We start from the raw sequence: 72089 nt of genomic DNA, 5'->3' as shown, positions 1-72089 counted from the left end.
ACTTCGGCTGGTGGTTCACAACGGAGTCAACTCCCCCTTCATGTGTTTCTCCCCCTGCATGTGTTTCGTGCAAATATAAATTATTTGTGTCAGATTCAATTTTTCATTACTGTTGCGTGAAGTGTTGCAACAGTTCGTGAAACAGTTTGTAAAAACACAAATAAACGAGACAAATATTTAATGTGGTTAGAATACAATTGTACCCTACATCCACGGGGACCTGCAAATGAAATTTACTAATTTTTAGTTTTACGAATAAAATTGTAGGACTTAATCAAAATACAAAGACTCCCTCTTTGTTGACGTCGTTCTTGTATTCTACGCTGAATTATAAATCTTCAATTCGCAGCACGTCCCTTGCTCCGCACGGTTGAACTCCCTTCAATGCTGAATCCCTCAGTCGATGAATCGATCTCCTCCCGAGATCTGTTTAAGCCCCTCTCCCAAAGAACCGATCTTCTTTTAAGTAGTGAATATGAAGATATTGTTCCTGCATGTCTAATTCATGTTATAATATGTGAATCTACGTATTTTGTGGTTAAAGATTTAATATTTCGAATTTTGGGAATTTTGGAAAAAAAGAAAGTGAGTTTTCAAGATTTTTGGGGTTGCATGTGTATCTATGAACCTTAAGGACTAATCTGCAATTTTTTGAAATTTCAGTATAAAAATGTTTGAATCTTCAAATTTCAGTAGGAGTGGGTGGAATCTTGTTTATTTGCTAGTTGCTCAGAGTTTGGAATTACTATTTATTGGAAAAATCACTTTTTGGCACAGACACCACTTGCTCAGTATTTTATTTTTCATAAATCCGAGTTTTGACAAAACTGCAAAATTCTTTTTTCATCTGTTCATTTGGTCCGTTAGGAAGCTTATAGTTTAATTTGAGAATTTTTAGAGGCCATTTGCAATTATTTCGAAATATTGGTTGTGCATGTGTCATAAATGGAACTTTTATGTTTTAATCATTGTACTTTGAGATTGTTGATATATTAATTGTGAGAATCTGAATTTATGGTTAAAAATCTGCAGCTAAACTATGTTAAGGGGCTGTAAGAATTTTTAATACATTTAATGAATAAGAGGGGGAGAAATCCCATTAATGGAAGATAAAGATGTTGGTGCTTTAAGAGCATGGCTTGAATAGTTAATGCTATGTTAAAGTGTGTTTTGGGGGCTGCATGTTTATATGTGTGTATGTGCCGTGTGTGTGCTGAGTGTGTGTGTGTGTGTGTGTGTGTGATTTATTATATATAGACATGTAATATAGTGCTATAATGATTTTATGAATTATGTGCTACGCTTAAGTGTTTATACGTATATGTGTATCATATGTGTGTGATTGTCGTGTATATGTGGATAATTGTGTGAATAGTTGTATTGTGTTGGTATGATCGTTGATTGATATTTGTGATGTCGTAAAATAGTCATTTTCATATTAGAGTCCCACTAGTCCCATGCATTAAAAAAAAAAAATTCATTTTTACGAAAGGAAAGGTTAATGGAATGCTTGGGTTGGATAAGTCGGGATACGGGTGGCCGGTATTCCAACCATAGTTACTATAGTTAAAGGGGTGGTTTGATTCCACCGAAAGAACGGGCTCAGAATAATATGCTTATGATCTGAGTAAAGTTAATTTTTCACGGATCCGAACAACAGAAAATATTTTCATTCATGCATTTGCACGAACAGGGTAATTTGGTAATTTTCCGTATTTGAGCCGATTTACGTGTTTAAATGAAATTAAGTGTTCATGTGTGCGTTCGTTTGCCGACGAATGGGAAGATGTGATGCTTATGTGTAGATGTGAATATAAGTACGTAAAACCATATTTTAAAACTTCGTTATTCATTCGGATTTCTTACTGGGCTTAATAGCTCATATAGATACTTCTTTGATTGCAGGTAGTAGAAGAAATCCCTCCCTAGGATGGACCGAGTAGTGGATCGGAGTCTTGGTCGTAGCTTTTGATGATCGTACGAGGGGTCTATAAATTATGCTAATTTTCGTTTGGTGATGTAAACTTAAAACAATTTCCGTATTTTCGTTCCTCTAAAACTCTAGTATTTCCTCGCTAGGGGAATTAAACTCTTATCTTAGTATGGGCCTTATTTTGATATTATTATAGTTGGCCCGCTTACTTTAATAATTACATTTCTTACCCAAAAATTCTTACTCACCAAATGCTTTTAAAATCTGATTTCTTTTCGATCCAAAATAAAGAAAAAAATATAATGAAACCGATAACTATATAAATGTAGCACTCGAATAAAATCTCCCTTTCCAAAGTTATTTTGAAATGAGAAATTTAGGCGACCAAATAACCCTAAGAATGTTTTCGAAATTCTTAAGGCTTTCAAATAGATTTTTTCATTAATTACATTTTGGTCCTACTCGAAAGTTTTAAAAATTACAAAGAGATCCCTTTTGCTTCTGCTATTTAAGTGAAGTATTCCGATAAACCGGTTCGATTTATCGCCCGACCAGAGGGGGTGCTACACAGGGGTTCGGGACAGCGCCCCCGATTTGTTTTTTTTTGAATTCTTTAAAACCGCAAAAATAATTCTAAAGTCTAGCTAATTTAATATAAGCATAAACAGTCATTGAAACTCCTTAAATAAAAAAAAATATATCCATTATAAGTGAATATTGTTATTTTTTAGGGGGCAAATAGACTAAAATATATAAATGAAAATAAAAAACTAATAAAAAAAAAAGAAAGGAAAAAAGTTCTAGAGGGGCAGCTCCCCCTTTGGGGTGGCTTAGTTACGCCCCTGCTTTCATCTACCATAAACAAACTTTTAAATTTCATCCTATAATTTAATATATAATTTTATTGAGGCCAAATTTCACTGTCTCACTTCGTACTCTCAATTGCATTGATTTACCCCGTGCACTTGTACAATTGTCCCAATGTAACCATCTTCGTCAGTTTTCACGATTTTGACCTTGAAGCCGTTAGTCAAGGTCTAAAAATTACAGGAATGGTGAATTGCAGGATAGTTGCAGGTCATGCATAATCTCTGTGAAAGCATATTGAACCTTAAAATTAGTGGATGAGTTCTCGCTACTCCAGCTTCTTCTCGTGTTACCGTAGATATAATGATATTAATAAAATAAAAAATATTTCATAAACTAATTATTTTGATCTAAACAATAACATTAAATGTATCAGATTCCATGGGCCGGTTTTCGGCCCGAAACCGGCCCCAACCGGCCCGTTGACGAACCGGACCGGCACGTTGACCGTTGAACTGGTCCCGGAACCGTGAACCGGCCTGTGACCCTCGGGCCGGGCCCGGTTCTAGAAATAGGTTCACCCAAATTTAAAAAAAAAACAAATTAAGAAAAACCTGAACCGACCCAATTAACCGGCCGTTATTTGCTATTTTTTGAATTTTTTTCATCATTTTTTTCGATAAATACCCTCACACCCCATTTTTTCCTATAAAATTAAGTTCAAGTGATTTTATTTTTTTTGGTTTTATTTTTTTCCTATTTAAAAGTAATTCTTTTAATTTATTTATTCATCAAGTATTTTAAAAAAACAATATATATATATATATATATATATATATATATATATATATATATATTTCCGGGCTGGCCTGGAACCAGCTAGGATAGGCCCGAAACTGGAGTGAACCGGCGGGCCGGCGCCGAACCGTGTGTAGTACGACCCGGTTCCGATTTTGGAAAAAGTGACCGCGAACCGGAATGAACCGGCCCGGACCGGCCCATGGTCGTGTCTATATCACATCCTCCAAAGTTTAATCTAAATCAAATTAGAAAGTTAAACAAATCTACTTAATTTTGAATAATATATTATTTAAAAATTGAAAGTACTTTGATAGCTATGTATGTAAGTATTAAGAAGAAAAATAATATGCAAAGTTGCTCTTATCCACCCAAAATAAATATTAATTAAATTATTTGGTGACAATTTTACAAATGTGAAAACATACTTTATTCCTCTAAAAAAAAACATAAAGGAAAATCTCTAAAAGTTTGTTTTAATAAGAAAAAATATTATTTAATGTTTAGAGTAGCTTAAGAATTATGTGAGATACTACAAAAAAGTATCAAAAGTAATTTGTAATATCAAAGATTGCATACCATTTAACTTAACCTTATATGTTTGTCTGTACTCTATTTAGCCCCTCAAATTTTAGGACTATTTAGTTTATCTAATATAATAAGTTGCGGAATTATTTTTTTCAATTTTATCTATTTATTTTATGTGAATTTTTATTCTTCTCTTCAAATTACTATAAATGATTGAATATTGAAAAATTAAAAAGTATCATAAATAAATTATTTGAGCTAAATGATGACTAAAATATAGTCAAATAATATCTTATTCCTCTAAAAAAACACCTACATTATTTACTTAAAGAAAAAAGAAAATCTCTAAAAGTTTGTTTTAATAAGAAAAAAATATTATTTAGAGTTTAGAATAGCTTAAGAATTATGTGAGATACTACAAAAAAAATATCAAAACTAATTTGTACTATCAAAGATTGCATACCATTTAACTTAACCTTATATGTTTGTCCGTACTCTATTTAGCACTGATAGAAGGAGAATAATTTGAGAGAAGAGAGAATAATTATCTCTCACGTTTATTGTGATATATATATTACATGTGTGAAAACCCTAACCCTTTACACAAGGGAACTAGGAGATATACATACCAATAATACAATATTTATCTATAATATATATGTAAATAAATATACGGCTAATATAAATAAATATACGGCTAATATACCCCCGCAGTCGAAACGGGAGATGGGCGAACGTGAAGACTGGAGACGAATTCTCGAAAGAGAGGGGCCGGAAGTCCTTTGGTGAAGACGTCAGCAAACTGATGTGTGGACAGGACGTGGAGGACACGAACATGTCCCAAGGCGACTTTGTCCCGGACAAAGTGTATGTCAAGTTCCACGTGTTTGGTGCGCGACATATAGACAACACTGATATTGTCGCAATAGACAATGGTTGCTTTCGTCGGTGGACAAAGTAGTTCGGTCAGGAGGTTACGCACCCATGTCGTTTCAGCAACGGCATTAGCTACTGCCCGGTATTCGGCCTCCGCACTTGAGCGAGAAATTGTCACTTGCCGTTTGGAGGACCAAGAGATAAGGTTGTCTCCTAGAAAGACACAATAGCCCGAGGTGGAGCGACGAGTGTCAGGGCATCCACCCCAATCGGCATCTGAGTACGCAATAAGAGACATGTCTCTAGAGCGGTAGAAGTGAAGCGTGTAGTCAAGAGTGCCGCGAAGATATCGCAAGATTCTTTTGAGGGCTGCCATGTGAGTTTCTTTGGGATCATGCATGAAAAGGCAGATTTGTTGCACGGCATAGGAGATGTCTGGCCGTGTGAAGGTGAGATATTGAAGAGCGCCGGCAAGACTCCGGTAGAGAGAAGGGTCGGCGACAGGGGGGCCAGAGTTGGCGGAGAGCTTTGTTTTGGTATCTGCTGGGGTGAGGCACGGGTTGCATGAAGTCATCTTAGCACGTTCAAGGATCTCCTCGGCATATTTACGTTGAGAGAGGACCATCCCTTCGGACGAGCGTGTAACAGATATGCCAAGGAAGTAGTGTAGGGGGCCGAGGTCCTTCATAGCAAATTCTTGGTGGAGTTTGGTAATGATGGACTGAAGAGTGGCTGCTCTGGAACCTGTCAGAACTATGTCGTCAACGTACAATAGGAGGTAAGCAACTGTAGAGCCCGTGCGATACACAAAGAGGGAGGTGTCCGATTTGCACTCGATAAATCCAAGGGAGGTGATGTAGCCGGCAAATCTCTTGTACCACGCACGTGGTGCCTGTTTGAGACCATAAAGAGCCTTTCGAAGACGACATACATGAGTGGGACGAGTAGGGTCGACAAAGCCAGGTGGTTGTTCGCAGTACACGGTTTCAGAGAGATTGCCGTGGAGGAATGCATTCTTAACGTCCAGTTGATGGACCGGCCAGGAGTGAGAGGTGGCAATGCTGAGAACTGTCCGAACAGTTGCTGGTTTGACCACCGGACTGAATGTTTCTTCGAAATCAATGCCAGGGCGTTGATCAAAACCGCGAACAACCCATCGTGCTTTATACCGTTCCAATGAACCATCAGCCTTCAATTTCTGCTTAAATAACCACTTGCCACTGATAACATTAGTAGAAGGGGGACGGGGCACAATATCCCATGTGTTATTTTTAATCAAAGCAGTATATTCCTCAAGCATGGCCATACGCCAGTTTGGATCAAGGAGGGCATGGCGATATGTAGTGGGAGTTGGGGATGAGGTAGACACGGTAAGAGAAAAGGGGATTTTGGGCTTGTGAATACCGGCCTTGCTGCGTGTCAGCATAGGATGGTTGGGTGGGGGTGAGGAAGCGGGAGGGGGAGGCTGTGGTTCTGCTGGGTGTGGAGGTTCAGCCGGGTTGAGGGGCATGGGTGGAGTTGAGGGGGGACTGTCGGACGAACAGTTGGGACAGTTGGATGAGACAGTAGGTGGTTCTGTAGTGTTGTTGGATGAACTGTTGGGACAGTTGTGCGAAACAGTAGGTTGGACTGGTTGAGGTTGAGAAAGAAGGATAAGTGGGTGCATGGGTTCGGTCATATTAGAGGTGGGGGAGTTGTGGGATGAGTCGGTGGATTCAACAAATGGAAAACGACTTTCATCAAAGATCACATGACGGGAGATAATGATTCGACCGGTTGATCGATCGAGGCAACGATAGCCTTTGTGCGATGAGGGGTGACCAAGGTAGACACAAGGAGTAGAGCGAGGGGCGAGTTTGTGAGGAGTGGTGGCGGTTAAGTTAGGATAACAGAGACAACCGAAGACACGAAGGTGAGAGTATGTGGGTTTGGATTTGTAAAGGGATTCATGTGGTGTGCGATTTTGTGTGGATTTGGTAGGAAGGATGTTGATGAGATGTGTAGCCATATGAAGGGCTTCGACCCAATAGGTGGGGGGAAGGCAAGCTTGAAAGAGAAGTGAGCGGATCATGTTTGTGATGGTGCGGATCATGCGTTCGGCATGTCCGTTTTGAGGGGAAGAGTGGGGACATGAGAAACGGTGTAAGATACCGTGTTTGGCAAAATATGTTTGAAAATCTGTATTTTTTAATTCACGTCCATTATCGCATTGTAAAGCTTTAATGGGGTGCTGAAATTGTGTTTGTATAAGTTTGTGAAACTGTTGGAACAGTGAGAAAACATCGGATTTATAGTGTATGGGGAAAGTCCATGTATAGTGGGTGAAATCATCTATTAACACGAGGTAATATTTGAAACCAGAAATACTAGAAATAGGAGAGGTCCATAAATCAGCATGAATAATTTCAAAAGGTGCAACGGTAATAGAATGACTAGTAAAGAAAGGTAAGCGAGAATGTTTGCCTAATTGACAAGCATTACAAAGAGACTCCCGTGGGTCTTTGGTACTAGAAATAAAATTGGAAGAAAAAAGACGAGACATGACAGGGTTTCCCGGGTGACCGAGACGACGATGCCATGTAGTAGAGGAGACAAGCGTGGTGTGAGCAAGGAGGGCGGTTGCGGATGGGCTGGGAGAAGGGGCGCCAATAGGGTATAAATCACCGGAGCTATTTCACCTGAGGATGACTGCTCTGGTCCGAAGGTCCTTCACAGAAAAGCCATAAGGGTCAAATTCAACTGAACAAGAGTTATCTCTAGTGAATTTTCGGACAGACACAAGGTTCTTAATGATGTGAGGAGTAACATAGACATTGGTTAGACGAAATGGGGTAGAGGGTAGGATGGTGTGGCCAATTTTATGGATAGGAACAGTGGAGCCATTACCAACGATGACATGCTTGGGGAAATTATTACTAGGATTAAAAATAAAATGGAAATTACCTGAGTGAGGTGCCATGTGAGATGAGGCGCCCGTGTCCATAAACCACTGAGGTTCGCTTGATGACTGAAGAGTCAACGTGTTGAGATGAGTGGCAAGATCTGTTGGCTGTAGGGGCGGACCACTGTTCGACGAACTGTTGGAACAGTTCACGTGCTGTTGGGGATCTTGCTGTCCAACGAAATAAGCATGAGCTGTAGGAGCATGATAAGGACCAGGAGAGCTTGGGGGGGGGGGGGGGGGGGGGTGTCCAAGAATCGATGAAGATGTCTGAGGCGTATAAGGGGCCCGCCAAGGTTGCGATTGGTTGTGAAATTGATTGTAACCGTAGTGTTGCATCGGATGTCGTGACTGACCACGACCGCCACGACGATTTGTGCGACCGCCACCTCGCTGATTGCGCCAAGAACCACCACCTCGATAATTGCTGGGAGTGTTGGGCCAACTGTTGGAACTGTTCGGCCAACTGTTGGAACTGTTGGGGCGAGATGTGTAGAGAACAGTAGGGGTCTGCTCCGGTTCAGCAATGCGCTGTTCTTCCATCTGGAGTAGTGAACGTGTTTGGAGAAAAGAGGGTAACGGAGTTTGGAAGGAGATTAGATTGACAATGGTCCCGTAATGTTTTGGTAGACCGTGGAGGGTTTGGAGGACGAGTTGCTTGTCTGACACGGGGTTGCCGACGTCTGCCAAGTTGTCGGCAGTGGTTTTGAGAAGTTGACAATAGTCATGGATCGAAAGAGATCCTTTCTTGAGGGACTTGAACTGTTCTTCGAGTTGGATGGCCTGATAGTCTTCGTTGTCTGTAAAGAGAGAGGCGAGGGCCTTCCACAGATCATGAGCCTTTGCGGTTTTGGAGAGGACCATGCTTGAGAGGTCCTCGATTATGGTGCCATAGATCCAAGATTGGAGGAGGTAATCCGCGCGTTGCCATTCGTCAGCGGAGATGTTGGTGGGCTTTGCGTTTCCGAGAAGCAGATCGGTGAGGCAAAAACGGCCTGCGGTGATGATGAAGAAATGACTCCACTTTTGATAGTTCGGATTTTTAATATCCAGGGTAACAGGAATAAGAGCTTTGATGTTGGATATGGCATGAGCAAGATGAAAAGGGTTGGAAATCATGGTCGGTGTTGGTGTTTCGTCGGCCATGGTGGATGCAGAGCAGAATAAAGAACGAGAAAAGAAAAAATTGAAGAAGGAGAGAAACGGCGGCTTAGGGTTTTTGGCTTGATACCATGATAGAAGGAGAATAATTTGAGAGAAGAGAGAATAATTATCTCTCACGTTTATTGTGATATATATATTACATGTGTGAAAACCCTAACCCTTTACACAAGGGAACTAGGAGATATACATACCAATAATACAATATTTATCTATAATATATATGTAAATAAATATACGGCTAATAAGCACCTCAAATTTTAGGAATATTTATTTTATCTAATATAATAAGTTGTGGAATTATTTTTTCAATTTAATCTATTTATTTTTATGCGTTTTTTTCCCTTTATTATCTTGAAATTACTATAACTGATTGAATATTGACAAATTAAAACATATCATAAATAAATTATTTGAGCTTAATGATGACTGAAATATAGTCAAATAATATCTTATTATAAAACTCTTTGAATGTACTTTAATATGAATAAAATATGTTTTCAAACTTTAAATTAGTTTAGAAGTTACAATAGAAATAAAATATTAAAAACACACATTGAATATGAAAAGTTACTTGTATACTTAATCTTTGAATGAAATATTAACTAAATTACGTCATTGTCCTTTGATTTCTATATACTCTAAAGTATATGTAGGGATAATTTTGTCTCTACATAAAATGGAAGAAACTTTCCTAGCATTCCTCCTTTTATAGATAGCATAGAGTATAGATAGATTAAAGAGTAAAATGACGAGATGGCAAAATAGCAACGCTAATAACCCTACCCATAACCCCCCTAACCAAGATTCCACTGTCCAAGACCTTACCGCTGTTATCCGAGAACGGAACGACCAAATCCAACGCCTGATAAGTCTCCAAAATACTAACCCACAACCTCCTCCTCCTCCTCCTTGTCCTCGGAAATAATGCCTCACAAGCCGTGTACAAACGTTTCCGACACTGATATATGGGAAGGCGCCAAGGAAGGCATCGATTTAACCAACACCAACTGGACCACATTCAAGACTCGCTTCTTTGAGATGTATTTCACCAAGGATATCCGAACCCAGAAGATGAGAGAATTCCTAGATATGAAGCAATGAAATCAGTCCTTAGCAGAATACGTCCGAAAATTTTAACAAGGTTGCATCTATGCCCCTTACATTGCCAAATATGCCGAAGATAAAAAGAATCACTTCTTGCAAGATCTCAAACTGGAAATCAGAAGAGACGTGCGCATGTCCTCTTCAAACTCCTCATATCGAGAAATGGTGGCTGCACAAGACGAGCAAGATATCCGACAACAACGTCAGACGAGCAACCGTCCATGGAAGCATACACCAGAGCTCCAAATTCTGAGATTCCTATATGCCATTTCTTCTATTTCATCACCACCCTAATTGCCAATTCTCCAAATCCTCCTCCATTCAGCCCTCTGTCGCAGGACGTGACTGCCCCGTTAATTTAATAAAAATAAAGTAAAAATATTATAAGAGAAATTCAAATGGATTAATTAGTATATTTCTTTACCTGTATTATTTATTTTTCTAGTAGTAAAGAATTCTTCAATTTGGTTAACAGTTAAAGTGATATAACGGAAGAAGACTTCTGAGAAGAAACGTGGAAAAATGAGAATTGAAAGAAATTAGGAAGAGATCAGCAATTTTTGCAGAATATTATTATGCTTTTCCCTTTTTGAGTGATTAATGATTTATTTAGATAAGGTGCACAAACAACAAACTTATTTTGACGTTTTAATTATATCTTGTTGATATTATATTAATATATCTTTAGCTGATCGATCATTTGAAAATTAATACATCAATATTATAAATATAGTACTAATATAATTAAGAATTTGAAAATTAAGGATATTTAAGAATTTATCTATACGATTGTTGTGAATAACGATGAAAATTAAATAAACTTAACATAAAGATAAGTACTTCATTCAAAACACACGACACTTGAATAAATCCTAAATACAAACTTAAGAAGATAAGTCCTACAAACTTGACACATAATTAAACCCTAAAACCTTAAAGAAGATAAATTAAACAGTAAACAGTAAACATAATAATAATAATAATAATAATAATAATAATAATAATAATAATAATAATAATAATAATAATAATAATAATAATAATAATAATAATAATAATAATAATAATAATAATAATAATAATAATAATAATAAAAATAATAATAATAATAATAATAATAATAATAATAATAATAATAATAATAATAATAATAATAATAATAATAATAATAATAATAATAATAATAATAATAATAATAATAATAATAATAATAATAATAATAATAATAATAAGTATTAAGGAAGAACAGTAGATACTAAACACTTCAATCCTCGTCATCCTCGTCATCATCTCTACTCTCATCACCCTCATCATCATCCTCCTCCTCATAATCACCACCATCTCGAGAGCCAGAATCCGAAGAAGTTTGTAGTGCACTACCAGATCCGGAAGATTTCACATCATTTTCACTGTCACCAGATTTTTTCAACTTGTTTTCCGCCCTCACAATTTCGATCCGATAATCGCGAAACTGTCTAATTGTAGGGCATGTTGAAATGAAACAGTTACGTTTGTGCTTCCTAAGAGCTTTATCATCTTTGAAAAAGTTGCCGCAAGTGCACCTATGTCCCAAGTTGAATAGATTGTTGTGCTTTTGTTCATAGTGTAGAGCGAGTGCCTTAGCGCTTATGCGTTTTATGGCGTGGTGCTCTGGGCATGTACAACAGACGAATTGGCTCCTCATTGCAATACGTTCGATGGATTGTCTCTTTTGAGATTTTGATCTCTTCTTGCGAGATTTTCCTCTAGAGTGTCGGCTATTTCTAGAGGGGGAGCCGGATGGGGTGGTTGATCTTCCTCGTGACGATTGGCTGTAACGAGACGGGGAACCAGGTGGGGTGGTTGATTTTCCCCGTGATGAGTGGCTATAACGAGACGGGGAGTCCGGTGGGCTAGTTGATCTCCCTCGTGATGATTGGCTGTAACGAGATGGGGAATCCGGGGGGGACTCGGGTGGGATCGTTGTCACGGTGCTGTACCTTGGAGACGAATCGAGTAGAGTGGTTCTCGCCGCAGTACTGTTCCGAGGGGTGTACTCGGATGGGATGGTTGTGACAGTACTGCTTCGAGGGGTACATTCCGATGCGTTGGTAACTGACACGTTACTGTTCCGAGCAGAAGACTCCGTTGAAGATGCATATGACCTTAAGGCCGTGGCCATTGGCTTCTTGCCTAAAAACTTCGAAATCATTCTTTTCATTTTTGTTTTTTACTCTTTTCGCCACACAAGACTTGGAAATACAAGATTTAAATGCAATGAATTAAACGAAAGATTGATGTGAATAAGTTGCAAACTGCACCTTGTTTATATAGATAAATTATTACATATCTCTAACCATTAACTAACCAGTCAAACAATCACAATATGCATGATGTTTGGTCTAAAATCACAAAATCATGTCAATAGTGGATCGACGGCTTGCCAATATGTTATAGAATATTTTACAATTCATATTCTTATGGATCCTCTGTCAATATGTTATAGAATATTTTACAATTCATATTCTTATGAATCCTCTGTCAATATGTTATAGAATATTTTACAAGCAAGCACACAGTGCATTCTGTATTTACCTCTTCACATTTCATTTTTCATGATTTTTTATGTTGACCGAACCCCACTAAGGAATTAATTTACAAACAAAAAATATTTTTTCCTTTTTTTCGAAAAAAAATATTAATTTGAACACATCATACATTTAAAATAATTATTTTAATTAGTTAAAATAATTTCATTCCTATATTTAACATATTTCCACAAGTATTTTAGACAGTGGCGGATACACCGTTTGTCTAGGGTGTGCAAGTGTGCAACTACACATTCTTGTTTTCAAAAAATAATATTCCCATATATTTCTATGTTATATACATGAGGTAATTGCAAATACCACCCCTGTGTAGTCTCTAATTGTCAAATACCCCCTGTAGAAAAAAAACTCACTAACTCCCCCCTATGTTAACAAAATGATCTATTTGAAATTTTAAATAAATGGAAAAGGTGATAGATTAATATTACATGTATAATGTAGTAATGACCTATTAATTTATAGGGGTAATATGCTAGGAGCCCCTCATACGAAACTTAATTTGAACTAATGACAAGTCTAATTCCAATTTTTTAATTAAATCCTTAGATTGAAATAATATATGACCCACATCCTTTTTTTTCTAATCCCTATTCTGCCCTTACACCCTAAATTTTATAACCCACATATTCACGTTTATTCTCAGATCTATTTTTCATCTTTATTCTTCTTCTCTCTCTGTCTCGCTCTCTCTCTGGCTCTCTCTATCTCAATCACTCCATTTATTTCTCTAGATCTTAAGATATCTCTCGCCACACTCCATCCCATGATTTGAGAGGAGGTGGTGGCTATGACGATGGAATCCACTATGGTGTTGGAGGCGGTGGCATGGAGGGAGGGATGGTGATGGCGATGGCAGCGGCGGCTCTGGGGCGGCGGCGACGGTGAGCGGCGTTGGTCATGAGGATGGGGCTCATTGGGTGGCGACGCTCAGGGGCTGGAGATGGTGTTGGTCGTGCTCGACGTTGGGGGGGGGGGGGGGGGGGTTGGCAGCGTGGGTGCGGTTTTGTGGCATCTTTTGCGGCCAGATGACGTCGGTGTTACAAATCTAGGGTTTTGGTGGAGGAGATCTACGGTTTGGTGGGGCGGATCTAAGATTTTTCGATTTCATGTCTATAGATGTCTACGAGTATCTATGGGTGTCTATAATGTCTGGCGGCTAGGGTTCGAAGGAGGAATTAGGGTTTTAAATATACGTGACTACGAATTACTACAGTATCCTACGAGTGTCTATACATGACTACGGACTACTACGGTTTTCTATAGAAGACTACGGCCGAAAAAAATTTAAAAATCACGATTATTATGTAGAAAAAAAAAAGGAAAGAAATACGAAAATGCAAAAAAAAAATGTTCTACGAAAACAAATAATAACAAAAATGCTAGATGCAAAAATAAAAATGTTAAATGCAGAATGAAAAAAAAAGATAAATGCAGTTTAAATATTACTTGGTGCATATTTCATTTTTGGAATGAAATTTATGAAGGATGTGAAGCAAATGTTTAGTTAAACTTGTCATATACTTATAATAAGTTTTGTCACTAGGGACCTATATCTTAAAGCCCCTAGTTTATATTGCGTGAGATTTATACATAAAAAATGTGTACTTACTATCTTATAAAATTACGAATTGTTATGTTATATGTCCTTATAATATTTTTCGTAAAATAAATTAATTGATAAGTGGATTACTTATTTATGCAATGAATTTGCAATAAAAAGATGTTGGTTAAAAATGTATGTCAAGGTATAAGTTGCGGAACAATGATTTCGTCCCATGGTATAGGTGAAATTGAGGTTAAAAATGAAATTTTAAACGAGTCTAATATAGTTCTTTTAGATATTGGGTAATTTAATCATTCATATATGATATATGTATTCAATTTATTCTTGGGTTTACACGTTCCTCTTATAATATAAACATTTATGTTAGTGGTGGAATTACCTTGAGAAATATTAGTAGACCTTTTGGAATAAAGATTAATTAATTACAAAATGACATGAATATTGATCAAACATGATCACTGATTGCTAGTTTTTATTATTCTAAAAGAATGTAGTTAACCGTAGTCTCTAAAACATAAAGGGATTATTTTATTGTCTAATTTTTTATGGGTTGTGTGCCTAGAGAGGTATGGATCTTCTCCTTCATGTTTTAGGTGATTGATCGCGCAAATTTATATACGGTCAAGTTTTCATCAACAACTATCTCTTGTGACGATCGGAGAAGATCTGCAAGGAAGATATCTCCATCAGAATTAGGGTTTGGGAAATAATTGTCGAGAGAAACCGTATAGGTTTGCGTTATTCGTATACGCTCATTGGATATGATGGAACCCTCTCTATCATATATACATGCCTAGGGTTTTTTTGGGATCCATATTCCTTTTTTTTTATCAAACGTCTTCCACAAGTCTCGAGATCCTCTGGATTTTGGTTAAGGTCCCTGATAAACTGTATCTAGGGCTTAGTGACCTAGCTGAGCCGGTGTTGGGTCGGAGCTAGCACATGAGATCAATCCAAATTATTTTCCTTCGTTCCTGGACTGAAAGCGTGTCCCTCAAGTTCTAAGATCTTCTTTATACGAAAAGAGTCCTTTTAAAATCGTATCTAAGGTTGCTTGGTCGGGGTGGGATTCTGAAATAGGTCTCATCCTTCCGATGATCCAGCTCGGCCCGTGTTATTTAGCCCACTATGCCAAATCTATCCCCAACAGTGATGAATGTAGTTTCTTATAAAGTATTTCCATTTATAGTGTGCAACAATACTTTCAATGTAAAGTTGTATTTTCTATTAATCTTATTTTGGATATAGATCCTATTTTTATGGTTTATATAGGTTTGTACATAATTGAATTAGTTTAAGTTGCCACCTCAGGAACCAATTAAAATGGAATTTGTTTGTCCTAGTAGTTCATCATAGGAGCATGTGGTTGATTTTTTTATATATTGATCATAATTCACTTATGTTCATTAACTATGGAAATGAAGCCACACATTGTTAATATCAGGGATCAATACCATTTGCTAAAATAAATTACTTAATCTTATCAACTTAAAGGCACATGTTATTTCTTGAATTGACTTGACTGTAGATTTGACACCCAAATTATTTTTTCTTACAAGGATTTTTGTTAAACTCATTAATTATATGGTGTTTAAAAACTTGGTTATTGTGATTTAGGTGTGAATTTGAAGAATCAGACGCTTGGAGGTCAAAATGGTAAAAGAATAACGGATAAAAACGGGCAAGAATGAAAAACCGGGCCGAAGTACACTACGAAGCTGCGAACGGCCGTCCCAGAAATTAACAGCAAAAATAGACGGCCGTTCAGTGGACGAAAACTGTGCAGAACCCCACACATTTCCAAACGGTCGTCCGAGCAATTGAACTGAATCTCGGACGGCCGTCCGAGAAGACGTTCCTGCGCATTAATGAAATTTGATATGTACAAGAAATCTCCTGATTTTTACCAATTTTTTGCCACCATATAAAGAAAAATTGATCTGCACGAAAATAACCATTTAAGTAATCATTTTTAGAGCAACGCTCAAGATGCAAAGATGAAGAAACTCGAAGATTCAAGCATAGTTTTATTTCTCGCTTTTATCAAGTTTGTTTTGTTTTTCAAAATAATTGTGAGTAGCTAAACTTTTATATTCGATGATTTTATTTGAACCCTAAGTGGAATTTGTGAACCATTTTCCATGATTTTATGCAGTATTAATTCCGGGTGACTTCTTCCACTTATTTTATTAAGTTAATGAACTTGATCACTTTATGTGGTTTATTGTTATTATTGAATTTAAATCGGAAACTTCGGTTTGATAATTAGAACTTTGGTAGAAGAACCTGCAAGTCAAAGTGACATGTGTTAGCATATGAATACAGTAAAAACCTTAGGTAACCATAATTGAGATTTGTGTTTAATGATTTTTTCTTGATTGGATTACGTAGGAATATAGTAATTTGGTCTTGAATAATAGAATCCTAATATAGGCGGAAGCGAGTTACGATTAAACTATCATCTCAGGTGAGTAATCCGAACTATTTACTTTGCATAAATGAAGGTGTTGGGGATGACTAATAACATAGCGAGAATAGAAAATCCTAGGTTTGTCTACTTGATTAATCTTCATTTTTATTTGTTTACTTGCTCTTGCTTCTTATTTATTTGCGTTTTATATTTTATTTTAAGTTACAATTTTGTTAAAACAACTCGAAATTCGACTACGTAGGATGAGCTTGAACATAATTGGGATATTTTAGCGCTTAGGATTAGATAGTTGAATATTCTTCGTGGGATCGATAATTGTCCACTATATTACTTGTTCGATATGTGCACTTGCGTGTGGGTATTATCACCAACATATATCTATAGACAAACGTTAGAACTATATATGACCATTAAGGTCTAAGTGTTTCTCGTTATATTCGATTGACTGATGTTTTACAATATTTAGTGACTTCGTGAATAGAAACTTTCAGCCTTAGCAGGACCAACTTGTTGTAGTGTTTTTAGATGATATATTTATTTAGTTTGTGACGGAAGAAGCACATGATAATGATTTGAAGATTTGTCATAATTTACAAGTCATTTGTAGGTATTTATAGTATCTAGAATTGTTCGCTTATTAAGACATGTGGTGGGTTTTAAGGACCAAATTTCATTAAAGAGGATAGGCTGTGGAAATTTATCGAGGACGAAATTTGTTTAAGAAGAATAGGTTGTATCGACCGTAAAAATTTGAAGTAAGAATTTCTTGAAGGAGGGTGAGTTGTAATAACTATAAAAGTTTACCAGCATTTTAGTATTCATTAATGATTAATATTAGTTTTATGGATGAATTATAAATAAGCCCATGAGAAGATTACTTAATTAAAAAAAAAAAAAGGATATCCTACTTTTTAATCTTGCAAATATATCCACTGATCCAACACTTATTTGCAACTAAAGAAAATTGTCTCATATTTACCAAAATTACCCTTTACTCGTTAAAATCCTATTTCTCCCCAATTTCATGATTTAAACCCTATTTTACCCTCAATTTCACCAATTCACCAATTTTGACTTATAACCCAATTTTAACCCCAATTTTGACTGTCGCCGCTTGTGACCACCGGTCAGCCACTATTCACCTTTTTTTTCGTGATTTTTCTTTTTTCTGGAAATATTTTCAATAATAGTATTGTGTTAATATTATTACTGTCTAGGCCTGCAATAATATTGTCTCAGGCAGTAATACTGTATTACTGTCTGGGACAATAATATTATTGTTAATACATTAATATTATTGTGTTAATATTACTCTGTTGTTAAAAAAAATTGAAAAACAAAGTTTAAAAAAATATTTAATATTAGTGTGAATGCACTAATGTTGTTGTTAAATGTCATTAAATTAAATGGTAGTTAGTTCAAAATATTTTCCTAACTAGGGGATATAATATATTACCCCTTTTAAAAATAATCTCGTGCATCGCACGAACTAAAACACCAACATTGTAAAATTTCTGTGAGTTCTTTCTCCTTCTTTAGTGGCTGCTACAGTTAGTTGTATATATAGCGCGCAATTTGTCGTATGCGGAGATCCTTTGTCTTGGCTGAAATAAACTACTGGAATTTTCTATGGTATTGTTGAATAAGTTTAATTTTATCCTGCGTTATTATTTTTCTAATCCCATGCAACGAACGAGTAAGTTACTAAAAGAGAGGTACGTTCGACAGTAACCATAAAAATTGTATGATATACGACGTGTATGTTAGTAGTCTTATTAACAAAAGAAGGGTTCCTAGAGAAACCCCAAGGGCAATTTTTCCCGCCTATTTGAAGGTTGTTGTTGTAAATATTTTATTTATATATATATATAACTTTTTTTTAGCCAAACGAATTTATTATTCCATTATTATTTAGAGTTTTGGGGCCTCGTTAAAAACCTTGTGGGCCTACACAAGGTACAAGGGTACTCCTACAATGGCAATAAAAAGTTAGGGGCAACCCTAACCATTCTAATACAAAATGGCACAAAAAATGGAAATAGCAGAAATGCCCCCATGCTCTGCCACTAAAGCAATTATTCAAATTTGCTTCTTTGCCGACCTCCATTAATACCCATTGACACATGCTCTTCCTTTTAACTATCATTTGCTTCCACCAAATTGATACAAGTCCACTGGATCAAGGGCAAGAAGATGTCTAATTTTCCGCGGAAAAGATTATACTTTCGTATGTTGTTTCAATGCACGATGATCATGAGCTAATTTAGCTAAACCATCAGCCACATTATTCCTCTCTCTATAAACATGGACAATCCTCAGACCCTCTTTAGGTAACCGACGTATGGCTTTGATCAGATAATGATATTCCCATCCTATCGTTGTTGTATTATGAATCATATCAATTATCCATTTGGCATCCGATACAACTGTCAACAATTGAATACCCAGGTAATTCCATATTGTAATACCGTCAAAAATCGCTTGAGCTTCTGCAGTCACAAGTGTGCCTTCCCTAAAGAAATGTGAAAAACTATGTACATAATCTCCATCTTGGTTTCTAATAAGGCCCCCTCCAGAAATTTCCTCACTATGCTTTGAGCCATCAACATTGATTTTTAAATGTAATGGGTCTGGCGGTTCCTATTTAAGCCAGCAACCATTACCCACAGCCCGTTCCTTTAGCTTAGTATTCAAATTTTGAATATTAATCCGACACAGCACAGTCGTCGATTTCCTAATTTTCTTGGCGCTGCTGAGAAAAGACTCTTCTATTTCTCCTAGCAATGACTCTTAAGAAATACATTCTTGATAATAATATCCGTGTTCATCGGAATGTCTTAAAAAATAGCCCGACAATGACTCTTCCATATCTCCCACCAACCAATCATAAGGATTCCAAGTGCTAAGAGGCCTCCCTGGGTGTGAATGCTAAAACCGTTCGTCCAAGCTCGTACCAAATGTTGCATGGAAGCGTAATGATATGGTTTATTCCAGACCCTGGCATAGTAGCTCCAAACTCCTTGGGCTACGTCTGAATGGATGAATAAATGCGGAATATTTCGTTGAGAGTTAACGCAACAACGACACTTAGAAGGCGCCATGCAGCCACGCCTCCGTAACGCCGCATCTACATGCAAAGCTCTGGAAATAAGTTTCCATAAAAAAAGGCACTAATCTTTAGCGGGATTTTGGAGTGCCACATCTTTTTAGCGAAAGGGATCGTATGATTTGCATGGAGAATACTCTCCCTGTATTCCTTCAAATGAGGCGATCTTCAGCCAGTTCATCCAACTCCATAAGTTGGAAAAATTTCCTTTGCTCCTCTGTGAGAAACTGAGTGTAAAACGCTTCATGTAACATTGCATTGCGGACGTGAGGGTACGATGATCGTCAAGTGTATCCTCATTGAACCAGTTATCCTTCCAGAAATCAATTTGACCTTTTCCCACCAACCATCGACTATGACTATCCAAAATTTGAAAATGAGGAAAGATTTTACGCCATAGGAGAGATGCGTGAATGGGAAGATAGTGTCTGAATTCGATCCCATATTTGGCATTGGAGAATCTCGCCCACATCGATTTGCCCTCCAGCACCTTCCAAGCGAGTTTCCCAGCCAAAATATTTTTCATTACCCCCAACGAACGAAGCCTTAAACCTCCATCCTCCTTGCGTTGGCAAACCTTGTTCTAGTTGATCCAATTAATCCCCGATCCTTCTTCTTTAGCCCATAAAGATTTACGAAAAAGAGCTTCCATTCTATTTGGGGTTTGGCGAGGCACAACGGCGGAGGATAGGGTATGTATGGGAATGCTATTAATTAAGAATAGACTGGACCAACGTGATTCTGCCACCAAATCTCAAGAACTTTGATTGCCACACAACAAGACGGTTTTGCATATGTTGCACCAAATAATCAAAATGCTTTACCAAACAACGGCCTTTGTAAATTGGAACTCCAAGATACTTTAACAGTAACATTTGATGTTGGCAACCACTCCAATCCTTTATAAGGTGAACCTTTTTCTTCTTGTATCCGCTTTGAGTTATAAACACTACTTTTCTCCAAGCTAATCATCTGTCCCGAAGACATCTCGTATTTTTTTAGCAATGATCTATGTTTCATGATTGAGGATTTAATCCCTTTTGAGAACAATAGCATATCATTGTCATAAAATAAATGGGAGATATGGAGTGACCCTCGTCGTGCCTTGTATTTATTTAAAGTATTTTGTTCCTCGAGTTGTTTAATATTCAACGTAAGACTCTCCATGTGCAATGATGAATTGAAATGGAGATAGCGGGTCGCCCTGACGAACCCCTCTTGAGGACTTAAAGTGTCCATAAGTCTCTCCATTAATCAATATAGAGTACCAAATATTAGAGAAGGAGCGATACATTCAATCAAAGACTTGATGCGAAAATCCCAAAACTTGCATGGTTGTGATCAAGAAACGCCCCTCCAATCGGTCGTAGGCCTTGGACATATCGAACTTGAAAATTACATTACCGCCTTTCACTTTCCGGTCAATATCCGACACCAACTCTTGAGCTATTGCGATGGACACGAGAATTCTTCTCTTCTTAATAAAACATGTTTGTTCTTCAGAAGCTATTGTCAGGAGTATCTCACTCATTCTTGTGGGAATGATTCGGGAGATCAGGTTGCTACCAAAATTTTCCAAACTGATCGGACGGAATTGATTGAGCTTCTCTGGGTTTTCGACCTTAGACAGGAGAAAGAGAAGAGTGATAGTCATTCCTCTAGATAGATAATCACCAAGAAAATACCTTGTAAGCATCTCCATAAAGACTATCCTAATTATATCCCAACAGTGGACGTAAAAATACCCTGTGAACCCATCTTGCCCCTGAGCAGTGTCTGGTGATAATGTTTTAATAGGCTTGAGCATCTCTTCTTCCCCTGGAATCGCACCAAGACTGAAATTCATCTATGTTGTAACATTCGCTTCCACATGAGAAAAAAGATCATCATGCAAAAAGTATATGGGCTGGCACAAAAAAGATCTGTAAAATACGATCTCGCTTTTTCCCCAATTAAAGCCATGTCCGACGTAAGCTCTCTGTTGTCAAGCTCGAGGGAGATCGCATTTCGTTTTCTTCTTTCTTTGATTTTTGCATGAAAATATGTTGTATTGCGATCACCCTCCACCATCCATTTCACCCTATCCTTGCTAGCCAAGAGACCCTGCTCCCAATTAAGATGTTGATTGAGGATTGTCTTGACTTTCTAACATTCCGCGAAAGTGGCATTGTCCCAGGAAAGAGTAAGGCTTAATTCCATCTCCGACACTCGACTTTGCAAATCAGCAATATTGTAATCCAGGCAGCCAAAAACCTCTGAATTCCAATGCTTAAGGGCTGACGGAGACAGGAAAGTTTGCCCTCAAAATCCTGTCGGCCGTTAAAGAGTTTTCCGAATTCCAAATGTGGGTAACAAAGATTATAAAAAAATTTATGTTCAATCCACATTTGTTGAAAATAAAACTTAGATTTCCGAGAGGCCAGGTTCCCAAACTTGAACAGAATGGGTGCACGGTCCGATTCTATTCTGGCCAAGAGGATTACTTTCGATGAAACTTGAGAAAAGCCTGTGCATTAAGCAAAATACGATCAATTCTTTGCCATATGAAATTACGACCATGCTGATTGTTACTCCACGTAAACATATTTTTCTTCATAACCTGCATCAGCGAGCCTAGCCTCCACCAAAAATTCATTAAATTCCTGCATGCCAAGTGATGCAGACCGAAACCCACAATAGAAAAGAGATAGAAAACGATAGAAGACCGGGAATCACTCAATCGGCGGAAGCGGACTCACTCAACGCTACTAATCACAGAATCACTCAACACGACCAAGTCACTCACTTGTATAAAGAGGAATCACTCACTCTCAATGCAATTAACTTGCAAGATATTTTTCAACTTAAACAATCATCCCCCATTTTATTCATCTAAAGGGTGCTTATATAGGAGTTTTGGACTTATATAGGAGTCTTGGAACATCCCTCCAAAACATAGAAAATTTAAGAAGCTTGAATGACTTATCATCTTCTAATTCTAGAAAATAAATAAACTTGACCTTGACTGATGAAATACATGGAATATGACCTGATTAATTGATAACAAATTGAATAATTATAAATTAGACTAATAAAATAAATAAAACACTTAGAAATACCAAAAGACACAAAGCTGCCAATTTTTCCGAGTGCAGCCGACAGGCTTTAGAAAACTGATCATAACTTCTTCTTCCAACCTTTGTTTTGTAAACCGTTTTTTGTGTTGGAAACTAGAATTCCAGAGCTTTGTAGCCATATATAACAATAAATATAACTCTTCGGGAATAAAAAAATATGATTTTTCAAAGTTGACTGATATGCAAACATCAATTCTGCATCATTTTCCCTTTATTAAAAAGAACTCGTCCTCGAGTTCGAACCAAAACTCGATTTTTTTTTTCTGAAATGTTTGTAGGAATGTAATTTCACTGGAGTTTTGAGACAATTGCGACTCGGTGTACCTTTTAATGGAAGCAAAACATACTTGGTCACTTTCTGGAAAACCGAATAAGTATGCTCTCTTCCATCATGGTGACCATCTCGATCATATTGCCACGGACTTCCCAAGAAAATATGAAAAGAATCCATGGGAAGAACATCAAAATAGGCTTCATCGTCGTAAATTCCAATTGAAAACTTCATGCGATCGTTGTGAGAAATTAGGATTTGTTCTTTTTAGAACCACGAAGCTTGGTACTTCTTTAGACGTTTCTCGCACTCGAGTTTCAACTTGTCAATCATAGACTGAGGCACCATATGCACAAAACTCCATGAATCAGTCATTAAAATATATTCTTTGGATCCGCCGAGACAAGGTGTCTAAATGTATTGTTGGGAAACCATACGTCATCTTGTTGGACCGACATCTCCCCTTGGATAACAAGACTTTCCATCTCCCAAGTTTCACGATGATTCTCTTCTTCAGCCTTGTGCTCAAATTCTTCATCAAAACGAGGGGGTTTGTCTTCTTCACCCTATTGATCTTCCTCGACAATGTTAATTTCATCAAGATTTTTCCACTCAAAGAAAACCTCTGGTGAATCTTTCCAATCACAATATTCATCCGCATTTACTGTTATATCATTTTGAGCGGGGAAAGGATTTACAAAAATACGGGTTGAACTTGAGGAATTGTCAAGTTTTCCATGGGCTTCGCTTATAGAATTTTGAGAAATATTTCCTCTACATCGAGTAGGAGAAATTTGTCTTGACAGAAGTTCATCTACCCTTTGTCGAAGTTCAGCAATTTTCGCGTGGACATTAACTTCGAAAATATTTCTTCGGCGACGGGGCAGCATTTTATTTGATCAGAGTATGAACAAAAGCATGACCTGACTGATACCACTTGATGCAGGACAAAACCCACAACGAAAAAGAGATTGAAAACGATAGACGACCGAGAATCACTCAACCGGCGGCAGCGGACTCACTCAACGCTACTAATCATGGAATCACTCAACGCGACCAAGTCACTCACTTGTATAAATAGGAATCACTCACTCTCAATGCAATTAACTTGCCAGATATTTTTCAACTTAAACAATCATCCCCCATTTTATTCATCTAAATGGTGCCTATATAGGAGTTTTGGAATATCCCTCCAAAACATAGGAAATTACAAAGCTTGAATGACTTATCATCTTCTAATTCTAGAAAATAAATAAACTTGACCTTGACTTATGAAATACATGGAATATGACCTGATTAATTTATAATAAAATGAATAATTCAAAATTAGACTAATAAAATAAATAAAACACTTAGAAATACCAAAAGACACAAAGCTGCCAATTTTCCCGAGTGCAACTGACATGCTTTAGAAAACTGATCATAACCTCTTCTTTCAACCTTAGTTTTGTAAACTGTTTTTTTTTTTTTTTTTTTTGTGTTGGAAACTAGAATTCCAGAGCTTTGTAGCCATATATAACAATAAATCTAACTCTTCGGGAAATAAAACAGATGATTTTTCAAAGTTGACTGATCTGCAAACATCAGTAGCAAGAGATTCCACAGCCGCCTTTCTTTTCATCAAGAGATTTAATAAAATTAAAATCCCCACCTAGTATCCAAAGCTCATTCATGCGACTACTTAGTTGCATAAGATAATCCCATAAAGGCCACCTTTCCTGCCGTTGATATTTAGCATAAAAAAAAGTAAGCTTTCCTTTGTACATATGCTTTCCTTTGTACATATTTGGTAAGACTACATCCATCGTGATGCATTGGGTCTGAACGTCGACAACATGTAAATCCTCATCCTCTCTCCAAAAAACCCAAATATACTGATTAAGAGGATGTCCATGTGTAAAATTGGTGAAACCAAATTGGCGAGCAAAACTGGGCAATTTCAAAATTTGTTGTTTAGGTTCCAAAACAACTACTATTTTTTGTTTTTGCTGAGCGGTTAACTTACCTAAGTAGGTAAGGGAACTTGGTTCCCATACCTCGAATATTCCTTATTAGCACCGACTGAGGAAACAACATGATTGAGGGCCTCTACTACTATCTTTCTTTGGCGACCAACGCTTAGCATAGTTTTTTTCGATGATGGATTCATGAATCATTAATTTAATTTTTTTTTATTTAATTTCCTAATAACACGGTTCCTATTTTTTCGAACTACTTATTTTTGTTTTCTGTTTTTCTAACTAATCTAAACTTCCTAACTACATCCTACTGTGTATGTTATACTGGATTCAATTTTCAATATATCCATAAAATCAACTAAAATTTTCAAAAATATTTTACGACCAATATATCCAAAAAAATCAGCCAAAAAGTTCTCGAAATAAAAGAGAGAGAAAATCAGTTCGAATTTCCAAAAATATTTGGCTCATATCTAATTCCTTCAAATTAACCTATAATCATGGCAACAATTATTTATAATATTTTATTTTATGCTCCTCAATCGTTGTTCTCATCTCCACCACTTCTCACGTTAGTTTTCTTGTTCATCCACCATCGTTCTCTCCAAATGAACTTTTGTTTCACATTATTTCTTTATACTGTTTCGGTTTACAATAGTATGGAAATTTGAATTAATAATTAATCTATATATATAATATAAAAAGAGGATCTATGCCCTCAATGATTGACATGTGGCAAATGATGATGTCATTTGTCAAAATTGCTTAGTTGGAGTTCAATTGATTAGGTGGATTCTGCAATTGATTAGGTGGCATTTTTATTTAGGGGCAATTTGCTATAGGTCCCTTTATATTATAATTTATGTGTGTAAATCCAAGTCAAAATTTAATGTTTTAATAAATTAATAATATTTATTATGGCAAAAATACCCTTAATTAAATCAAATCAAATCCCCAAAAGTCTCTCTATCATAACAAATTCCCAAACATCTCTCTTCTAAATATTAACTAAAACAAATAAATTAATTCATAACAAAAATATACAATTTATTTTACAAACTCATACTCTAAAAACGTCACCGCAGCCCCACCACCGCCTATGATCAGGGAATTGCGACGTCTATGACTCCGCGAACTGCAAATAGCAAACTGAAAATTAGATTTTATATTATTGAATTGCAAACAACAAAATACCCATGATTTCGCCAAATGCAAACAACAAACTGAAAAACAAAATTCATAATATGTATTAATAAATTACAAACAAAAAATTACCTATGACTTCGGGAAATGCAAACAGCAAACTGAATAAAAACATTCAGCAAAACTTGCATTATTGAACTGCGAGCAATAAACTACCTATGACTTGGCCAAATGCAAACAGCAAATTGAAAAAAAAATAAAAAAAATCAGCATCATTAAAAACATCAACCAAAAAATTGTTTATAGAACAATTTGCAAACAACAAAAATATTAAACAAAATGTTTGTAAAATGTAACTTAAGACATACCTTGCGAATTGTAAACCAGAGGAATCGAATCTCAACACCAAACGCAATTCTTCAAACAACAAACGAAATTAAACCAACCGCAAACGGAAATTGCTAACAACAAACGATGAGAGGTTCTACATACGGAAAATACAATGCGAATTTGGCTAGAATTTTGGATTTCTGATTTTTTTTTGGAGGGGATGTTTGTCCTCCTCTTTAATTCTTTCATAAAGAAATCCTCTCATAATCTAAAAAGATCCTTGTTTTTTTTCATCTCTATAATATTTCTTCATTAAAAAAAAAACAAAGAAAACGAAAAAGAGAAAAAAAAAAAAGAGAGAAGCACGAGAGAGAGAGCCGTGAGAATTGAGATGCAGAAAGAGAGAGATGAGGAATTATATAGGAAAAAAGTAACGTGAGATTGGAGAGAGGGGATATATAAGATTTGTTTTCTTATTAATTGAGGGTGTTATGGTCTATATACTGATTATTTTAATTTATTTATATTAATTTATTAGGTCAAAGGACCTATGCCTATATTCATCTAACAACTAGGATCTCTAGCTATATAAGTCCAAAATAAGGGGTGTCTAGCAAATTCCCCCTTTTATTTATGGATGTTTTTAAGTTTTTTCCTATTTTACATTTACACAATCATTTAATAATTACCACATGTATATATATTATTTCCAAAGTTAATATTTTATAAATTCGAAATAAAAAAATCTTATTTATATTTTCAGTATTTCAAAATATATTTATTCAAATAAATTCATGAAACTCAATTGTTTTACGAATATTCAAATAATTTTCATAAAAAAAATATTTTTTTTAAATACTAAAATATTAAAATAAAGGAATATGTTGTTGGTTTTTTTTTTTATTTTTTTATTTTTAATTTTCAATATTTTAGAATATTCGAATATCCATTCCATTAAAAATAATAATAAAAAAATGTTTTAGTTTTTAATTGAAGTATTTAATAAATATACACTATTTTTTTATATAATTTTTATTATACCATATTTCAAATTAAAAATAATTATATTATTTAATAAATATGCAATGCACGGTGGATTAATTCTAAATGCAGTAGTTGGTTGTATATTTGGAAAACACTATTTAATATATAATATGGTCCGAACTATAAAATGGATTATGCATTATATTTATTAATTATTATTTCAAATAAAATATCAAATCACCAATATAAAGGAATCTTTAATATTCCAAGATTCCATCATATCATCTTTGATTGATTTAATTTATACTTTAATTCAAAATTGAATGGTAAAAAATAAAAATCGTATCTTCATATTTAATGTTTTTATATTGCAAGATTTTTTTCCACAAGTTATTATTTTTTTTTTTGGGTTGTTTCCTTTATTTGTTTGATTTGATTTCATTTACTAATATATAAATCTTTTGAATTTTTAATTTTTCCATAGAATTAAGTTCATTTTCAATACTATATAAACCCCTCAATGTTCATTTCATTTTTTTCTACCACCATTCGATTACAAAGTGCACAATGTTCATATTATACAGTTTCATATTACATTTTTTTATCATTTCTTATAAATTATTATAAGTATATATGCATAGTTTTATATTCATAATTAATTTTATATATACATATTAGTACTATTTGTATTTCTTTCTCTTGGGTTTTAATTTTAATATACTTTTTTAATTGTTTTCATGCAGTTTATTAAATAAAGTCGTGCGTACTTTATGAAGATCAAAAAAATTGTTTGCGCTCAATCCAAACAATGTGTTCTTTGCAACGCGTATTTTGATCATAATTTCGATCCATGTATGTGCGTCTCATGTAGGGAATCAATCAAAGTCGTTCCACGCTCTGGATCTTGCATTGTATGTGGGATGACTGAAATGGAAGATTTCAAATCTTTTGTTGTGGGTTATGCGATGAAGCTTTTATACATGAACGATGTATTCCTACAAATCAGTGTTGGACCAATGGATCCACATGGAGGTGTGATTCATGTGATTGGTTATTTAATATGTGTATGTACCAACCCTTTGCAATTCAAGAGAATCTCAATATTGATAATGTTGAAGCGGTGGATAATATCTCGATATGTTATTTTACAAAAATATTTACACGTTATGATATGCACAAACTGGTACGTTATTTATTATATATATTTTTCTTATTCAAAAGATGCGTTTTAATGTGATTATACTTTTATTAACAATTTTCATTTTAATTATGTTGTAGTACCTGCGCAAAACTTTCACCGAGACTGCTGGATTGGTTGCCAAGAAATATATCCATGTTGAATACGAAGAGGGTTCGTTGAATAAAATTAGTTTGTATGAAGCAAAAAATAAATCACGCGGGGTATACCTCACAATTGGTTGGAATTCGTTTTGTACATCGAATCATCTTATTATTGGCAACACATATTCGTTATCGTTCGACCCCATAAGAAATATAATAAAAGTTACGAACATAGAATAGTTTATTACATTTTGCAATTATGTTTGTTAGTTATTCTAATATTTTTATTTTCTATGTCTTCATATCTTTATGGAGTATCCTCAATATAAATATTTTGATTTTGGTGCGATAATATATATTTTTATTAATTTCTTGATACATCTATATATATTTGTTTTATGTTTATAGATTGTTCCAACTGTATTTTATCAATTATTTATTATAACTTCAATGTGAATTGTTGTATACAATACGCAATTAATATTCTCGGGAAACATTATTTATAATTAATAATATACATATATATTAATGTGCATCAACAAGACCTATATACATATATGATTGTACCTTATCTGTATAATAAATTTTTCATGAAATAGTTTCTATACATGTCTTAATTATAAAATTGTATGAACTAGAATACCGAATTATATATAGATATACTTAACTTACACTTCATATAACAGGATATACATCATATACCATCCCCATGCACAGGCATAATGACAATAATACATCAAACTGCAATAATCAGAAAGGACATAAGCTGGAATTTTCTCACTTCAACGGTAAGAATCCTCGAGGGTGGATTCGGAAATGTCAAAAGTATTTCCATGTATACAAGATACCATATCGGGAGAAAATTAAGCATGCCTCCATATATATGGAAGGCAAAGCTAACCACTGGTACTTGGACTACTTAGAAGGTAGAGAATCAGTGGATTTGAATACTTTTATAGCTATGGTGATGGAGAGGTTTTATGAAGAGGAGGATGATAGTGTGTTGGAGACTTTTAATAAATTGAGGCATGAAGGAATAGTGGAATCCTTTATGGAGAAATTCGAAGAACTTAAGGCAGTTATGTTGCAAATGAACAGAAAACTTTCAGAGGTTTACTTCATTAAGAGCTTTGTCAGTGGATTAAAATAGGAGATTAAGAGTATGGTAAAGCTGTTGAGACCTAAAACTCTTAAGGATGGTATTAGTAGTGCTAGGCTTCATGTGAAGTCACGGGAACAAATGCAAAAGAGTTTGAGGGTGGCAAACAAACCTTCTAGAATAGGGTTTAAGACAGTCAAGCCTCAAACAATGGTGGAGGATAAGCTACTTCCCAATAAGAAGTTATCCAATCAGGAGCGGGAATAAAGGTTAAAGAAATACCTTTGTTATAATCGTGATGAGAAGTACACTTATGGACATAAGTGCAATAGACTTTTTATGATAATGGCAGCAAAAACTCATGAAGAGTCCAGTGAGGATGAATTCTTAGAAGAAACTGAGGAACCAGAACATCAGTTGTACAAGATTTATGTGAATGCACTAGCAAGGCAAGCTAGTACTAGTACCATTAAGCTACCTGGAACATCCAACTAACAACCAATTTCAATCCTTGTGGATACATGTATTTCTAACACATTTCTGGATATTAATATTGCTAGAAGATTGCGCTGTGTCTTTGAGCAGACTACTACCATGAAGGTAGCAGTAGTTGTTGGTAGAAAGGTTTGTAGTGATGCCAAATGCTCTCAGTTTCAGTGGGAAGTGGGAAAACACTCTTTCCAAGCTAGTGTGAGACTACTAGAACTTGGAGGTTGTACCCTGGTTATTGGGGTAGATCTCATGAAATACCAGCAGCCAATTACATTCCATCTCAAAAAACAAAGGATCACATTGAAGAAAGATGGCAACACCATCATGTTGCAAGGAGTCCAACCTGAAGTGTCTTTGAAGGCCATTAATGGGGAGAAGGCCAGGACCTTGCTACAGAAGGGCAAGTTGATGATTGGATTCATTTTTATGGTAGATGGCACTGATGGACATGCTGAAAATAGATCTTCTCCTAGTGAGCTGGAGTCCATACTGCACGATTTTCCATGAGTTTCGAGATGTGGTCAAGGAGCCAACTGAATTACCACCAAAGAGAAGCTCAAAAAACCCCATTGTAATCAAATGAAACCCTATAAGTATCCCTACATGCAGTGGAAGCAAATAAAGAAGATGGTGGATCAGATGTTTCTTAGTGGGATTATTCAGCACATCACTGACCAATTTTCATCTCCAGTGTTGCTAGTCAAGAAGAAGGATGGCTTATGAAGATTTTGTGTTGATTACAATAAGTTAAATGATATCAATGTCAAAGATGTTTATCCCATTCCTATTACTGATGATTTATTTGATGATCTCCAAGGGGCTAAGGTGTTTTCTAAGATTGATTTAAGGGTTGATTATCATAAAAAAGAGTGGTGGAACAAGACATTAATAAGACTGCCTTTGTAACTCCTTCTGGGCATGACACATGTCGAGTTTAAAGTAATTCCATTTGATCTTACTAATGCCCCAACTACTTTCCAAGCTCTTATGAATGACATTTACAGAGAATTTCCGAAGGAGTTTATCTTGGTTTATTTTGATGACATTATCATTTACAGTAAGGATTTTGATACTCATAATGAGCATCTTACTACTTCATTGACCATTGTAATGAAGCATCAACTATATGCCAAGGGAACAAAAAACATCTTTGGCCTGACACAAATTGACTATTTAAGTCACATTATTTTTGCACAAGGTGTGGGAGTTGATCCAACAAAGGTTCAAGGAGTAAGAGACATGCCTATTTCAAAGACAGTTAAGCCATTGAGAGGATTCCTTGGCCATACAGGTTATTACAGAAAATTTGTAAGGCACTATGCAATTATTGATAGATCATTAACTGAGTTATTGGAGTTATTAAAGAATGGAAAATTCTCTCCACCTGAAGAAGCTATTACAACCTTCAATAAGCTCAAAGAGGTCATGTCTAGTACCCCAGTTTTGCAGTTACCAGATTTTTCCAATTCATTCTGGAAACTGATGCTTGCTATTATGGTGTGGGGGTTGTTTTGATGCAAGAAAGACACCATCGCTTACTTAAGTAAAGCTTTGGGACCTAGAAGTTTTGGTTTATCTTTGTATGAGAAGAAATTCCTGGCAATATTGTTAGCTGTGCAAAAGTGAAGAGATTATTTACTTCATCGTACTTCCATTATCAGAACTGACCAAGAGAGCTTGAAATACCTATTGGAACAAAAACAATCTACCCATTTGCTGCATAAATATCTGACAAAGTTGCTTAGTTGCAGTTATAAAATTGAATACAAGAAGGGAATACAAAATAAAGCAACATAGGTATTATCTAGGAGAGATAGTGATTCTTTAGCAGTTGAGGGTCAGTTGGAGGCTCATCTTGTTGCCATTATACCGAGGTCACACCTCTACGGAATGAAGAAGTCCAAAAGACAGTTACTTTGAGGACATTGTAGCCCAAGAGGCCATGTCTAGCCCAGCTATACGGCCTTGAGATGTCTCTTGCATTCACTGTGTGTATGGATTATTGAAGTTCAAATAAAGGGTGTATGTGGTATCTCTTGGGAATTTGAGAGCTTCTATCCTACAATTTATGCATGGTCCTGGCCTAGGTGGTCATTCTAGAGTCTGAAAGACTTTCTAGAGGGTGTATACCATATTTGACTTGCCTGACATGAAGAAACAAGTTACACAGTTGGTATCAACTTCCGGGGTTTGCCAACTTAACAAACATGAGCCTTCTAAGATGCATGGACTGCTAGAACCCTTACATGTACCTGAGTAGGCCTGGACTTATATTACAATTGATTTTATAGAAAATCTAACATTGACAAGAGAGAAAGATACCATTTGGGTAGTGGTACATATGTTCACTAAATACAACCATTTTATTGCACTCAGTCACCCTATGAGTGCCTATTCACTGGCACCAGTGTTCATGGACCACAATTACAAAATTCATGGTCTTCCCACCTTATATTGTGGCAGATAGAGAAAGATCTTCACAAGTATATCGGCTCGAGCTCGGCTCGTTCACACCCCTACTTGAGATGCAAGGTTACTATGTTTCCCAAACATGGTAATGCTAATACTAATACTATTACTAATAATAATATTAGTACTAGTACTAATACTAATACAAAAGTTAATGCTAATGCTAATGCTAATGCTATTGCTATTGCTTATGCTAATGCTCATCCTAATGTTATACTAATGCTAATGTTAATCCTAATCATAAACCTAATACTAATACTAACACTAATACTAATACTAATATCAATACTAATATACTAATGACAATACTAATAATAATGATTATACTAGTACTAGTACTAATAGTAATACTAATACTAATATAATAATGCTAATAATAATGATACTAATATGTTAATGTTAATACTAATACTAATACTAACAGTAACACTAGTACTTATACTAAATATACTAATCTACTAATACTAATGAATGCTAATACTAATATTAATATTAATATACTAATTCATATACTAATACTAATATACTTATACTAATGCTAATACTAATATACTAATGCTAATAATAATACCAATATACTGATACTGATATTAATATTATTATTAATGCTAATACTAATAGAATTACAAATACTAATATTAATATTAATACTAATATGCTAATGTCACTGCTAATGTCAATGTTAATGCTAATCATAATCCTAACATGCGAAAGAGTTTGGTCTTACCTTTTGTTAATTGTCATGGCAAATGAAACAATCTACAGAATTATCTTCTCTAGAATATATCACTATATTTTCACAAATAAAAATTAATGTTTAGAAATGTTTTATAGTTTTCCAACCACAAAGAATAGTTCAAAAAAGTTTAGAAATGTTTTACAATTTTATTATTGCACGGAAAATTCAAACATTTAGCCATACTAAATGTTCTAGAAATGCATTTATATGTTATAATGATTATGAAAGCATTTAAAAGTTAGAATAATAACTTACTTTGTATTTTATAAATAAATTTACATACATGGTGAATTATTTTTTACATATTCTTTTTGTCTTTATTGTAATAATTAGTCACACATTGTCACCGAATATATCCAAATTACATGTAACTATATACAATATAAAAAGAGAAATGCATGCCTCAATGAATGACATGTGTCAAATTATTTATATCATTTGCTCGGGATAATTACATTTTTGGTCCCCCAAGTTTGCACATTTTTCACTTTTGGTCCCCCATTTACCGCCGCCGTCAACAAAATACACACTAATGTTGTCACATTTTAACACATTTAGTCCCTCCGTCTGTTTGACTGTTAAAAAGTAACATTCAACGGTTGGATTATGGTTGAATTTGGGTTTTTCTCTGAGAAAATTTCAATAAGACCCATGTATTCTTTCAAAATATTCTAAAAACCCCTAAAATTTTATCCAACCATGATTTAACCATAATTTCATCAATTAACCAATGACCCCGATTTTTCAGAATCGGGTAATCCGACGTTGACTTTCTTTTTAATTCAGTTTACTCTTTTTTCGATTGATCTTTTTTTGCCGCTGTTGACCAATGTTGAATGTCGGGTTAACAACGTTGACATTTTTTTTCTTGATTTTAATTTTATTTTTATTTAAATTGTTGAGTAATGGGAAAAATATAATTTAAAAAAAAATGAAAGCTGATAATCGGCGAGAAAATAATATCATAAAAAAAAGGTCATAAGAAAAGAAAAAGGGAAAAAGTCAATGCATCTGAATGACGGAAAAAATTGAAGACAAAAAAAAAGATAAAAATTAACGGCCGGTGATACGATCCATCCAATTGCGCGAGGTAGTGCCGAGCTGGATGAAGGAGTTGATGACTTGGACGAGCTGCATGTGCCAAGAGGACCGACTACCCGAGCTCGGGCCAAGAGCATTGAAGCAGCCATGCTTAACTTAGTAGAACACGAGCTCCAAAAGGAAGAATTGACGAAGTCTAGTTCGATCCCAGCTGAGCTTAATTGGAGCGAATTATCAGGCCAGATTCTGAAGCAAGCCAAGCTCAAGGGTTTGTTAGCACAAAAAAAAAAGAATTCGATTATTCGTGTCTTCTCTATCTCATCTTTTCTTGAATTGTGTTGTCTAGAGTTTTCGTCAAAAAAAAAAAAAAAAAAATGAATTCGAATTTTTCTTTTTTTTCAAAGTTACTTCCAGCCCACGTTAGGGTTTGTTAGCACAAAAAAAAAAGAAAAAAAAATCCGAAAAATCTTAAAAAAAAAAACCGGATACAGCAAAAATAAATAAAAAAAAAAAAGCAAAATTCAAAATCCAACCAAGGAAAATTCCTTGTAAGGAGTTTTAATAGATTTGGGCAACACAAATAGAGTTTTAATAGACTTGGGCAACTCCTTGAATATCTTGTTTCTTTGTCTACCTTTCTCCTAATTGAATTCCACGTTGTTTCTTTGTTTCCTATTCCTTTTGTTTCCTTTTGCCATTAAATTCGAAATTCCTTTTATTTGCCTCCACATAATTTCTGAATTGATAAAATACTATCTAGCTTTGAATAAAAAATGAAAATCCACTTAATATTTTCTAGATTAGTTTCTTTAGAACTTCGAAGGGAGTTTACGAGTGGAAAAAGGCAAGAGAGTGTGAGATCAAAAGAGGGTAAAAGCCTAATTGTGTGAAACACGGGTGAATTGAGTGAACATCATATTGAGTGATACACGTGAGGGAGTGGTGAGGAAAATCTTTTTTTTTCTTTAACAATATTTTGCAGTTCGAACATCATGTCAAGGAATGGGAGTGGTGATGAAAGGGACGAAACCACGGAGCAGCACTTCCAACGTCTGCATATAACCCTTCAAAGGATGCAAAATCAAATCGATGAGTTGAGTAGGGTAAGACCTGCACCAGCGCCACAATTGCGGCAACCTATTCGTCAACCTGTTGTACGCCAACGTGACGAATTGGAGTTCGATGAACAATTCTTCGATGAAGAATCTGAGGTAGATTTGACATACCAAGGCGAGGTAATGTGGGTCGAGAAATAGATGAAGTTGATCGAAACCTCAGCTCAATCAAATTGAGTATACCGTCTTTCCAAGGGAAGGGTGATCCCGGGGCACACATAGAATGGGAAAGAAAGGTTGAGCTCGTTTTCGATTGCCACAATTATTCCGAGGCAAGAAGGTGAAGCTTGCAGCTGTAGCGTTCACCGATTATGCTATCATTTGGTGGGATCAATTGGTAGTGACTAGACGCAGAACCGGCGAACCACCAATTGTCGATTGGGAGTCTATGAAGGCACTTATGAGACGGAGGTTCGTGCCCTCACATTATTATAGAGACTTACATCTGAAATTGCAAAGCATGAAGCAAGGTACTAAATCAGTCGAGGAGTACCATAAGGAGATGGAGATTGCAATGATTCGAGCCAATATTGAGGAGGATCGAGAGGCCACGATGGCAAGATTTATTTGCGGGCTGAACCGGGAGATCGCTAATGTAGTGGAGTTGCAGCACTACGTTGAGATTGAGGAGGTCGTTCACATGGCCATGAAAGTTGAGAGGCAGCTTAAGCGAGGAGGGAGAACTACAGCTCGGGCCGAGGCATCAAGCTGGAAATCGCGATGGAATCCTACTTCGAAACCCGAGGAGAAATCGACAACGAAACCTTCCAATGAAAATTCAATCAACCGAGCACCACCTGAGAGAGGTAATAATTCGTCACAACCACAACGAACACGTGATATTAAATTCCATAGATGTCATGGAGCAGGTCATATCGCCATGGACTGCTCTAACCGGCGAGCTATGATTTTATTGGATAATGGCGAGCTGGAGTCCGAGGAGGAGGAAGAGTCAACTTAAAAAATAGCACCTATTGAAGGTGACGTGGTACAAGCTGTTGATGGACTCGCACTTGTTGTACTTCGAACTCTTCACGTGCAAGCTGAAGAAGATGGTGATGTAATACAGCGAGAGAACATCTTCTATACACGCTGCCATGTTCAAAACCGAGTATGTGGATTGATAATTGATGGAGGAAGTTGCGTGAATGTAGCGAGCAAGCTAATGGTAGATAAGCTAGGGCTGCAAGTCACCAAACATCCGAGACCTTACAAACTTCAGTGGCTGAATGTAAGTGGCGAGTTGAGAGTGACGAAACAAGTACTGATTTCCTTTAGTATTGGACAATACAAAGATGAGGTGATGTGCGATGTTGTGCCCATGCAAGCTCTTACTTGGGCGACCTTGGCAATTTGATCGACGAACAGTCCATGATGGTTACAAAAATCGCTACACTTTTACTAAGGATGGCAGGCGAATCACACTTGCACCTTTACCACCTCATTAGGTGTTTGAGGAGCAAAATCAGATTAAGAAGTCCATTGCTGCAAGTTCAAAACAAAATGAGAATGAACGTGTTAGTAGTAGTGGAGAGGTAAAACAAGAGAGTTTAGCCAAAGTGAGAAAAGAAAAAGAAGAGAGTGCGAACTTAATAAAGAAAGATGAGAGAAAAGTGAGCTTTTATGCAAAAGAAAGAGAGATTAAGAGTGCATGTAAGGGTGAGAGAACAATGATGTTGTTAGTGTTTAGGGAGTCCTATTTTTCTAATGCTAACCTTAATTCTTCTTTGCCTAGTATTGTTATTTCTCTTTTGTAGGAGTTCGATGATGTCTTTCCGGACGAGATGCCAACGGGGTTTCCACCAATTCGAGGGATCGAGCACCAAATTTATTTTATTCCAGGGTCCCAAATTCCAAATAAACCAGCTTACCGAAGTAGTCCCGAGGAGACGAAGGAGTTACAACGGCAAGTGGACGACCTGTTAGCTAAAGGACACGTTCGAGAAAGCATGAGTCCTTGTGCAGTGCCTGTTTTACTTGTACCGAAGAAGGATGGGAGTTGGAGAATGTGTGTTGATTGTCGAGCCATCAACAAAATTACGGTAAAGTATCGACACCCCAGTCCTCGATTAGATGACATGTTAGATGAACTACATGGTTCCATTATCTTCTCTATAATTGATTTGAAAAGTGGTTATCACCAAATTCGCATGAAAGAGTGAGATGAGTGGAAAACTGCATTTAAAACTAAGCACGGATTGTATGAATGGTTAGTGATGCCTTTTGGTTTAACTATGCACCAAGTACGTTTATGCGACTTATGAATCATGTTCTGCGATCTTACATAGGAAAATTTGTTGTTGTTTACTTTGATGATATCTTAGTATATAGCAAGAATTTGCATGATCATGTTGAGCATTTGACGTGTGTCTTGGAGTCCTTACTGCGAGAACAATTATATGCTAATTTAAAGAAATGTGATTTCTGCCTAGATAGGATAGTTTTCCTTTGTTTTGTTGTGAGTTCTAGGGGCGTTGAAGTGGACGAGGAAAAGGTTAAAGCAATCCGTGAATGGCCAACACCCAAGAACGCATCCGAGGTGCGAAGCTTCCATGGCCTAGCGGGATTCTATAGGAGATTTGTACCGAACTTCAGCACAATTGCAGCACCTTTGACCGAGGTGAGGCGCAAGATAATGCATTTCACACTTTGAAAGATAAGCTAAGTTCCGCTCCTTTATTACTTTTACCAGAATTTTCTAAAACTTTTGAAATCGAATGTGATGCTTCAGGAATTGGTATTGGTCCAGTGCTTATGGAAGACAAGCGACCTATCCCTTATTTCAGCGAGAAGATCAATGGCGCAGCCTTGAAATATTCAACCTATGACAAAGAGATCTACGCGTTGGTGCGAGCTTTGGAGACTTGGCAACATTACTGGTGGTCTAAGGAATTCGTTATACACACAGATCACGAATCGCTAAAGCATCTTAAGGGCCAAGGCAAGCTAAACTGAAGACATGCTCGGTGGGTGGAGTTTATCGAGATGTTTCATTTAGTGATAAGTACAAACAAGGTAAAGATAATGTCGTAGCTGATGCACTATCACGCAGGTATGTTCTCGTGTCGACCCTTAGTTCTAAATTCTTAGGTTTTGAGCATGTTAAGGAGCTGTACGTGAATGATCATGATTTTGCTACTATATTTGCTGCATGTCAAAAAGGAACTTTTGAAAAATTCTACAAGCATGATGATTATTTGTTTAGGGAAAACAAACTTTGCATGCCTAATTGTTCACTTCGTGAATTACTTGTGAGAATCATATGGAGATGGTTTTATGTGACATTTTGGTGTTTCTAAAACATTAGATATTTTAAAAGAACATTTCTTTTGGCCGCGTATGAAGCGAGATGTTGAGAGGATTTGTTCGAAGTGTCTAACATGTAGGCGAGCTAAATCTAGGGTTAAACCACATGGATTACATATGCCATTATCTGTTCCTACTCACCCTTGGACCGATGTATCTATGGATTTTGTTTTAGGGTTGCCGAGGTCTAGTAAAGGTCGAGATGCTATTTTTGTTGTGGTAGATCGTTTTTCTAAAATGGCACACTTCATTCCATGTCATAAAACTGGTGATGCTACGCATGTAGCAAATTTATTCTTCAGCGAAGTAGTGCGATTGCATGGGGTACCTCGTACTATTGTTAGTGATAGGGATGTTAAATTCCTTAGTCATTTTTGGTGTGTTTTGTGGGGTAAGTTAGGTACGACTTTACTCTTTTCTACTACTTGTCATCCACAGACCGATGGTCAAATCGAGGTAGTTAATCGAACTTTAGGTATGTTATTGCGAGCTGTTCTTAAAAGAAACCTAAAGTCATGAGAGGAATGTATTCCTTTTATTGTGTTCGCGTATAATAGATCTGTGCATTCTTCTACAAAGTTTTCACCTTTTGAGATTGTTTATGGTTTTAATCCGCTAACTCCTTTGGATTTGTTGCCTTTATCTGTTAATGAGATTTCTAGTCTAGATGGGAACCGTAAGGCTGAGTTAGTGAAGAAAATCCATGAAGAAGCACGCGAACACATTGTGAAAAGGAATGACCAAGTTGCGAACCGAGCTAATAAGGGGCGAAAGCACCTTACTTTTCAGCAAGGAGATTAGGTTTGGGTTCATTTTCGAAAGGAAAGGTTTTCCAATCAGCGGAGTTCAAAACTTAAGCCACGAGGAGATGGACCTTTCCAAGTGCTGGAAAAGATTAACGATAATGCCTATAAGATCGACCTTGCAAGTGAGTATCAAGTTAGTTCGACATTTAATGTTTCTGACCTATCTCCATTTGATGTAGGTTCAGATTCGAGGACGAATCATTTTCAAGATGGGGAGGATGATACGATCCATCCAATTACGCGGGGTAGTGTCGAGCTGGATGAAGGAGTTGATGACTTGGACGAGCTGCATGTGCCAAGAGGACCGATTACCCGAGCTCGGGCCAAGCGCATTGAAGCAGCCATGCTTAACTTAGTTGAACACGAGCTCCAAAAGGAAGAATTGACGAAGTCTAGTTCGATCCTAGCTGAGCTTAATTGGAGCGAATTATCGGGCCAGATTGTGAAGCAAGCCGAGCTCAAGGACTTGAGCCCGTCTAGTCATCCAGCCGAAGAAGACGTGACTTGGAAATGATGATTATTATTAATTTTCGTATTTTTTTATTGGAAAATTTATTTCTTGTTATTTAGAGTCCGAATTGGACTATATTTAGTTTATTTCGTTATTTCCTTATAATAGATAAGTTAGGATTTATTTTCCTTGTTGGATTAGGTCTCTTTGACACTTATAAATAGGTTGTTTTAGGTCATTATTATTTGGACGTTTTTAAGTATTATTTTGAGAGATTAAAATTCTTCTTCGTTGTTCTTCAACAACTCTTCGGGATATTTTGCGAGTGGATTCTTGTGAATTATTCTTAGCAATATAGTATTGGTTTCTGATTCATTATAATCACGGGGTCAATACTTCCACCTTGATAATATAGCTCTCTATAGCTACGGTGTCAATATTCCGAAGTCCGCCAATCGAATCCTTTATTTTTTGGACGTTCCGTTCTTGCTTCCGCATAAGATTATTGGGTCCCGTAATAAGTTCTACGGGGTTCGTATCAGCCGGTGTTAGCCCCAAAAACCGTTGTACTAAAGTGGTTATCTCATTTCCAAATTACTCCGCACATGCCTAATTCATCTTCTTCATGTTTTTTCCGGAAGAAATTTGGGACGCACTGGCGGTTCCACGAAGAAAAAATTGAGGGGAAAAAATTATGGATTTTAGAATTTTTTAAATTGTATTTAGGCCCCAGAATTTTAGATAAATATTTTGTTTGAAGTTTGTAATTTTAATATTACAATACTAGATATTAATATAGTATTATTATTGTGTTATACAGTAATAATATTGTGTTAATCGGAAAAAAAAAGTCACATGAAAAATTTCAAAAAAATCAAGAAAAATGAAAAATTCAACACTGTTAACCGAGAATACAATGTCGGTGAACCCGCGTCAAAAACAGTATTAAAAAAATTGATTGCCGAAAAAAAAAGTCACAAAAAAAATCAACGGCGGTCAAATGTCAACGGTAATGGTGGTAAAAATCGTGGTCGTTTGTCAAAATTGATTAAATGATGAAATTGGAGTTAAATTATGGTTGAATAAATTTTTAGGGGTTTTTAAAATATTTTAAAAGAATGCAGGGGTCTGAGTGCAATTTTCTCAATGAAAAATCCCAAATTCAGCCCTAATTTACAGTTGATCGTTAATTCTTGACGGTCAAAAAGACGGATGGACTAAATGTGTTAAAATCTGACAACATTAGTGTGTATTTTATTGACGGCGGTAAATGGGGGAACAAAAGTGAAAAACGTGCAAACTTGGGGGACCAAAACTGTAACTATCCCAATTTGCTCAAATTACTTAGTTGACATTCAATTGATACATGTGTATTAGTCAATATCATAGTTGACATTTGTTATTTTAGTATCAATTTAAATTGTTTCCTATTTAGTATTTGTATACACATTTAAACATTACATATATATATATATATATATATATATATATATATATATATATATATATTCTTCATGAATTTTATATTTTAAAAAATCAAAAAATATTATCATGTGTATGAATTATTTTATAATTTGTCTTCCTATTCAACTGTTTGTCATAATTATTTTGTGTATCAATTAAGTTTTTTAAGAAAAAATATTTGACCAACTTTCCTAAATTTTTAGTATTTAATTTATTTTATTTATATTAGCATATTCAATACGATGTTCTTTTAATTATTATTTTATTGATTTATTTTAATTGTATAGAATAAATATTTTGTGGAAAAAAGAATTCTAAGCTATTAATCTATATCTTATCTTATTAACAAAAGAAAGGTTCTGGAGAAACCCTAGAAAACCCTAAGGTCAATTTTTCCCGCTCATTTGGAGGATATGTTATAATGGAATTAAATTTAATTTTCTAATCCATTTTTTTTTCATATTATTAAATTTCGTATAATCTAATAATTAAACACCTAATTAAATATTAATTTCTACTAATTCTTTAACTAATCTCCTAAATATTGGCATAATTCTAAATTAAGTTTCCGTATAATCTAATAATTAAACACATAATTAAATATTAATTTCTACTAATCCTTTAACTAATCTCCTAAATATTTAATTTTCTAATCCAATTTTTTTCATATTATTAAATTTCGTATAATCTATTAATTAAACACGTAATTAAATATTAATTTCTACTAATTCTTTAACTAATCTCCTAAATATTGGCATAATTCTAAATTAATTTTCCCTATAATCTAATAACTAAACACGTAGTTAAATAGCACAAGTCTAAATTAGTTTTGTAATACTATTTTTTCATATTTTATTAAATTTCGTATAATCTAATATTTAAACACCTAATTAAATATTAGTTTCTACCGATCCTTTAACTAATCTCCTAAATATTGGCATAATTCTAAATTAATTTTCTAATACTATTTTTTCATATTTTATTAAATTTCATATAATCTGATATTTAAACAAGCTAATCATTTAACTAATCTCCTAAATATTGGCATAAGTCTAAATTAATTTTCTAATACTATTTTTTCATATTTTATTAAATTTCATATAATTTGATATTTAAACACGTAATTAAATATTAATTTCTACTATTCCTTCAACTAATCTCCTAAATATTGGCATAAATCCACACCTTTTCAATGACACGGTTCCTCTATTTTTTTTATCACACGTTTCCCCAAAGACTTATCGGGAACAATAATATAATATATATGTATATCTTAATAGATCCGTGGATATCTTTTAGGTTTTCCCAACACACTCTTTATAAGCACTCTTTATAAGTATATTTCTCTCTGTATCTCTCTCCATCTCTCCCTGTATTTGCTGCTCCAACACCTCAGGTAAAAAAAACCATGTTCTTTTTAACGTTCCCTTGCTTTGGTCCCTGTTATTTAATCTGTTTTCACTTGCTTCGGTCTCAGTTCGTTTGCCCAATTTCACCCAAATCTTAAATATCCTGATTTTTGTTTCATTGAAGGATTGAAGGATTGAAGGATTTTTATTCATTGAAGCAGTTATGACTCCACGAAATTCAACTACACAGGTTTCATTGCTTCATGAAATTGATACAAGCACTATTAATTGGAAGATAATTGTACGGGTAATTCGTCTATGGTTAGCGCCAGATAGGTGGAGAAAAACAGAAACGGGTAGCATTCAAATGGTTTTTTTGGATGAGAAGGTGATGTTTTTATTTTTCCGGATTCTTTTCTATTTATTTATTTTTATTTTTGTTTTATATTCCCAATATTTAGGAGCTTACTATTTTATTGATTTTGTAACAGGGTATGCGTATTCATGCTACCATAAAAAAAAAATCTCATTATGAAATTTAAGGAATTGGTGAAAGAAGGCGAAACTTATATGTTTCAAAATTTCTTGGTGGGTGATTCAAATTTACCATTTAGAGTATCTACGTACAAATTTAAGCTCAATTTTTTCGGAATGAGTGTAGTTACTAATTTAGTAGCCGAATATATTCCGACAACCAACTTCAAGTTCGTTTCTTTCGACACAATAAAGAAGAATGTGGATGAATATTTACTATTTGGTACGCAATTGTTTCACATAACTTAGTTTGGTAAATGTTTGTTCTGTCTTACCGTTAATCACTAATATATTTGTGTCGTCTGTATCACAAGGGTTATGTAGAAATCCTCAGTAATCAAAATAATGTTGCAATTTGATTCAGTATATAACTCTGGTACATTTGATTTAATTTATTTATTTGTACAGATGTAATTGGCCATGTGGTAGAGAAGGGGCATATAAAGGAGATCACTACAAAAGGAGAGAAAAGCAAACTTTTGGATGTTATTCTGCAAGATTTAGAGTAATTTAAATATTATATTTTGTTTTTTACAATTTTTATATGGATTTATTCTTATAATATTTTTAGTAATTTATTTTACATTACAGGAAAAATACAATTAAATGTACTTTATGGGAAGCATTTGCTGAACAAATTGATGCATATGTAACGAATGCTGACCAAAATGGACCTACTGTGGTCATACTTCAGTGTTTCAGTGCTAAAACTTATTGTGGTGCGTGTTAATATTTACATACCCTAATATTGATGCATATTTAGGAATTTGTTAAAATATTGATGCATAATTTTGTATATTATTTCACCTAAAATCATACTTAGGAAGCACGACTTTGTCAAATGTTCGACATGGATCACAACTACTGATCAAACCGAATTTGAAAGAAGTTTTAGACTACAGGTATATGTACTACCATTTGATCATTCAACTTTTAATATATATATATAACCTTGAGTATAATCATTCGTTATATATTTTAATACCTGTAAATTTTACAGGCTTGCATTGAGCGAAGAAGTCTATGTCCCATCAGTTAGTCAATTATCGTCCCAACTTTCTTTGCCTCGATCGTACGATCCACTCTAGGCAGATGGAATGACCATAGATGAGTGCGTTGAGAGTACAAAGGTACGTTTATTTGTCGAACATATATCTGATATATTTTTAATTAAACAAATATAATGCTTAAGAATCGATTGTTGTATATATAGTGTAGGTATGTGTTGGATCCGTACTGGCGAAAATTCTGGAAATCGAGTCGGCAGCTAATTGGTGGTATGCTTCATGTAAAAATTGTGTGAGGAAGGTCGAACCTGTCTCAAAGAAATATTGGTGCGAAGAGTGTGACGGGTTTGTTTCTGCTGTACCAAGGTAATTATACTTTGATTTGGTAATATTTTACGAAAACCATCATTCCTCTTGGTATTTGAAATTTGTATATAAAATATATATTTTTGTACATGTTCAGAGTTCAAGTGAGTGCCATTGATAGTACTGGATCGAATTCATTCGTAATGTTTGATCGTATTGTCATGCAATTAATTGGAAAAAGTGCTTCAGAACTCCTAGGTGGTGCATCAAACAAGGTATTGTTGATGTAATAAGTTATGTACATTTAATTTAAATCCACATTAGGCTAATAACCATTTTATTTTTTTGTAGGGAAACCATAATTACGGATGTCCTGCGGAAATTAATGCTTTGATTGATAAGGAAATTCTATTCCAAATAGAAATCAGTTCCCGAAATATTAAGTATTGGGGATGGCACCATAGGTGATCCCAATGACGGGGTGGTCAGCATTGAAATCCCTGATGACTTACTCATAAAAGAGTAAGCTGATCCACTTGCTTCAATTGTAAATGAGACATACCCATCATTTTTAGAGAATATGGATGATATCAGTTATTTGCAACACAGGGCCATACTGCCATACTGGCTCCGACAAATGAGATTGTTGACGTGGTAAACGATTACATGCTATCGTTGGTTCCTAAGGAAATGAAGACATATCTCAGTTTTGATAGTACATGTTCAGCAAACGGAAGCATTGACAGACCTGATGATATTTATACGCCCGAGTTTTTGAATACCGTTAATTCTTGTGGTCTTCCAAATCACGAATTAAAACTAAAAGAAGGTGTTCCGGTAATGTTGTTGAGAAATATAGACCAATCTTCAGGTTTGTGCAATGGCACCCGACTGTCAATTACAAGATTAGGAAATCGAGTCGTGGAAGCGAAAATTATATCAGAAACCAACATTGGTCATAAGGTGTTTATTCCACGATTGACTCTAACGCCATCCGATAACAGGATACCTTTTAAATTCCAGCGTCGACATTTCCTATCACTCTTTCGTTTGCAATGACGGTAAATAAAAGTCAAGGCCAATCTCTTCAACACGTGGGTATATATCTTCAGAAACCAGTGTTTGCACATGGACAATTATATGTTGCTATCTCAAGAGTTACGAGTCGAAGAGGCTTGAAGATACTTATTTGTAACAACGACGGGAACACCTCAAATACTACTACAAACGTCGTTGATAAAGAAGTTTTCCAAAATCTGAACTAAGTAAGTTATTTATATATTTGGTTAAATTAATATATGGATTTTTTGTCCTCAAAGTTTTATAAATGAGCTTTGTAACATTTATTTTCAATTTATAAAAAAGTTCTTTTTTCTTTCATTTTGTCCTACGGTGCAGGTGACATAGGCTCAAGAGTTGAAAACAACTACTCTGTTGGTGGCCGGATTAATTCTTTGGTGGATAGAGTTTTATTAGATTTTCCAGTAAAATATTCAATATATAGTTTTTATTAGATTTCTGAGTTAAATATTCAATACATTTTTATTTCTGTTTTTTTTAATGATTGTTATGTTTGTTTGTTCAATCCCGTGCATCGCACGGGTCAAGTTACTAGTATATAAAACACAGAAACATTACTCAATAACCCTAACGGCATTTTTGTAACTGTTATTATTTTTAATTATAAAAAGTTCAAAATTAAAACCAAACCGTGTAGAATCTATTTAACACCAATCACTTTATTTGAACTGCTAATTATATTTATATGTTTTCTTTCTCTCTAAATTTTTAGTTTGATAATTGCTTCTTTTTTTTAACGATCAAAATTTATTTTATCACAACTAATTATTTTGTATAACCTTTTGAGGAATGTGTTTGTATTATCATATTTGTATGACTATTGTAATAAAAGTGTAAAGTATATTTCTTATTATACTTGTTATTATCATGTATTTAAGTGATCTTTGTTTTCTGAACTATTAAAATGCAATTTCGTGTATCGCACGAGAATAATTACTAGTAACATATAAAACAAACATTTTTAATTAGGGATTATTAGTGAAAACCCCCCAACACATTTAGTTATATCAGGATGGATATAAGATCATTTTGCATATTAGTGAAAACCCCCTCATTATATATTTTAATTTACCATAAATTCGAATTTTAGGGATATCTCTATATTACCCTTAATTATCATTAAATCCTATTTTTTCCCTCACTTTTCTTCACCAGCCGCATCTCTCTCTTTTTCTCTCCCTCGCCACAGATCTGCACCTCCGCCACGCAGCCTCTCCCCCACCCTCGCCTCACGATCTTATATATTTTTTTTCATCCCTCTTCTTCTCTCCCAATATCCTTTTTATGTGCGAATCCCATGGTCAAGGGCAATTATGAAGAAGACGACGAAGCTTCTTCTCCAATCCATTTCTCCGCCGTTTTTTGGGAACAACTTCCAGCGTCACATGACTCTGATCCGACGTCGACGACCTCTTAGCCTTCATGACGGTGTAACACCGGTGACGACGAGATCCAGATCGAAGCAAGCGAGATTATTTAGGTTTGTCTGTCAAATTCTGTCATTATTTAATTATTTTTATTTTGCAACTGATTGATTTTTTAGATTAATTGTTGTGATGTTGTTATCTTGATTCAATTGTCAAATTACAATATGATTCGATTTCTATCATGTCTTATTTGTTGAATAATTTTGTGATTTGAGTCTGGCGTTTGTTTAAATAGAAAATCAGCAATTTGTTGATGTTATTACATATTTTGGATATTATTGTGTGTTCTGATTTGAATTTTTATTGAATTGTTTTGTGTTTGTCTTTATGTATGAAATAGTTGCGGACATCGTGATTATTTTATGCATAGCACATTCGAAATCTACGAAGATCTGTGGAAGAAAACTCATATGATCGGAGTTGTATCTTGGCCCTATCTCTGGAAGAAAACTCATATCTCAGACATGGCAAAGTAGAAGAAAATTGGAGTTGTTTATTTTGTAGTCGATTTTGTAAATTTGTAGTTGTTTTCGATTTTTGTAGTTGTTTTTAACAATTTGTAGTTTTTTTTGATAAATTTTAGTTGATTTCATTAAACAACTAGATTTTATTGTTGTTTTCGATATTTTATAGGTGATTTCAATTTTTTTTATAGTTGATCTTATTTGGTAAACTTGTCATTGAAAACAACTATTTTTTGTGGTTGTTTTAGAGTTTTCTTAAAGTTGATTAGGAGAAAAAGCGAGAAAAAAAATAGTTGTTTTCGGTAAATTTATAGTTGATTATGAACAAAATAGTCAAAAAGAAAAACAAAATTTTAGTTGTTTAAGAAATATTGTAGTTGTTATCGAAAATTTTATAGTTGTTTTCGGAATTTTATAGTTGTTTTCGAAAATATTATAATTGATTTGCAAACCCAACAGCAACAAAAAAAAAAAAAAAAAAAAAAAAAAAAAAAAAAAAGATTAATTTTGTAAATAAATATTTTTTTAAAAAAATAAATAAAAAGATAAACGAAAAATATAATTAAAAAAAATTAAGAAGTCATTAAAGTAGTTGTAGTGAATAGTAGGAGGGTAAATTTGGAATAAGAGAAAAACTGGACCTATCACTAATAAGGAAAAAGGGGCTGGATCCATCCTTATTAAAAAAATGCTATAGGGGGGTTTCACTAATTGTCCCTTTTAATTAAGACAAATATAAAATTGACTGACAAGTACGGTTTCTTTCGTTAGATTAGACATATAAGGATAACACACAAATTATTTAAAATTTATTTAACTAGTAGTTCACCCGCGATGCATGGAGCCAACTTCAAAATTAAAAATACGTTTAAGATAAAATGTTCGAACAAAAACTTTAAATAATTAATATATAATACGATATGATTCAAAAAAATTAAAAATAATATCCATTCAAAACCATACTTATTCACTTTGATTTAACTACCAAATTAACAAAATAAATGATTAAAAAAATAATACAACTATGATATAAAAAATAAGATGCCTCGTCGTTCCCAAACGGTATGATTATCTTCTCTAATGCACTCGGATCATTAACACAAACTTAGTTATCAATGTTGTGTTTTATAGCACATGCATTGGCATCACATATAACTCATCTATCAAATTTAAAATTGTTAATATGCAATCAGTAATGCACACTATTAAAACATAAGTTACCTGAAAGTGTAATGAATATATAAAATTTACATTAAATTATCTTCATAAAAAAATAATACAATGGAGTCAACAGTCAGATAATTACCCTAAAATATAAATAAACATAGCACTGCAACATAATTGTACATATAAATAATGAAAAAAAAAATGTGCTGTTCAATCACAATATACAACTTTTGTGATGTACTTGCACTCGAATTCGCTGAATAACTAATACTACAACTAATATATTAATGTTAAAATTAATATACTAATGTTAATATTCCCTGTACACCTTATCGAGTACTCATGTTCCCAAAGAGGTTTCCCGAAGGCTCGAGCAACTTTTCTCGTCTTTCTTATGGAGCGCTAAAGGCGGTTCTCGGTTTCCCTGGGTTCGGTGGCAATCCATTTGTTCGCCTCCTAACGAGGGTGGGCTCGGAATTTGGAGTTTGGCGCAAGTTCAGAGTTGCCTTCACGCTAAGTTAATGTGGATGGTTGATACGCGTAAAACCTACGTATAAATAACCGCAAGTGTACAGTATCGCGTTTTGCAGAATAGTGAATTCCGGATATCGATCCACAGGGAATTAAGTTCCTAAATCTACCAAGTACCGTAATTATACTATCCTAAACTTTATCTAGACGATCGAAAGGGATGGGAAAAATGAAACAAAAAAGAAACAATAAATAAAAACAACGGTCCGCCAGTATAAGCGAGGAATTCCGACGTGTGATGGCTTCTAGGGTAAAATCCACCAATGTACTATCGATAAAGATCTACAAATCCGAATCTATTGTCAATTCTATGTTCGCTAACCCAGACACTAAAATACCCTAACCCCCGTCTCCAGTGTAGTTAGAGTCTACCCACAGGTCCGACGTCTCCGTTCAGAACCTGATATTAAGAGAGCATTTAGGTCAAGTCCTTAAGGGCTACCCGAGGTGCATCACGTCTCCGTTTCCACAACCCGAGCTATGTTTTCCTAAAATCAAACGAGAAATCCTCTCTCGAGTTCATCCCCATTTATAATCAATTCAACTGTTGGCCAAACAATCGAAAGCATTTAATACAGGAAAACATAAACATAATCAAAGAACGACAAATAGATCACAGATCTGGAAATCAAAATCAATATATACAAGGTTTCATTTCCCTAAAAGAAAATGCTCAGTTCATTACAAACATAGCATCCAAATGAACAACACGAGAAATTATAAACTAAACGTAAAGAAAAGCTTATGAAAAACCCGAGTCGAAACCCTCGTCGAAGCTTCCCGCGAAGAACCGTCGAAAACCGTCAAAAGTCGAAGAAGACTGAAGAATGAAAGGGCCTTTCTATTTATAGTGAAATGCAAAGCTTCCTCAAGAAGCTTTGCAAAACAAAATATCTTTCTCAAAAAACGTGCCCAGATCGCGATCCGGGTTGTTTGGATCGCGATCTGGCAGCCTCGGGGAACTGCCCACCGCCATGCCAGATCGCGATCCAGGAATGTGGATCGCGATCTGGATCTTGACCCATTTCAGCTCTGTCGGACCCCCCAGATAGCGATCTGGCTTTCTGGATCGCGATCTGGATCTTCAATCATTTCAGCTCTGTCGGACCCCCCAGATCGCGATCCGGAATGCTGGATCGCGAGCTGGGCTTCTGCGCCATCTTCAAACACTGTTTTGACCCCTCTGTAGCCCGAATTTGACAATTTTGCATTTCACAAAAGTTGTAGATATTGAAGTTAGCTTTCTAAAGACACTTGAATCAGCTCAATCGGAAGTCGTATGCAAAAATTATGCTTGAAATACGAAACAGTGCCTCACCCGCGATAATGCACTTTTGCACGTGTTTGGTTTGATTTTCGGCTTCGCTTCCAAAATCGTTTCGAATCGGCAAAAATAGCTTCTCTTTACCTAAAATATAAATAAAACAAAAACAACATAATATATACAAATAAAGCCGAAAACTCGGACGAACGAAGACCAAAACTCGAAGAATTGATAAGTAAAAATCATGCAAAATGAACACTTATCACACCCTCAAACTTAGATCTTTACTCGTCCCGAGTAAATCAAAACGAACCTACAACCAAAAGGAAACAAAACAACAAACTATATCTAGGCCACTGACGTAGGGAATCACGATTGCATTTAGCGTATGCAACAAGCCGTTGAACCCATGGGTACCCCCAAAGGACGAGTTGTGTCTCGTGAGGGTTTTCAGACAACACACCCACAAAGTTGCCAGATTGGTCAAAGCATTGCAATTAATTCGAAAGATGAAACGAGCTAGATAACCTAAAATCTTAGAATGGCATACGGCTTAAGGTATTCGACTTTCTTACCGACGCAATTAGTTGTTTCTACACCAAAATGAAAGATAGACTCAAGAATCCGTAATTAAACAATAAACACAATTATCGAGGGTTTTGAGTAGAAATGTGGGTGAAAAGTAAGTTTTGATTCAGAAATTCAAAAACTCGAGTTGGGCATAAGTAGGTCTATTTATTCAAATAAAAGAAATGACAACTACAATATTTTTGGTGATTTTCATCACAACTTTTTCCTTTTTTCATTTTTTTTTTGAAAAGGGCCTAATCGTGACTCGTGCAAGGCCCGACACCACTGTGTTATCTCCCTGACCCATTTATCGAACTTTAGTCCAAGAAACCTCCAAGCTCGACAGCTCGGGAGACTTAGGCGACGAGGTGCACCCAACGGGTTAAGCTCGAGTCAGAAATGCGGGGAAATCAGAGCGTGAATCACAACAATACCACAAATTATTATTTTTCTCTTTTTTTTTTTTTTTTTTTTTTTTTTAACATCGAACATAAAATAAAAACGTAAAGACCATTGATAGAACTTTTAGCCAACAACAGGAAATCGTGAACACATAATTCAATTCTAACTCGCCCCCCAAACCTTAGACTATTATACCCCTCAGAAAAGTGCGCTCAAGCTTAATCGGAAAGGATTCGAAAGGCTATCCACACAAGTTGCAAAAACGCAGTCGGAAGGTACATCTATAATTAGCCGGTTATCCATAATTTCAATTTTAAAATCAACTAGCCCATCTACTAATTCATTAATTGCTTTGCTTCAATAGAATCCGGAAATGCAACTTACACTCGATCCTAAATGAAATGCATGTGACAAACATAACACAATTACGGAAATTGAAGTACATAAATGAAACTAAATTATATGATATGCATGCAAAAGACCAAATCAAAATAAGCTAAACTCACCCCCAAACTTAAATCATGCATTGCCCTCAATGCGAAAAATAAAAGAAAGGAGAAAGAAATACGCCCTGAACAGTCGTGCCGCAGATTGATCAGTGTTCTACGGTTGCGAAAGTGTTCTTTGGTTGCACGGGGTGCCATCAATTTTTGGCACCGAGGGCGAATTGCCGGAATTGCCTAGACTTCCCGACTTCTTACTCTTCTTTCCTTGGGGACGAGATACCGGCAAAAATCAAGAAAAATGGGTGAAATTTAGATTTAAACCAAAAAATGAAAAAATAAAAGAGAACTTACAAAATAAATGACGTAAAATAAATAATGGGTTGCCTCCCATTCAGCGCCTGTTTTACAGTCGACGGCTCGACACGATTTGGACGGATTATGTCCAATCCAAAGCCTTGTAGATTGCGCATCCATCCGTCAGTCTTGATACATACTTTGCAATCATATCATGGACTAGATTGCAATCTTGTAATGACCATCCCAACCCATGGTACTTTTCGTTTGCTTTGGAAATCAGTCGGTAGGAGACTAGGATGGGTTGCTTGCCTACCGATCTCTCAAACTCGTATACAAGATACTCGAGCTTTGGAGAAAGCTCTACCTCAAATTTGAAACTCGTCTCCTCGCTCACACTCAAATCCGGAGTAGCAATGTGGATAGGATTTTGTTCGTCAAGTTCCTCTACCATCATCTTCATCCCACTCTCATCACACGCAAAAGTATCTACAGAACTGGGATGAATAATTCCCTCAAGGTGTTCAACCTCATCGTTCATACGAAAATCTGTAACTACCTCGTTGTCTTCATATAGGATGGTCGGATGTGGTTTGTGAATGTGACATCTCTGAAATTTTTTGAAAATATTTGCCAGAAATTGGAGTTCGTCTTGTAAATAGCACAAGTGCTCATTTGTCTGTGCAAATCCATTTTCTGGGTTCAACCTTCGATGTCTTTCAATATCCTCCAACTCTTGTTGAATGTAATCAGCTCTGGATTGAATCTCGCCAAGAGAGAGATCATAAATCGAGGCCATCAATGTATACAAATCTGCTAAAACAAATAAAAAAATCAAAACAAAAATAATGAAAGAAAAAAAAAATGCCTAAAGTAAAGCAAGGATAGTTGGTAACGATATTAGTAAATTCAAGATTAACTAATTCCCCGGCAACGGCGCCAAAAACTTGATACGCGTAAAACCTACGTATAAATAACCGCAAGTGTACAGTATCGCGTTTTGCAAAATAGTGAATTCCGGATATCGATCCACAGGGAATTAAGTTCCTTAATCTACCAAGTACCGTTATTATACTATCATAAACTTTATCTAGACGATCGAAAGGGATGGGAAAAATGAAACAAAAAAGAAACAATAAATAAAAACAACGGTCCGCCAGTATAAGCGAGGAATTCCGACGTGTGATGGCTTCTAGGGTAAAATCCACCAATGTACTATCGATAAAGATATACAAATCCGAATCTATTGTCAATTCTATGTTCGCTAACCCAGACACTAAAATACCCTAACCCCCGTGTCCAGTGTAGTTAGAGTCTACCCACAGGTCCGACGTCTCCGTTCAGAACCTGATATTAAGAGAGCATTTAGGTCAAGTCCTTAAGGGCTACCCGAGGTGCATCACGTCTCCGTTTCCACAACCCGAGCTATGTTTTCCTAAAATCAAACGAGAAATCCTCTCTCGATTTCATCCCCATTTATAATCAATTCAACTGTTGGCCAAACAATCGAAAGCATTTAATACAGGAAAACATAAACATAATCAAAGAACGACAAATAGATCACAGATCTGGAAATCAAAATCAATATATACAAGGTTTCATTTCCCTAAAAGAAAATGCCCAATTCATTACAAACATAGCATCCAAATGAACAACACGAGAAATTATAAACTAAACGTAAAGAAAAGCTTATGAAAAACCCGAGTCGAAACCCTCGTCGAAGCTTCCCGCGAAGAACCGTCGAAAACCGTCAAAAGTCGAAGAAGACTGAAGAATGATAGGGCCTTTCTATTTATAGTAAAATGCAAAGCTTCCTCAAGAAGCTTTGCAAAACAAAATATCTTTCTCAAAAAACGTGCCCAGATCGCGATCCGGGTTGTTTGGATCGCGATCTGGCAGCCTCGGGGAACTGCCCACCGCCATGCCAGATCGCGATCCAGGAATGTGGATCGCGATCTGGATCTTGACCCATTTCAGCTCTGTCGGACCCCCCAGATCGCGATCTGGCTTTCTGGATCGCGATCTGGATCTTCAATCATTTCACCTCTGTCGGACCCCCCAGATCGCGATCCGGAATGCTGGATCGCGATCTAGGCTTCTGCGCCATCTTCAAACACTGTTTTGACCCCTTTGTAGGCCGAATTTGACAATTTTGCATTTCACAAAAGTTGTAGATATTGAAGTTAGCTTTCTAAAGTCACTTAAATCAGCTCAATCGGAGGTCGTATGCAAAAGTTATGCTTGAAATACGAAACAGTGCCTCACCCGCGATAATGCACTTTTGCACGTGTTTGGTTTGATTTTCGGCTTCGCTTCCAAAATCGTTTCGAATCGGCAAAAATAGCTTCTCTTTACCTAAAATATAAATAAAACAAAAACAACATAATATATACAAATAAAGCCGAAAACTCGGACGAACGAAGACCAAAACTCGAAGAATTGATAAGTAAAAATCATGCAAAATGAACACTTATCACACCCTCAAACTTAGATCTTTACTCGTCCCGAGTAAATCAAAACGAACCTACAACCAAAAGGAAACAAAACAACAAACTATATCTAGGCCACTGACATAGGGAATCACGATTGCATTTAGCGTATGCAACAAGCCGTTGAACCCGTGGGTACCCCCAAAGGACGAGTTGTGTCTCGTGAGGGTTTTCAGACAACACACCCACAAAGTTGCCAGATTGGTCAAAGCATTGCAATTAATTCGAAAGATGAAACGAGCTAGATAACCTAAAATCTTAGAATGGCATACGGCTTAAGGTATTCGACTTTCTTACCGACGCAATTAGTTGTTTCTACACCAAAATGAAAGATAGACTCAAGAATCCGTAATTAAACAATAAACACAATTATCGAGGGTTTTGAGTAGAAATGTGGGTGAAAAGTAAGTTTTGATTCAGAAATTCAAAAACTCGAGTTGGGCATAAGTAGGTCTATTTATTCAAATAAAAGAAATGACAACTACAATATTTTTGGTGATTTTCATCACAACTTTTTCCTTTTTTCATTTTTTTTTGAAAAGGGCCTAATCGTGACTCGTGCAAGGCCCGACACCACTGTGTTATCTCCCTGACCCATTTATCGAACTTTTGTCCAAGAAACCTCCAAGCTCGACAGCTCGGGAGACTTAGGCGACGAGGTGCACCCAACGGGTTAAGCTCGAGTCAGAAAGGCGGGGAAATCAGAGCGTGAATCACAACAATACCACAAATTATTATTTTTCTCTTTTTTTTTTTTTTTTTTTTTTTTTTTTTTAACATCGAACATAAAATAAAAACGTAAAGACCATTGATAGAACTTTTAGCCAACAACAGGAAATCGTGAACACATAATTCAATTCTAACTCGCCCCCCAAACCTTAGACTATTATACCCCTCAGAAAAGTGCGCTCAAGCTTAATCGGAAAGGATTCGAAAGGCTATCCACACAAGTTGCAAAAACGCAGTCGGAAGGTACATCTATAATTAGCCGGTTATCCATAATTTCAATTTTAAAATCAACTAGCCCATCTACTAATTCATTAATTGCTTTGCTTCAATAGAATCCGGAAATGCAACTTACACTCGATCCTAAATGAAATGCATGTGACAAACATAACACAATTACGGAAATTGAAGTACATAAATGAAACTAAATTATATGATATGCATGCAAAAGACCAAATCAAAATAAGCTAAACTCACCCCCAAACTTAAATCATGCATTGCCCTCAATGCGAAAAATAAACGAAAGGAGAAAGAAATACGCCCTGAACAGTCGTGCCGCAGATTGATCAGTGTTCTACGGTTGCGAAAGTGTTCTTTGGTTGCACGGGGTGCCATCAATTTTTGGCACCGAGGGCGAATTGCCGGAATTGCCTAGACTTCCCGACTTCTTACTCTTCTTTCCTTGGGGACGAGATACCGGAAAAAATCAAGAAAAATGGGTGAAATTTAGATTTAAACCAAAAAATGAAAAAATAAAAGAGAACTTACAAAATAAATGACGTAAAATAAATAATGGGTTGCCTCCCATTCAGCGCCTGTTTTACAGTCGACGGCTCGACACGATTTGGACGGATTATGTCCAATCCAAAGCCTTGTAGATTGCGCATCCATCCGTCAGTCTTGATACATACTTTGCAATCATATCATGGACTAGATTGCAATCTTGTAATGACCATCCCAACCCATGGTACTTTTCGTTTGCTTTGGAAATCAGTCGGTAGGAGACTAGGATGGGTTGCTTGCCTACCGATCTCTCAACTGTTGGCCAAACAATCGAAAGCATTTAATACAGGAAAACATAAACATAATCAAAGAACGACAAATAGATCACAGATCTGGAAATCAAAATCAATATATACAAGGTTTCATTTCCCTAAAAGAAAATGCCCAATTCATTACAAACATAGCATCCAAATGAACCACACGAGAAATTATAAACTAAACGTAAAGAAAAGCTTATGAAAAACCCGAGTCGAAACCCTCGTCGAAGCTTCCCGCGAAGAACCGTCGAAAACCGTCAAAAGTCGAAGAAGACTGAAGAATGAAAGGGCCTTTCTATTTATAGTGAAATGCAAAGCTTCCTCAAGAAGCTTTGCAAAACAAAATATCTTTCTCAAAAAACGTGCCCAGATCGCGATCCGGGTTGTTTGGATCGCGATCTGGCAGCCTCGGGGAACTGCCCACCGCCATGCCAGATCGCGATCCAGGAATGTGGATCGCGATCTGGATCTTGACCCATTTCAGCTCTGTCGGACCCCCCAGATCGCGATCTGGCTTTCTGGATCGCGATCTGGATCTTCAATCATTTCAGCTCTGTCGGACCCCCCAGATCGCGATCCGGAATGCTGGATCGCGATCTGGGCTTATGCGCCATCTTCAAACACTGTTTTGACCCCTTTTTAGCCCAAATTTGACAATTTTGCATTTAACAAAAGTTGTAGATATTGAAGTTAGCTTTCTAAGGCCACTTATTATTATTATTATTATTATTATTATTATTATTATTATTATTATTATTATTATTATTATTATTATTATTATTATTATTATTATTATTATTATTATTATTATTATTATTATTATTATTATTATTATTATTATTATTATTATTATTATTATTATTATTATTATTATTATTATTATTATTATTATTATTATTATTATTATTATTATTATTATTATTATTATTATTATTATTATGATTAATATTATTATTATTATTATTATTATTATTATTATCATCATCATATATTAATTTTTTTCAGTATTATTATTTTTGTTATTATTATTATTATTATTATTATTATTATTATTATTATTATTATTATTATTATTATTATTATTATTAGAAGAAGAAGAAGAAATAGAAATTGAGAAGAGAGAGAGTGTAGATATTAATGAGGAGAGAGAAATGAGAGGAGAGAGAGAGTAAATATTAATGAGGGGTGATGAATAAAAGGAGAGAGAAATGAGTTGGTGGAATAAAATATATAGGTTAGTTAGTAGGTTTTAGTAGGTTTGAAAATTGAAAAAAATATGAATAGTGTATTTCCAATAGAAATTTGAGAAGAAAAAATGGGATTTTCTGGATAAGATTATCAAACAAACCTGATCTCAGTTTTATGAATGGTATGAAAGTGGAAATTTGTTTTGGAAATAGAAACAAACATCCCCTATATATACGTCTTCACAAACCGACGCCCCCGCTGGATCATTGGCAAAGGAAATGTTTCTTTTTGGTCCGAAAACTGGGTTGGATAAAGACTCGAGAAGCCATCGTTCTGCGATCAAAACATGCTGGTCCGAGAAGGGCTGACAAATATTGGGCACTTCCTACCTTTTATTAAGTCGGAATTACACGCTAATATCCATGTGATAAGGCTGAGACCTTTGATGGCTGAAGTCTTAATTTTCACACTCTCGGATTCAGGGAAGTTTTCCACAAAAGAATATTGGGATTGGATACGGGATCGCGGAGTAGGGAAAGAATGGGCGCGGAGAATTTGGCGGAACTTTGTACCATATAAAACTAGTGCCTTCATGTGGAAACTCATGCATGCATCAGGCGATTCCCATTGACCAACGTGTTCAGTCGAAAGGAATATTGGGTTTCTCGATGCCAATGTTGTATCCTTCCCCATGAGGAGTCGGTATCTCACTTGCTCATTTCTTCTAAATGTTTCTCACAATGGCCAATTATTTGGTATTCCCCATGAACGGACCTCCCTGAGCCGTGCGGGTTTCTGGTGTCTTTGGCAATGCCCTATGGGATGTATGTAGCAATAAACTAAATGTTGATGGCTGGGGACAGGAGGCGGGGTAGTACCGGACTCGGCCGCACATTTTATTGTCGGATTCTCGTCCATAATGGCGACGGCACGAACAATAAAAGGGAGGTATTGGCGTTTATCGGCAGGCTAATACGTTGGCTGATCGGCTGGCAGCTTACGCTCATACTCACACACATAAGCAAGATTTCCTCCGGGAAGGAGACTTACCTCGTTCTGCATGCATGGATTTCTCTTCACTGCAATCTCTTAGGAATCTCCAAATTTCGCCCTTAATTTTGAACATCATATATCTCATTTACTTGGTAGCTAGGGTTTTTCCTGCATTTGTAACTCTAGTGGGTTGGATAGGACGTCTCGTCCCTGGATTTTTACACGTCAATTTCGGGGGTACTCTTTCCTTGTGTAGGCCCACAACGTTTTAACAAGTCCCCATGTACTTCCTCTTAATGGAATAAAAATTTCTTTGGCAAAAAAAAAAAAAAAAAAATACTAATACTAACATTAATACAAATACTAATATGAATAGGATTTTTTGCAAAAACCACCCCTATGTAATCCAAAATTGCTGAAAAAACCGTTGTGTTACAAAAATTAGCAATAACCCTATGAAAAAGAGTCAAAGGCAACAAGGTCCCTGCCAGCTTATCGTGTGCTCCACACGCGGATTGTGCGACTGTGGGTGTATTTTCGACCCGAAAGGACCAAAATGCCCTTTAAATAAATTTAAAAAATTACAGATTCACCTCGAAATTCTATATGCCCCAAAATGAAGTTTTCAAAAAAATTCAATTCAATCCTTAATCTTTTCAAAAAATCCATCTTCTCCATAATAAATAAAAAAAGTTCACTCAACTAGCTGCACACCATCTCCGACGTCTTCGTCATCAGAAAACATCAATCTCGATTTCTACCCCGAAACGGCATCATTGGGCTCACTCCGACCAGCACTCGAACTTCGAAACGGCGTCGTTTGGAAGTCGGCAGCACAAAATAGATCTAAACCGGCTCCAAATCGTTCTCGGGTTCGAGGGTTGGCAACTTACCTCCCAAAACTCGATTCTAAATTCTGTGAACCTTGATTTGTACATGAGGTGGACACCAAAACCACCTCCACCACGGCCACCGCCATAACCATCTCCACCACAGCCGCAGCCATAATTCCACCGTACCTCCCTCATGACGTCAAGATCACCGCACGCCTCCGCCGCAGACGTTTTCAATTGCTGGTAGACAATGGCTCCTGGACGTGTGCTACGATTGATGCATTAGAGAGCTTTCATGGAAAGTAGTTGTCTGGGTTTGGAGTTGGGTTGGGGGTGGGGTGGTTTGACGTGGAAGAGCAATTGTACAGTAATTTGATGTTTATTTTTTTTCCTTTTTTTTTTCTTTTGATACCTTTTTTATTTATTTTTTCAAAATTTTTATTTTTTATTTTTGGGTTGGGTATTTTGATTTTGTTTAATTTTTTATTTAGGGTAATTTTGTTATTTCATTGAAGTCAACAACAAAAAACGAAATAAGGGGCAGTGTGCTTTATAGAAGATAACATAAGGGGGTTCTTGCTAAATTTTTTAACATGAGGACTTTTTCGGCCATTCAAGATTACACCGGGGGTTGATGCAATTAGCTCAATATTAATACTAATTACTAATACTAATATAAATATTAATCCTATACTAATACTAATACTTATTTTAATATTGATGTTAATACTAATACGAATACTAATATAATAATCTAAATATTAATGCTAATTCTAATGCTAAATATAATCTTAACATGCGATAAGAATTTGGTCTTTGTTAATTGTCATGACAAATGAAGCAATCAACAAAATTGTCTTCTCTAAAATATTTCTCTATATTTTCACAAATAATATTAAAGTTTAGGGTCTTTCTACCGTGAGATCCCAAGAACACGACTTATATGAGATATCCCCTTCAGAATGCGACACGTGTCCCAGCAACACAACTTATTTTTTCCTCATTTATGTATTGTCGCAAATACCCTTTGTACAATTATTATTTTGAAAAAATCGGTAATTATTAATTATTAATGAAATGTCAATTTTACCCTCTCTCCCATCCAAAATTGCATCAACTTGAATTCAAACTTGTGACCATCTGAAAGCATACGAGAATACTTACCATTAAGACACAACACATAATTGAAAATAGACCAACAATACGAATATATATCACAAAGATACAATGTATAATGATTATAAAACTTATATAAATTATGTTAAATAAATTATTAATTCTCATATAATTATTATTATTATATTAAAAATATCCCATACTAACAAATCTTAATATAATATTATTTAAAAATCTAAAGAAATGCTGATCAACTCGTATAATTTAAAAATGAATTTCGAAAGAATTTGAAGTTTGAATTGAATCGAAAATTGTAAGATTTAATTAAATCGCAATATTTGAATCAATTAAACTCATGTGTTTTCAATTCAAAAACAATATTCAATGATTTGACCGATTAAGCTCAACTCATTTCAATTCGTAGACAATATTCAAATATTTGAATCGGTTAAACTCAATAATTTACAATAGCGTATTAATAAAACTATGTATAGTTAAAGTTTAGTATATTTTGTTATTGAATTTTATCATAAAAGGATTCAAATTTTTGAATAATATTTACAAATTAAAAGGACTTGCGCTTAATTGATTCAAATCATACGCTTTAATTAATCTTATGATTTGATTCTTACGTAATTTAGGAATTATTTTTTTATGATAAAATTGAATTAAAAATGTATTACATTTTAATTAATAATAGTTAATTTGATTAAGACGTTCTTGTCAATAGTTGAGCTCGCTTAATCGGTTCAAATATTTGAATAATGTTTACGAATTGAAAGGACTTGAGCTTAATAGGTTCAAATATTACGCTTTGATAAAATATTACGATTTACGAGTAGGTTCTTACATGTGTTATTTATGACAAAATTGAATTAAAAAGATATCAGACATTACATATAAATAGTTAAATCAATTATGTAACACGTTATGTCAATAGTTAAGCAATCGATTCAATCGATTCAAATATTTGAATAATGTTTACTAATTGAAAGGATTTGAGCTTAATAGATTCAAATCTTGTTATCTGATTAAATTAAATATTAAAAGAAAATTCACAATATAATATTTGTAGTGTATAATTTTATTTTAAAGTAAGAAAACTACTAATTGGAATGAGTTATAATTTTTTCTTCTTCTAAATACACATATTATTTTATTTTTTATTTGGATTTGTCACACTATCGATTTAATAACATAAGTGAGTTTGGATTAAATTATGCATTTTTTAATATTTAATTGAGCATTCTTTACATTTTTAAATGGTGGAGTTTACTAATATTTCTAATATTATATAATTAATGATAGATGTTTGGCGTATTGAACTGCAATTCTTTATATGTTTCAAAATTTATTACATTAAATTTGTTGATAATTTATTTAATATCGTTTAATAATAATGAATGCCGTCGTTAATATTTTATTTAACAATATTTAAATACTTACATTTATTATCATTTTATATTGTGTTTTACCGATATATACAATTATGGTTAAATATATCATAATAAGTTAATGTACTTGGATGGTTAGGAGTGTTGAATGTACTAAGATGTCACAATTTCTATCCCTGATAAATGCATTTTTTTCGAATATTTATCAAATAAAACTCGGTCACAATGAATTTTAATTAATTATTTAATTAAAATATAGTAGGGATAAATTAGACAATTCAATGTTAATCTATTTTATATTAATTTAATAAAAAAAAAATCGAAGGATAATTTGGTAAAGTACTTCATTTTTTGGAACATAGGCCATGTTATTTTCCTAGGGTCTAGATTTAATCTTAAAAAAATAATGGTGATTAATGCATATCTCATACAAATTTAGAAACAGGTGGTCTCACCCTAGTCAAGTCTTAAAGTTTAGAAATGTTTTATAGTTTTCTAACCACAAAGAATAATTCGAAAAAGTTGAGAAATGTTTTATAGTTTTCTAACCACAAATAGTAATTCACATAAATTTTGAAATGTTTTATAATTTTTTAACCACACACAAAATTCAAACATTTAGTCGTACTAAATGTTTTAGAAATGCATTTATATGTTATAATGATTATAAAAGCGTTTAAGAAATAGAATAATAACTTATTTTGTATTTTATAAATAAATCTACGCGCATGTCGAATTAGGTTTTACATATTCTTTTTTGGGCGAATGGCAAAAATGCCCATCACATGGGACTTAAATGCATTTTGGTCCACAAAAAAGACAGTCTCTTAATTAAACCCATCCCCATGTCTTTAGTCTAAAACTAGTAATCTGACCCGTGCGATGCACGGGGTTTGAAAAAATTAATGCAGAATAAAAATTCAATTTTCAAAGTTGTTTTCTACTTTCAAATTAAAACGTAAAAATCACTCGAACATAAAACAAATAGAAAATAAAATAAAATAAAATAAAATAAAATAAAACAAAGAATCACGAAGTAATGTAAATAACAGAGGCTTTTATTCTATTATCTTTCATTGATACATTCTCCACTACAAATAAAACCAATAGAAACCACTACATTCATCTTGTACCACAACCTTTGTTTCTTGAGACGTGTAATATACTTAATAAGTTTAACATATATGTCCAACATTTCAATAAAGAACAGTTTGTTGAGGCATGCATTGATGCATATTTATTTATATCCACAAAACAGAAATTGACCAAAAAACCTGATAAATCACATTCAGCGACTTCAAGTTTCTTGTGACCGATCGATTCTTTCAACATTGATAAACTATATGCCACTCTTTCTATTCCTCCATCGACATTAGATACTACACTGATCTACGTTTGTTAGACAATATTCATTTCTCACACACTAAAAATTCATTAGAGAAAGTTAATGTATAATGTGTTGCTCATGCCCATAATATATGAAAAGATTTTGTTTCAGTAGTGGAAAACTTACATTAATTATTCAGGTCACACATAATGAAAATAATACGAAATTTCTTGGATATATATAACAGAAAAAATCAAAGAAACAACGAAAAGAGAATTCATTTTCCAACAGATCCATCGAAAACTAACTAATGGAAGAAGTAGATCAAACCCAACATTAATGAATTATCTACTACCCCATTTCCACCTCCTTAAAAAATGTCAGCGCCATTGTTGTGAAGAAAGAAATGTAATTTTTAAAATGAACAATTTAAAGATGTGAACATATTTCAGAGAGAGAAAATGCAGCGAGACTCGATAGTAATTCTTAATAAAATTATCGATTTTTTTCCGAAAAAAACAATAATGCTATAGCGCTGCTTCATGTTTGTGAAACTTGTAAGGAAAAAACATCGAAAATTTAAATGTCGACTATTTTTCGAAAAGCATCAGGTAGACGTTTTTAACAAATGGAGATCAACATAAAGCTCAACAAATGATATATAGTTTTTTTTTTGTGGAAGCAACCATCTAATCCTGTGCCTTTTCAACAAAATACTATTCAACAAATGATATCTAGGTATTTTAGAGAAGCAGTCACCGCCTTTTTTTCAAAAAGATATGATTTTCAGCCCTAATTTGGAGAATTCGTTAATCTAGGGCCGTATTATTTGGGATCGAAGTAAATCCGATCAATTAGGGAATGAAGAGGATGCGTAATCTTAAGAAGTGAGAGGAAAATACGCTGATAATCAAGGCCCAACCAAAAATCCAGTATAATTGAATTTAATAAGCCAAATAAACCCCATAAAGTAATTTATTAAATAAATGACAGTTGTATCCCGAAAATGAGCGGGAAAAAAAACCCTAGGGTTTCACCAGAGCAACCTTACTTTTATTAATAAGATACCTTCAATAATATAATTCTTATCAATTCCACCCATTATGCCCTAACTTCCTTAACATTGACCCCGGATTTAAACAAATATATCACATTAACCCCCAAAACTTTTTTTTTTCAGAAAATAATTTTTTTTTTGAATTTTTTTTTCCGGCCAGTTTCCGGCGTTGACTTTTTTTTTTTTTTTTGAAAACTTTTTTTTTTCCTGAAATTTTTTTCCGGCCGGTCAACCGCCGGTCTCCGGCGTTGACTTCTTTTTTTTTTTTTTTTGAATTTTTTTTCTTAGAAAAAAATATATTTTAATTTATATTACTCTTTGGGACAGTAATATTATGAATATTATTTTCCCGAACAGTAATATTATTAATATTATTGTCTAAGATAGTTAAATTACTGTTGGAGACAGTAATTTAGCATCCAAGGCAGTAATAGTAATAAAAATAATTTTTTTTAAGAAAAAAAAAAAAATTAAAAAGTCAATTAACAGTTAAATTACTGTCTCCGACAGTTAAATAACTGCTGGAGACAGTAATTTAGCAACGAATACAGTAATATTAATTAAAAATATTTTTTTAAGAATAAAAAAAAGTCAATTAACAGTTAAATTACTGTCTCCAACAATTAAATAACTGATGGAGACAGTAATTTAGCAACGAGTACAGTAATATTAATTATAATATTTTTGAAGAAAAAAAAAAGTCAATTAATAGTGAAATTACTGTCTCCGACAGTTAAATAACTGCCGGAGACAGTAATTTAGCAGCCAAGACAGTAATATTAATTAAAATATTTTTTTAAGAAAAAACAAAATTATAAAAAAAAAAAAAAAAAAGTCAACGCCGGAGACCCGGCGGTCAACGGCAGTTGACCGGTCGGAAAAAGATTTCAGGAAAAAAAAAAAAAAGTCAACGCCGGAGACCGCCGGTCTCCGGCTGTCAACGCCGGTCAACGGCGGCGACCGGCGGTCTCCGGTGGTGGCGGGTCAAAATTGGGGTCAAAATTGAAATTATGGTTAAAATTGGTTAATTGATGAAATTGGGCTAAATTGGGGTGTAAATCATGAACTTGGAGTTGAATTGGGTTTCATTGAATTGGGGGTAATTTTGGTATATATAAAGAGATTTTCCTTATTTGCAAATAAGTTTGAATGGAGTGGATTTATTTGAATGACAAAAAAGTTGGATGTCCTCTTTTAATTAAGTGCCCTTGTCATTGGCCTATTTGCCATTACCCCTTCTTTTTTTCGTTATTGTAATAATTAGTCGCACATTGTCATAGATTATATCCAAATTAATATTAGATGTATAAAATTTAATATATTGAAAAACAAACTTATTCATATGTCTTGAGTTTTTCTTTCTTAATTTTGACAAGTGATTATTGTTCAAGTAGATCACCAAAATGAACCTTGTGTTCATCACGTAAAAGATATTTTACATTGTCGCTTGTAAATACCTTTTTATTTTAACTATGTTATAATACAAAAATCATGTATATATCAATGATATTACTAATATTACAATGTATTTTAATATAATCAAGTTTAATATAACAACACGTAAACTCGTTTCAATTTTTTTGGACAACCTGTAGATATTCTGTATATATACACGTAGTAGTAATTATAAAAATACTTTTCATAAAATTGAGACATTTTAGGTCCTAAAAAAAATTCAAATATTTTACCACATGTACAGTTCTAGAATCCCGTATAGTCACTAAAAATTAATTAAACATATTAAAATGTTATAGTAACAAAATTAAAGTAATTTTTTTCCGGGCGAATTGAATTTAATTTCAGGGGAAGACTTATTGAATATAATTTCAGGGGAAGACTTATTTACACTCCGTTCTAGACCAAAATCAGTCCTACAAAAAAATCACCTTTTATGTCTTACCCAAAATGCCTATCACAATTTAACTTACATCAATTTCATTCATCCTATCCCAACTTAACAAATATTACACAATGACCGCACATTGTAACTAATATATCACATTAACGCTCATTTCACAATTTAAATTATTTTTCTTTTTTTCAGAAAAATATTTTATTTTAATTCACAATGTTACGTTATATTTTGTCAAAGACATACCAAAAATAGAGTACTTCATTAAGTAATAAATTATTTTAAGGGGAAATGAGTGATAACCCCCTATTTTTTAAAATATATATGAGGAGGCCTAGGGGTGGAAATCGGAACGAAATTTCTGATTTCCGCCGAATCCGATCCGAAAAATTCCGATTTTGGAACGGTTTTTTCAATTCTGAATTCCGAAAATTCCGAAAAAAATCGGATCGGAATCGGAAATAGATATCGAAATTTCGGAATTTCCGAATTCCGATCCAAAATTAGTTTCGATTTTTCCGATTTTTTTCCGATTATTTCCGATATTTTCCGATTATTATTAATATTTATTAATTATTATATAGTCAATTTTTTATTTATTTTTATATTTAAATGGTTCAAAACATGTACTGATGTAAACCCTAATTCATTCTCACTCTCACGTTGCGCCGCTGCACCAGCCCTTTACTCTCTCCCGTAAATCGCTCATTCCTCCGTCGAGAACCACCAGCGCCACCCTCATTGTCTCCGCCGAGCACCAGCCGCACCGCCCCTTATTGTCTCCACCGAGCACCACCGCGCCACCCCTTATTGTCTCCACCGAGCACCACCAAGAAAGCAGGGCTTTGTGTTTGTTGTTGATGTTATTAGTATTATTCTACTCTGTGTCTGCCTATATGATGAAGTAGGTCTTTTTTTTATTTTTTTATTATTAATATTACTCATTCAATGATATATTTTGAAAAAAAATAAATTTTTTTGGAAAATCTGAATATTCCGAAATGAAAAATTCCGATTTTCCGAAATTTCCGAAAAAATCGGAATCGGAATCCATTTTTAAAATCCGAAAAAATCGGAATCGGAATCGGAATGGCTAATTGACTTCCGAAAAAAATCGGAAATATTCCGAAAGGCCTAAATCCGATCCGATCCGTCCGATTTCCACCCATAAGGAGGCCCAATAAATATTTCTGCCGTAATTAAAAACCAAAATTCTTATGTTACTTAGTGAGACCCCCCTAGATAACTTGAAGTATCTGTTTTACCCCTTTAATTTTAATTCAATACATAAAACCCTAGGCCCAGCCTTCCACACGTATCAGCCCACCCGTACGACTCCCCCTCTCTCTCTCTCTAACTCTCTCTCTCGACAAACCCTCCGCAGCCAGATCTGCTACCCCACCGCCTGCGCCGCTCGCCACTGATCCCCATCGCCAGTCCGCCACCGTCTTTCGCCGCTGCTTTGCCACCGACGTTCACCGCAGCTCCACCACCGCCGTTCGCCTTGCGCCGCAGCTCCACCACCGCCTTGATAAAAAACACACTGTTTTGTTTTCTTTGTTATTTTTAAATTAATACAAGTTTATGCGCTCAATTCGTTAATGGGGGGTTTTTGTCCGTTGTATTTGATTTGCGTTGGTTTGCTACTGAGTGTGTGTTTTGGCGCAGACCCCTTCACCAACTTCGAATTGGATATCTCTTACATCACTGCTTCTCCACTTGGTGTTCCTCACCAGGTGAAATAACTATTTCTTCCTTTTATTATTTTTTTTAATTTTCATCCGTTCACTGTGTGTTTGTGTGTGTGTTTTTTGTTTTCGTTTTGGTTATTGGTGAAGTTAAGATTTATCGAACTTGATTTTGTTTTTGATTTGTGCGGATTTGTGACTTCTCAATTTTGTAAATTTAATTTTGATTATGGATAAACTATAGCAGTAAATTATATACAAATTTTATTCTATTCCGTTTCGGTTTCGATGTCGATTACGATTTACATTAATTTGCTCTGTACATACAGTTCTCATATCTGGTGTCATTCCAAACTAGTATTTTTCTGTGTTCCTTGTTATTTGATAATTCATTTTTATTTATTTATTTAATATTTGCATCAAATTATAATTATACACAATTCACTTCCTTTTGCAGGTAATAGCAGTCAATGGAAAATTCCCATTGGCATTATGCGATAATTGATGAAGCACAGAGACTTAAAAACCCCTCAAGTGTATGTTTACCGATCATACATTTATCTAATTCTAGAATCTGTTTGATGGCCTTATCTTAGTTGTCAATCCTCACACACATTAAAAAATTGGTAGACATTTTGAACTGTGTAAGTCTTTTGCACAATGGTCAATGGTTAACTGCCATCTCACTATACCTATCTCTCTCACACTGTATTCTGACTATTAGGAATTTAGGATACATTAACTGGGAAATCATGTTTCCTCTCTAACAGATGCATGATTATATGATAATACAGTTCTAATCTGATGGCGAACATATGATATAGTAGCTGGGCTTGATTATATTTATGACTGTACATGACTATATATATGACTGTATATGACTATATATATATATATATATATATATATATATATATATATGCATACAGTTCTATGCAGATTTTATTCTATTCCGTTTCAGTTTCGATTTCGATTTTGATTTCGATTTACATTAATTTGCTCTATACATACAATTCTCATATCTGGTGTTCGTTCAAACTAGTATTTTTCTTTGTTACTTGTTATCCGATAATTCATTTTTATTATTTATTTAATATTTGCATCAGATTATAATTATACACAATTCACTTCCTTTTGAAGGTAATAGCAGTCAATCGGAAATTCCCAGACCCTGTTCTCAATGTCACAACTAATTACAACGTCGTCGTAAACGTGAAGAACAAATTAGACGAAAATCTCCTTATGACATGGTGAACAATTATATCCCAATTTGGGTCAGGTGAATATACAGTTATATGTAGTAATATACAGTCATATATGTAGTCATGTATAGTCATGGATACATATAACTATACATGACTATAGAACTTGTAGTATACAGTCATATATGACTGTATATGTAGTGATTTACAGTCATATATGTAGTCATGTATAGTCATGGATACATATAACTATACATGACTATAGAACTTGTAGTATACTATAGTCATTTGTAGTCGATTACAATACAGTAAATTTATCAAAAAAAAACAAAAAACAAAATTCATGTCTTTTTGTATTTTTCATGTAATCAAACTCGTATGTTTCAATTTGCTTTTTAAATTGTATTTTTTTGTCACAGGTTTTGCTTTGTATAACATTATGAGATGCAAAGAATAAGATGCAGAGAAGTTGCCAGGTGAAGTTGCATTCATGCTACAGTACTCCAGACTTATGTTACCTATATAACTAAAGATAATTGTAGATAACTATAGTCGCGTGCAGTAACATATAGTTATATGTATGGTATGTGTTTTTTAATGTATAGTTATGCGTGTTCATGTTTTGAAGATTATATGCACGTGATTGTGCTTTTTTTTGGGTTAGTTGATTTCTAATATCAAGATTAAATTTCTGAATTTTGTTGTTGGTTAAGATTAATTTTGGGGAAAAAAGTCATTACATGAGTACACATAACTATACATGACTGGGTATACCATAGTTAGATAGAGTATACTATAGTCACGTATAGTCAATTTCAGTATAGTAAATTTATCAAAAAACCTAAAAGAACAAAAAAATAAAAATTAAAATAAAAATTAAAAATAAAATAAAAAATTTAAAAAATTTAAAAAAATTAAAAATTTAAAGAAATAAAAAAATTAAAAAAATTAAAAAAATTAAAAAATTAAAAAAAATACAAAAGAGGGTATGTATAAAAAATAATAATAAAAGAAATATTTATATTTTTTTATTTAAAAAAATCTATAAAAATGATAAATACAGGTCAAAAAATGCTAAATGCAGTTGGGCATTATGGTCAATGCTGGGGCGAAAGTACTGAATGCAGTTGGACGAAAATTGCACTTAAGGGCACAAGAGTACTTTTGCCTCTCCAGGGGTATCTCAAAAGAAGATTTTAGGGGTGGACGGTGGACCTATGGTTGGGAATCGGACACGTGTACGCAACAGAAAACAAAAATTTTATGCGATTTAAACTAATTTAAAACACATAAACACATGCCCGATAATTGAAAACAATTAATTGCGTACCTTTGCGCTTCCAGCGAAAATCAAAACAACATACATGCTTAATTATTTAATCGAAATTAAATCAACTAGCATGCTCACGTTTAAATCAAATAACATGCTCGTAGTAAATAAATAATTTCATGTAGTCACATAAAATCATACAAGTTTCATACTAGAACGAACATATATATTCAATTCAAACGTAACCGAATCTAACGACGATGGATTCGAAAGTTTACCTCTTGAAGCGTGAGGTAGGCGTAAGGGTGGAAATCGGACGGAATGGATCGGAAATGTCTTTTTCGGAAATTTTCCAATTTTTTTCGGAAGTTAGAAATAGGTTCCAATTTTCGTTCCAAAAATATCGGAATTTCAAAATCCATTCCAATTTCGGAATACCTCGGAATCGGCGGAGTTTCGGAATTTTCGGAAATTGCATTAAGTCTTAATTTTTTGTTCCAAAATCGGAAATAATGGTAATTTTTTGTATTTTTTTTAATTTTTTCGTAATTTTCCGGCAAAAGGCAAGTATCCAAAGCAAAGGTCAATAAGATGAAATGTAAACACTTGTAAAAACAACATAATAGGTTTTTCAAAGCAACCATAGTTCTTGCAAATTTTCCAAAAAAAGAAAAGAAAAAGTAAACATAGTTCTTGCAAAACATGAATAGTAAAACAATTAAAAAATACAATATATATATATATATATATATATATATATATATATATATATATATATATATATATATATATATATATATATATATATATATATATATATATATATATATATATATATATATATATATATATATATATATATATATATATATATATATATATATATATATATTATATATATATACATATATATATATATATATGTATATATATATATATATATATATATATATATATATATATATATATATATATATATATATATACATATATATATATATATGTATATATATATTATATATATATACATATATATATATATATATATATATATATATATATATATATATATATATATATATATATATATATATATATATATATATATATATATATATATATATATTTCGGAAATACAATCGGATCGGAAATCGGAATTTCCAATAAT

General features: G+C 34.5%; 1 protein-coding gene, 1 long non-coding RNA gene and 2 pseudogenes across 2 annotated transcripts; 3 read left to right on the top strand and 1 right to left on the bottom strand.

Annotated features, from left to right (window-relative positions):
- Positions 1-26077: 26077 nt before the first annotated feature.
- On the bottom strand, positions 26078-27002 carry LOC148766895 (uncharacterized). The gene is made up of 3 exons (XR_016034449.1): positions 26697-27002; positions 26461-26544; positions 26078-26320 (listed from the first exon to the last, which is right to left on the bottom strand). It is a non-coding gene; the product is annotated as an uncharacterized LOC148766895 (long non-coding RNA).
- Positions 27003-35755: 8753 nt separating this feature from the next.
- LOC148766894 (uncharacterized) lies at positions 35756-40504 on the top strand (annotated as a pseudogene).
- A 3401-nt stretch (positions 40505-43905) lies between these two features.
- On the top strand, positions 43906-44876 carry LOC105958652 (uncharacterized). The gene is made up of 5 exons (XM_012982667.1): positions 43906-44011; positions 44197-44293; positions 44380-44507; positions 44612-44690; positions 44789-44876. The coding sequence occupies exons 1-5, from the start codon at positions 43906-43908 to the stop codon at positions 44874-44876; spliced, it is 498 nt and encodes a 165-aa protein (XP_012838121.1).
- Positions 44877-44885: 9 nt separating this feature from the next.
- On the top strand, positions 44886-46418 carry LOC105971486 (uncharacterized; annotated as a pseudogene).
- Positions 46419-72089: the final 25671 nt, after the last annotated feature.

The sequence above is a fragment of the Erythranthe guttata genome, chromosome 11 (genome assembly GCF_056151865.1).
Source record: "Erythranthe guttata isolate IM_541 chromosome 11, IM_541, whole genome shotgun sequence".
Taxonomy (NCBI): domain Eukaryota; kingdom Viridiplantae; phylum Streptophyta; class Magnoliopsida; order Lamiales; family Phrymaceae; genus Erythranthe; species Erythranthe guttata.
The sequence above is the reverse complement of the archived record's forward strand: the minus strand, read 5'-3'. Positions and strand labels throughout refer to the sequence as shown.

Coding starts and splice junctions, on each gene's coding strand:
- LOC105958652 (XM_012982667.1), top strand. CDS start 43,906: ATGAGTGTAGTTACTAATTTAGTAGCCGAATATATTCCGACAACCAAC. Junction 44,012..44,196: donor GGATGAATATTTACTATTTG/GTACGCAATTGT, acceptor TTATTTGTACAG/ATGTAATTGGCCATGTGGTA. Junction 44,294..44,379: donor GTTATTCTGCAAGATTTAGA/GTAATTTAAATA, acceptor TTTACATTACAG/GAAAAATACAATTAAATGTA.